The sequence below is a fragment of the Bombus huntii genome, unplaced genomic scaffold (genome assembly GCF_024542735.1).
Source record: "Bombus huntii isolate Logan2020A unplaced genomic scaffold, iyBomHunt1.1 ctg00000075.1, whole genome shotgun sequence".
In the NCBI taxonomy this organism is placed as follows: Eukaryota; Metazoa; Arthropoda; class Insecta; order Hymenoptera; family Apidae; genus Bombus; species Bombus huntii.
This window is the reverse complement of record NW_026099333.1, coordinates 35570-96517: the sequence shown is the minus strand read 5'-3', so window position 1 is coordinate 96517 and position 60948 is coordinate 35570. Positions and strand designations below refer to the sequence as shown.

At 35.1% G+C, this 60948-nt stretch overlaps 2 protein-coding genes and 1 long non-coding RNA gene across 3 annotated transcripts; 1 reads left to right on the top strand and 2 right to left on the bottom strand.

The window, feature by feature from the left end:
* Positions 1–3914: 3914 nt before the first annotated feature.
* LOC126876447 (uncharacterized) lies at positions 3915–6223 on the bottom strand. The gene is made up of 2 exons (XM_050639302.1): positions 5226–6223; positions 3915–5138 (listed from the first exon to the last, which is right to left on the bottom strand). The coding sequence occupies exons 1-2, from the start codon at positions 6097–6099 to the stop codon at positions 4810–4812; spliced, it is 1203 nt and encodes a 400-aa protein (XP_050495259.1). The 5' UTR covers positions 6100–6223; the 3' UTR covers positions 3915–4809.
* A 2099-nt stretch (positions 6224–8322) lies between these two features.
* LOC126876466 (uncharacterized) lies at positions 8323–23640 on the top strand. The gene is made up of 3 exons (XR_007694212.1): positions 8323–9585; positions 22633–22764; positions 23360–23640. It is a non-coding gene; the product is annotated as an uncharacterized LOC126876466 (long non-coding RNA).
* A 3390-nt stretch (positions 23641–27030) lies between these two features.
* LOC126876469 (uncharacterized) lies at positions 27031–29227 on the bottom strand. Its single transcript, XM_050639317.1, is given in 5 exon segments — positions 27031–27493; positions 27567–27669; positions 27753–28382; positions 28385–28567; positions 28775–29227. Coding segments are annotated over 4 exon segments (1362 nt in total). The 3' UTR covers positions 27031–27493; positions 27567–27573.
* Between the last annotated feature and the right edge of the window lie 31721 nt (positions 29228–60948).

The window sequence follows — 60948 nt, the reverse complement described above, 5'->3', positions numbered from 1 at the left end:
TTTCGTCCAGAGCCTGCTAGTGGACTCATCAGTAAGGCTTACCTAGCAGGCTCATGCCTTAGACACAATGGAAGGAGGGGGAAACAAAGCTATGTACATGGCAGAGACATTGAAGACGGATTCCTCCCTCCCACGGCCGGACACTGTATCCAAGGCCGGTCGGATCTCCTACCCTCTCTTGCGACGTATCCCAGTGGAGCGGCCCCACTCTTAATCTAGTTTGGTGGGAAAGGTTCGCGTACACACCGTGTGTAAGAACTATTAAAAACCACACAGTGTATCGCGACTACCTTTCTACTACTTAACCCAAGTCCTATATATTATCAGTCTTAGGTCCGAGGCGGCTCCTGTCACGTAAAGTTGGTACTTGGGTGGTAGTAAGAAGGCTGAGTCGTAACCCAACTACTTATTTTCCTTTATAAAACTTTATTATAAACACTTACAAAATAACACCGAACCGGAGAATAGGGGTTGTATGAGTACAGCAACTAGAAGAGGAACAAGAACTACCCGAGCTGGGTGAAGTCTCGGTTTATATTCGTTTTGGTTTTAGGATGTTGAGGGGCTAGGTGTAGGTTATGATGTAGAAAAGTGTCCGAAGGTCGGGGGTCCATATCCTATCTCTGATGTGGACGGAGGTGCGTCACAGCCTTGGTGTATGCTATGATGATAAGGTGGTGATGTGTCCAAAAGTGTCCGAAGGTCGGGTGTCGATGTATTATCACTGATGTAGGTTGAGATGTGATTGATGTCACATACCCCCCCCCCCCCCCCCTCTTTAGATTGATTTTGGTCCTCCAAAATCTTAGTGTTTCCTCAGTATGGAGCGATGGAATTGGACTCTGACTGGTTCGACTTGTACTTGTTCTTCTTCGTCGTGGTATATGCTTTTGCTATTTCAACCTGTGAAGGTTATTGGCTGGTTAAATTTCGACTACGATTAATAGGGATAATTTGCTAAGTTTGACGAAATGCCGCAGTATCACGTGTTGAATCTTTTGTAGACTTTCTAACAGCCTGTGATATAGAATGAGTTAGTGGTCTTTGAGTAATGGTTTTATACTATCTTGTTGTTTCTTTATAGTTTGATTGTTATCCAGTTGTTCCTTTGATACTTGCATTTCTTTGTTTTGTTTAGCAACTTCTAAAGCCTTTTCAGCATCTACAACTGGTTCTTTTTCCATGCATGTAATTTCTTCTCCAACCAGTACAACTGTGCTTTCCTCTATAGTTCGTGTTTTTGTGTCATTTAGTAAACTTTTCAATTCAATTTCCACAGTATCTGGAGCTTTAGATACCGACTGACTGTCATCTTCTGCATTTTCAATGCCCCAATCATCAAAGATATCCTGAATGACACTTCTTTTGTTAGTTATGCGCACTTTATCTGCTTCACTTATAGATTTATTCCTTCCTTCTGTATTAGCAACATGTATAAGTACGACAATTTTATTATGAATAATTTTCTTTTCTACATTAATTTTATGTGAACTATCAAAAGATCAATCTTGCCATTTCCATTTGTTGTTTCTTGTTATTCTTTTCTTTAATATCAATGTCATCTGCAGTTTCTAGATCACTAATTACTCCTGAGGTAATAGGAGTTATAGAATCGTTTCTTGTCTTTGTATGATTTAATATGTCATAATTGTATTTCTGGCTACAATTTTCAGAAACTTCTTGAGCCACAATTTCTGTTGAAATTACTTCTATAATTGTTCCATCACTTTCTCGTGCTTAACCTATCGAATTAAATTCTTCATTTACAATTTCAGCGTTCTTCATTCCTTTTTGTTCTGCAGAAACATTTTTTTTTCTTCATTGGAATTTACAACAGCATCCTTTTCATGTACAGTTAAAACAATATTTTTTTCCGTACTTTCATTCATATCATTAATATATAGTAGTTTCTACAGTCAGTACCATTACTTCTGAACTACTATCAACTAGTTTAGACAAATCTGTGTCTGTATCCGTGAGATGCAATGTTTGGGCTTTATCATCAAAAGTTTCACCAAGTGTTTTAATTAATGCTTGACACTGAGCATTAGTAACACTAACTGTATCTATATTTAACACTGTACAAACGTTGTGTTTCTCAATGTTTTGTTCACCCTCATTTGTATTAAATATTTCAACATCGTTCGTACTTTCTTTATCTAAAGATGTGTCACCTGCATATCTTGAATGATCTCCAATCTCAGTTGTATTCTCTGCTTGCTCTTCTTGAAATTTCTCATCTTTTTTTTTTTTTTTTATATTGATCATCAATTTGTGGGTCCTTATTTATTATTTCTTGTTCTACTTCATTAATCGCAGCGTTCTTTATGCTCTCTGTCTCACTACTTTCCTTACTTTAAAAATTTTTTTTTGTTTTTATTTAAATCTGTTACATCACATTTATTTACTACTAAACCATCTTGAATTGTATTATCTGTACATTCCTGTGACTTTTTTTTTTTTGATTTTCTGGAATATCATGCACATTCTTTATAATATCAGTCGTTGATTCTGATATTAATGAAGAAGATACATCTACTTTTATCGATGATTCTACTTTATTAATGTCACTGTGCACTTCATCTAGTTGTTCCATAGTAAAACATCAAGATTGTTACAATTACTTAAGAAGTCATAGATTGTTATTTAAATATTTACTGCACTTTTCCATCAATGTAACTCTTTATGGCAGTTTGACATTCTACAGAACACCAATGCTGTATCAGTTTATATTTTTCTTCATCATGAAGTTTTATTATATCACCTAATTCTTCCTGATGTTTTTTTTTCTTTTTTTTCAATTTTCAAATAAGAGTGTGTTTTCTATGTGAATCTTTTAATTCTTGGTTCGCCTCGAGTAAGCGATTATTAACATCTTTGGAAAGTTTTTGGACGTTTTCCAGTTCTTTTCTAAGAAAATTATTTTGTTCGTTCATATCTTTTACTTGACCTTCAATTTCTACCCTACGCAATATTTCAAATTTATTTTCATTGACAAGGATCATTTTTCTTATTTTTCAAAATCCAGTTTCAATTTATTAGTTTCTTCTTCATATTTATATCCAAAATCACCCACTTTTTCATATTCACCCTTTAGTTCGTCTAGTTCACATTGAAGGGCAGATTATTTGTCCTTGTGGTTCAAGAACTACATTTTATCTCTTTTGCATCTTTAGCTCCAGCTTCACGTTCCTCCATTGAATTACTAACACATGAATTAAGTTTGGCCTTTTTTTTTTGTTCCAGCAAGTCAACTTCATATTTGTGACTTATGTTATTTCTTCTAATTTTATTGTTAGTTCTTCAATTTGTATTCCAAAAGATTGAACTCTTTTTACGTGCGTGTGTGTTTTTTTTTTTTTTTTGTAACTCGTCGAGTTGCAATTCTAATTTTTGCACTTCCTCCTTCATGTCCTCTATGTGCTTCTCGAGCTCTTGTGTCGTCCTGTCTTTGTCGGAACATTCTACTTGAAGATCAGCGAGTTGATGCTCGGGATCGTAATTCAATTTTTGGTCGTTAGCAGTAATAAGCTCACGTAACTTCACTTTTGAATTTGATCTTGTTTGGTCTTGATTGTGTTTTCCTGGTGCTTGTGGTGTTCTAAAAGTAATCGTCACGTTGCTTGCATTTTTAGTGCACATTGATACACTGCACTCTGCACAGGCAATGCTTTTGCTGTCATGAAATCTCTCTAACTTTTCAGTAACAAAACCTTTTATTTTATTATTTAATTTTGGATCATGCCCCTGGTGGAGATACATTATGTGTTCTCTTTACCTTTATTATGCACACGTTTTCCTTTTGCTCTCAATTTTTCGATCATCTTGTGCTGTTCTATATATTGTGTTCTTATGTTCTTCGCATATAAATCCTGTCGATTGATTTTATCTTTCAGTTGAGGTACATGTTTAATTATTTACCTGTGATTATGATGAACAACCTCAGCGTATTTCCTTTCTCTCTCTCTTTTTTTTTTTTATGGATTTCTTGATAATCTTTTAGAAGTTGCTCGTTATATTTGGAAAGCTTTCTCACTTCGTCTTCAGCTGTTTCCTAACGGGATTTTTCTTCTTCAAGTCTTTCTGTAATCATTTTTTCTAAACTTCTCCATTTATTCTGTTCTTCTTCGAGTAATTTATTACGTTTCGGTATCTGGCTATCTTTTCCTTTAAAACATTTAATTTTATCAGAGAGTTCTCCTATTTTCAAACTTGCTTCATTTAAGGTAACTTTATGAATTTCCTATTGATGCTTTAACATTTGATGTAAGTCTTCTATTGCTGTTTCACGTTCTTTCAACTGTTCATTAAATTCGTTGTTTAGCATATCCACTCGAGAAATTTCGAGTTCTTGAGCATCGTTTCTTCTTTTAGAAATTTGGTTTATTTTCTCTCGCCTGCTGCTACATGTTGCTGTCATTTTATCAACTTCTTTCTTCTTTTTTTCTTTTTTTTTTTTTGTTGAACTTAAAATCTTGATTTAAGGTTTGTGTTTCACTATATGATTTATTATTATTAACTAGTTCAACATTATTTTCAGTAGATTTTTTTTCGCGTGATTTTTATACTTATTTAAATAGTTTAACATGAGCAAATGCATCGTACGTCAGATATACCATTTTTAATAAATTGTCGCCTTTACAACTCGAGTTACCTCTGAACGAGTCGCATGATTGATCAATAAGCCATGAGTAATTATGCAAATTCAGTTTTTTTTTCATCTATTTATTTGAATATTATAACAAAGACTTTACATTGAATATTTTATTAAAATTGTAAGTTTTTCATAAACGCTTCAAAAGCCACAGTCTATTGATCAACTCCTCTATCCTTTCTCTTTCTCCTCACTAAAATAGATAAATTCCTAATGTAGTTTGTGGATAATATTTTTTTTTTTTTTCTAAAGCAAATCACATTTATCATCTGATATATTTTTTGAAATAATTTCTGTCTGTACATTTTCTTCTTTTCCCTTACTCCTCTTTCTCTTTCTAATGAATTCTTTTTATTCCGTAAAATAGTTTTTGTATATTCAATTTTGTTAAGTGCAATCCTTATTTCTGATAACTTACTTTTATTAGATAATTCTTGTGAATCTTCTACTACATCTTCCATATCATTTTGAGTGCGGCTTCTACCTTCAGTAAATTTAATATCTTGAACCGTATCATTAATTTCAATAGCTCTTTCGGTATCAAGTAAATCGCACTTATTATTGAATATACCTTTTGAATTGACTTCTGTCTCTGTAGTTTCTTCTTTTGTATCTTCTTCGAGTTTTCTTTGTTCTTCTAATCCACCCTTCTCATTTTGTAGGATCTTCTTTGTATCTTCATCTTTTTTAACTTCGACTTTATCCGATCTCCTAGGTCTGCCTCTATGTTTCGCTTCATCAGTTGCTATTACACCCGTTACTGCATTATCATTTTCTACAGATTTATACCTATCGCTATCACTAGCTGTGTTCGTTAAAAGAACTTCCCTTCGTTGACGAGTATCAGTTGTTTCGTTTTCACTATCTGAAATTGATTTTTGTTTAACACCTCTTTTTTCTTCTTTGGCAAATTTATTTTCTACATTTTCCGATGCCTTTTGTTTATTAATTATTTCACACTTGTCTTCGATTAATTTCGTCTTTAAAGCGCTTCGCAAAATTTTATTTGTGTTTGATTGTCTGGCTTGATTATAAACAATTTCTTCAAATTTTGGCGAAGTAGCAGGCTTTGCAGCAACATTATAACGACTGCTCCGTTTACTACTATCTAACATAGATGGAGATGGATTCTTGTCATCTTTATTCTCTAAAGACTTCTCTTGTCTATTAGCATCTAAATTTCTCGACATAAGATCTGCTGAAGTTTTTGATTCTGTAGTGTCACACGCATTTTTCGCTGTCATCATTTGGTCTTCTTCTATAAGCAAATGTTCATTATTGTAAGCATTATCTCTTGCTTTTTGTATGGATTCTAATGATATATTTTGTTCAACGTTGTCTATTGATTTTGTATCATTTTCAGCAGTTGATTTACTAACTGCTTCTAATTCCTTCGTTTCAATTTGGTTTTCTTTATTTGTATCGCCGTCCAAAATATTTCTCATTGAAATATTATCCTTCTTGTTATGATCTTTTTCTGCTTCTCCTAAACTTTTACTTTTTTTGTCAAACCATTCTTGTAAATTTTGAGTATCTTGTGACGAAGATGGTGACAAATCATTATACAATACCGCAATATCTTCTTTCCTTCGTTTCACAGACTCTTTCTGGTATTCTGTTGAGCTATTGACATCAAACATTAAGTCTGTTTTAATGAAAATATAATCCTGTGAAGCGGTGTCAATTGATACTTTCTTTTCATAAGAATTTTCTACATTAGACTGCAATTCTTTTGAAAATTCTTTCAAAACCATTTCTTCATTTCCTACAGTAACGTCTGTTTTCTCCAAGCTTTTGTTCAAATTATTAGAAACTAAACTACCCTGATAACTCCGACTAGTCGCTGCTTTAATAGTCTCTTTTAACAGTTTTCTTAACTTGATTTCGTTCTGCTTCTGCATAGCGTCTAGTATGGCCCGAATACTTGGATCCACACCAGTAGCCATAGGGCTAACAGAAGATGTGTCTTCTGATTTTTTGCTCATAGTGGTTATTGTACTGTTGTTGGAATCTGTACTAGCGAAGCTATTGTGACGAGTATATAATATTTAAAAGAATCCAGTTCTTTACCTGAATATTCTTCTTTTCGTGACCAGTTTCAGTTTTGGTGATGACCGTAGTCCGCTTTCCGTAGAAGTCGTTTTCACGTAAAGTGAGCTGATCTGCAGAGGTCCGCTGATCCCTCAATCGTCAATGATGCACGTATGCCGAAATGCGTAATTTCGTTTCCTTGAAGTTGATGGATCCGGGCACGGATCGCCAAAATGTCACGTAAAGTTGGTACTTGGGTTGCGAGAGAAAAGAAAGCTGAGTCGTAGCCCAACTATTAATTCTCTTTTATCGAACTTTATTATGACTTTGGCACTTACAGTAGAATAACGTTGAACAGAGAAAGGGGTGTTGTACAAGAACAGCAACTAGAACGAGAACTCCCCGGGCTGGGTGAAGTCTCGGCTTATATACACCCTGGCTTGGGGATGTTGGGGGGTTTGGTGTGGATTCCAAGGAGTCCGAAAGTCGGGGTTGGGGCCTTATCTCTGATGGGGACTAAGATGCGTCGCGGCGTTGGCGTCCGACAGTCGGGAGTCGATGTCTTTTCTCTGAGAGGTAATTGGTGTCACAGGGTCAACGGGACGAACTCTCCATCTAACAAAGGCATTAAGTAATCCTATAGCTCTCCTTAAAAGAAAGATTTGTAGCGGCACATGGCAGTAAACATTCCAACGGTTTCTGTCCCGTAGCTCGCCACACGCAGATCCTATTCTCCGGGCAGGATGTTTACCAGATGTCGACGCGTCTCCACAGTACGCGATCGGCTAGCCCGAGGACCGTCATAAACACTAATATCTAGTTACCTAAAATCCTTCAACAGATACACAGTCTTTGTCCCAGTTACGGGAAGACAGGAGAGACCTATTTTTCCACGAACGACGTCTCCCACTAGCAACCCTCCCTCAAGGGCGGCTAGCATCCTTTTCTAACTACCGATATGGAGATTGGCCAATTAGCAGCAACGTCAATTTCCCTTACTTTCCGAACGTAGGATGTCCCCGACGAATCCGATGATTTCGTGTCCTTAGACACACCCCGTCATATTTTTCCTCTGGGGTATCACCGGGTCGGAAAGTCTCTCTCTCTCTCTTGCGGTCTCATCGACAAAAAAGGATTAACTCCTTACGGTCAGCGAATATTAACACAGAATCCGACTTAGATTTTTTGCGAGTGCGTACGACTACCGTCCCGTTGTCCGCGGATTCGTTATTGAACCTAGGATCATTGTCATTAGTCTCTCGAATATCTAATAACCACGGTTACTTGTCCGGTTCTATGGTAATCGTATTTGCACTAGTCAATGTCTTCTCTATTGCATAACGACAACGTGTAACCCAAACGAAGATTCGTTTCACGCCCCTAACCCTAATTCTAATGTAAACCCGACGTATATATATATATAAATAAATAAGTAATTATAAATTAATATTACCTATTATTAATAATAATTTAATTATATATCTCAAGATAATAAAATATTTATAATTTATATTAATTTTTATATATAAATAATTAATTATATATAATACATTTTTTTCAATTTAAAGTTAAAATATTTATATTTATATTTTAATTTTTTTTATAAAATTAAATGTATGTATAAAGATTTTAAAATTAATATATTTAAAATTAATAATTATATATTAATATATACTTATATACAAGATAATTCAATTTTTATCAATTTTATTAAAAAATTTTATTTTATTACGTTAAATATTTATAAATTATTTTAATTTAATTATCTAATTAAATTATTATTAATTAATTATAATAGCAATATTTATAATAGTATTGTTAATTTTTTATTTTTATATTTTAAAATATATATATAATGTACGTATCCATTATGTATTTCCAATGTACGTACAGCAGATACTCACAGGAAAAACCAACGAGACTAATAATAAAATCAATGAATTAGAAAAAAAGAGCTATAGACAAATATCTTATAATATACCGTGGCATAATCTGCAATTTATTATAAAATAATTGATCCGAGCAGTATCAATTATAAAAGAAGATGGCTGAATATGATAGACACTGTCGAATACTAATCAAATATAATCATTTAGTTAATCTTTAAGATTTAAGTTAAGATACATCTTTGAGGAATCAATAAGTGTTTCGCTAATAGCCTAATAGATCTCTTGATAGATCAAACGAAGAAATACCTAACCGCGATTACAGCCAATTGGTACATATTATTCGATACATAATTAATATTTGTATCACGTACAGCGATGCAAGTGGTATTGAAGAAAATAGCCATTTTATGTTACAACTATAACGAGTAAATTTACTCGTTTAACTTGAGAGGAATTAAAAAGGTACCTGACTTTTAAATAAGCATTAAATAAGAAATTTAAATATCGCAGACGGTGATGTCGGTGTTATTCAAGAAAAGAGAACATTTTATTTTGTAATTAGCACGAGTAAATGAACGAATATCGATAATATAATATAAGGATTAATATGAATTTTATCTGGCTGATTATTTAAATACCATAACATATTTCACAGTAACGTCATCGACTGCCGTTAGGCTCTTTTCCCTTTTTGTTCAAACTAATTGATAGTCGAAAACTAGTATCAAGGAGGTGTGAATTTAGTCTTAGTTTGTAGAAACTATTAAAATGATAAAAATGGATACCGTATTAAATCGTCGAAGGCGCCAATTTACGATAAAAATTAAGAAATTGTTCAATTTGATTTTGTTACAATGGAAAACCCCTCCTTTGCTATGTCAAGAGATCGTTAACGTTTGATTGACATCTCGACACCTTGTCAAGATATATAAGGAACGCGGAAGTCGCGCGCGAGCTCTTTCGTGCCTGAAATTCCGGACAGTGAACATCCAAGAAGAATTTAAATATAAGGTAAATAAAAAAAATATCAAATAACAACATTGTAACTAGTAGTTTATAACGTCTAAGCCATTAATTTACAATACTTGAGAAATTAATTTATAATATTTAAGCTATTAATTTATAACATTTAAGCCATTAATATATAACATATAAGCAATTAATTTATAACGTCTAAACTATTAATTTATAACATTTGTTGAGATATGTATAATTTTCTGTGTTGGACTGGGTTAAATGTGTAGTAGAGATACTTGTATGTGAACATCAGCGTGTGGATGTATGTGTGTGCGCGGCGTCTCGAAAACAGATGAATGTAAACTGTCCAGTCGGTTAACAGTCGGGTATAGAAGAAAGTGCTGAGACGCGTGCAAGTGTGTATCGATGAATATATAAGAAATCGTCCATGAAATAAATATATTACTATTTTAAAATTAATCCTCAGTATAAATTTAGTGTTCTTATAACATTATTTCGACTTCAAAGATCCACAATTCTCAACAACATTTGTGCTATTAATTTATAACATTTAAGTTATTAATTTACAACATCTAAGTCATTAATTTACAACATTTGAACTGTTATTTTATACATTTAAGTTATTAATTTATAACATTTAGGCTATTAATTTACAACATCTTAGCCATTAATTTACAATATTTGAACTATTATTTTATACATTTAAGCCATTAATTTATAACATTTAAGCCATTAATCTAAAACAATTATATCATTAATTCTTAACAGTTATAACAATAATTTATAACAACATTTTCCCATTAATTCAATGTAATTATGCTCTTAATTTATAACAGTTGTACCCTTAATCGGAAGTAACTCTACATTCATTGATTTTAATCAATGCCATAAATTCATAGTGAGTGAATTAAAGATTTATTTTGCTTTATTTTATTAACGAAATCTATCAAGTCTTTGAAGTGCTATTTCATTTCCATATAGCATTATATTTTAACTCTGAATACAGTATTTGATTTCCAATTTCACTATTTCGTATAAAATCTGTGGTAACACAGAGTGTCGATGTATGTGTCACGTAAAATAACAAAATAAAAAAGGAATTTGAGGTAAAAAATAAAAAAAGAAAACTTTATTTTTTTTTTAACATCAATACACTTTACAATCTACTTCCGAACTCTAGGCGTGACTTTCTAAGACTGACTCTTATGATTTTACTTTCGATCGGATCCGATTACTTTCTTTTGTCATCCCTCAACATCCCCACCGTCCATGCATTTGTTAGGCGTCCGCGATCGTTGCCACGTGCTCTTTCTTCTAGAACCTTCGGTGGAAGGACCGTTGGGATGTTGATGGTTCATTAGGCACTTCAGCGATATACATTGTCGCCGAGTGCTTTATCTCTATCGTCAGTCCGTCGGATTTGAAGTATGCCGGTCGTGACATATGTAACGATATATGGTATAACGTTGTAACGTATTACTTTACATGATATAACTTTATAACGTATTACGTTATATGTTATAACGTTATAACGTTATAACGTAATACGTTATATGGTATGACGGTATAACGTATTATGTTATATGGTATGACGTTATAACTTATTACGTTATATGGGATGACGTTATAACGTATTACGTTATATGGGACTACCTGTTTCTGTCTGGAGATTGATTCCTAATACAACGTGTGTCCCATTATATCAGCATCTCTAAAGTACAATTCTATGTGATTTCTAGGGAGAACAATACAACCGATCCACACCTTCGTCAGGCAAAACGTTTATCCCGTGACCGTGGCTACGTTCGGCGACCAGTTGTCACCTCGAACCCACTTTCGCTTTCACAAATGTCAAACAATTACAAATGACAATTGCTTAATTACAGTTATGATAAAATCTAGGCTAAAGCATTAGAAGGCTTCCTCAAAATTGCAAAGGGAAGGCTCCGGTTTTCCTTTCATCTCCGACATATATAATAACCTGTTAATAGCAGCGTTCTCTTCAAGTTAACTACCCTTATTATCCCAAAAGAAATAAGGGATTGAACGATTCGTGGCGTCGATTAGTCAATCGTAACGGGAATTTACGACTCCCGTTGGCGCACTTCCTCGAGATCGCGTCTCCCCACGAACGTGCGAATTTACATATTTAACAATATATATATGGCGGGTTAATGTTGAAATTTTGGGTGTTTGGGCGTTAATTTTAGTTTCTTTACATTTTTTCCCTTTAGAAATACCTGCACTTTATCATTTATGGAAGTTTTGTTAACAGAAACGAAAAATTTAGAAAAGATATGTATAATCAAGGAATCTCAGGATAGCACACTTAGACTGCAGATTTTTCTGTATGCAAAAGTAAGTCAAAGGAAGAGGATGAAGTTTTCTTGTATAAGGCTTTGTTTCTGCTTGAGCTAGCTTACAATGAAATACGTTCAGTGTGACAGAGTATCGACAACTATTTCAAACTTTAGCTTTAAATACAAAAAGTTTACGCGCAAAAATAAGCTGAAGAAAAGAAAAATGTTTTTTTTCTTGTTTGACGTCTTATCCTGTCTGGCGGTATGGAATTATTCTGGAAAAGCCTGTATATGTACAGAGTATATAAAAAATACACTTATTTGACCGGACCACCTTAATTCTACAACTCTAGATGATACAGTTTTACAAACGTCTACTCATCGCGAGGACCAACTTGCCAACTTTAGAAAATAAGCTATGAGTCGCAATTGAACCGTTTTCTGGAGAAATGACGTTGAAATTCCATTGGGTCTTACATCGAGATTATTCGCAACAAGTTTATATTTCGCAGTCAGATAGAAAGTAAGCAATGTGACATTAACGAGAAAACAACAAGTTTTCGTTAGCAGGTGGGATAGCCCGTGATAAACAGAATGGAGCAATCAGTGTGATTTCACATTATTACAGAATTATCTACTGTGTGAAAAAAGACTTTCAAACAAAGATTCTGATTTTATTAGCTTTCTTTTAGAATAATAGAAAATAAAATTTGTAAATAACAATTAATCTCATTATTTTAAATAATATATTTAAACTTGTTGAAATTGCAAATAATTTATTTCTGTCTTTTAACATTTAAACAATTATTTAAATGAAAATTTATTTAATAGTGCCCAGTATTGCGCGCAACACATTTTTGGAACAACGAACAATTCGATAGTCGGTAATAGAGATAGATGGCAAAATAATTGGATTTATTGATAAAATGAGGATTAAATTGATTAAAAAAAGTATACAAATGTATACAAAAATGTATACAAATCCTACATATACAAGAATAATATCTTGCACATCATGGTATCCAAATATACTTTCCCAGTAAAGTTCCATTTGATCCTCGTGCTAAGTAGCATACGGTGCCAGCAAACGTCAATTTTTACAAAATTTTGCATGAATCAATCGATCCAGAGGCTCCGATCCTCCGAAATCACGCTAGTGGACACTTATACGCCCTGACACTTTTTATACATGCTGTACATAAAAATATATGTATCGAAACTGTTGTTATTTCTATACTCAGAGGTAAGATCAGAGTAGTTATTATTTTATTGAATGGATAAATCTATTACACCGTTCTGAGCCAAAAAAAGCCTTTATTGCACACGCTTACAAAAACTAGGGATAAAAACAAAAAAGCATCTTAAGCCTATCGATTAAATCTATCGATTGTAACTAGCATCATCCTCTAGTTACTATTTCTTATCACTAACGCATCTGCATATGGATGGCGAGCACGAACTCACGTTGTCATTTTCAACAGAAACTTTGATACAAAGTACGCAGATTTGTGTATAAATACATTACGGTTGAAAAATTGTTGAATATTTACTACTGTGTATCTGTTATACTTGATCGTTAACACCTGTTTTTTTCGCCTGCCTAACTTACTATCCTCAAAACATTATCAGATTATACATTTTGTTCGGCTGATAAAATGGAATTTCTTGGAATTTAGAGCTCCCTTTACATTCACTTGTTATTGTACGAGTATTTTGCTCGTTCACCAGCCGTTCACTCATTTTATTTTGCAATCGTGACAATTTGATGCTGCTTCTCCACTCTGTATAACGTGTTACCTACAAACACCAATATGTATATTGTAATATCGTAGAATAAATTTGAATTAGAGATCGGTTGAAAATAGAAAAAACCGTGTACGTCGTCCTTCTGTGGTTCGTTTACATTTAAGAGCGCCTATGTGACTAAAGTCACCTAGTTCTTACAGAGATATGAGAAAAAACAATAAAGAACGCTAGAGCAGAAGGACGGTTTCGGGTTCAAGGAGCGATGACCGAGAGGTCAGAGTATGCGAGTCGAAAAGCGAGTGTGTTGCGAGAGTCAGAGCTAATTGAATCGTTGAAGAGTAGAGTCGTTAGAGGTTTCGAGTTGTCGAAGAGTAGAGTCGTTAGAGGTTTCGAGTTGTCGAAGAGTAGAGTCGTGAGAATTGATAGAGTTGTTAGAGAGAGAGAGTGTGTGTGTTAGATTCGTTGTGACGAGAGTGATCAAATAACTGTAAAGTTATTTGATATAGATACGAGTATTGCATTTAGTTCCGTTAAATAAATATCGTTCTCTGTCCAATTTATATTTGTATATTCAATTTAATATTAATAAATTGTAAGTAATCGAAAAAAAAATTTCTATCCTTATTTTCCGATATTACAATATAATCTGATGCATTAATTACTATACGATACACCATGAGGACGTTAAAACACGCAAAACGAAATAGATAAACAGTATCTGCTAAAATTATAGCTATAATATATAATATAATATATAATATAATATATAATATAATATAATATAATATATTTTTGTTACAGTCGACTTCTCCAAAAGTCAAAAGCTTGTCTTGTTATTGGCACGTACCGTAAACACTCGACTAATTGCGTATTTCTTAAAGCTATATTTTCCCCCTTTACAACTTTTTTACGAGATTAGTTTGAAATCAGCCCAATTGATAAACCATTTCAATTTTCAATCTCTATATTCAAAATTTATTATAATCAATTCTATTTTAGTTTTTGCTATCAAAGGAACATAAATTGGAAGTTGAAAAAAAAACATGGGTTCTAATTAAATATTACTATCTGCTTCTATTCTTAATCGTTACGAATTATTTATACATTATTACCAATTATCAATTGTTTATTATACATTGCTCGTTGCATTCACCCTATTACCCCTACACTTCCGTATCATCAACCATATTGCTATCTTCGAATAATTTTCCTCAAACGCAAAATCTCCCACATACCTAACCTTTTAATTTCAAAGCTAATTAATTCAGGGACATCTTCGATCTTTAACAAGCGTGTATCCTACCAATGATTAGCAGCTACTCTTCATTAATTCATTAATTCATTGATTCAATCTGTAACGTTTCTAGTATGTACATCGCATGTCGTATCATTGTATCGGTATTGTATCTGTTGATTCGAAAGATAGCTGGTTACTCAGGTGGCTAAATTGATCTCGCCATAGACGAAACTTATTTGTGTATCCATCTATGTATATATAAAAGATATACACAAGCAAACAGATAAGGCAATCGAGAATCAATGGATTCAATAGCCGGTAAATATTTACAAAAAAAGGAGATACCGCCGATTTTGACATTTTTTAAATATTTTGTTAATGTTATCAGTTTGAGTAAGATTTTATTCGAGGATTGCCGTTCATTAAAAAGTTAATATCAAAAAAGTTCAATGAGTCATTTGCATTTAAGAGAGTGTACTTAGTCAGATTCTTAGTAAACACTTATCCAACAGCCGATCGTTTAGTAATTTTCGATTCGATTATTCGTGTTCGTTTTTTCGTGTTCGATAACGTTTTGCAGAAAAAAATTCGATTCAATGTTTGTAATATGTCGTGTATACAATTTTAATAATTACATTCGATAATTGCACAAAAATCGGGACTGAAACGTTACAATTATGGAGACTCTATTCCTCAAAATTGACAACGCGAATGAAAGAGAAAGAGAGCCTCGTTAAAGGCTGGCGATAAGTTGAAAGATTCTTATTTGCGATTTTTGATCAATGAAATTTTTGCTAATATGTTTCTTGCGTTTTACTGGTTAAAATGACACCAAACACGATAAAATTTGGAACATATTTGCTTACTTAATAATTGATAATTAAATATTATTCATATTATATCATGTTTGATCTTATTTTAGTCGGGGAAATCCTACAAATGCGTTAGTGGAAATTTAATTTTAAAAAGCCTAAAATAAGGCAATTTTCAGTTTTGAATGATTACTCGGATACATTGTCTCAACGATAACTGATAATATTGGATCATGTTACACTGCTTGATCGCAATGGACCGCCAAATTTCCGCGATACCTCAGGGAAATCTGTCCTTCTCAAAGTGGACACGACGGCTGTGTAACTACGTAGAGGACTTTTTCGTGCAATTATCGAATGTTTGTACTAATCGTTTAATTTCTTGTTCCAAAATTCTTATTCTTTATATTAGATGAATAATTCAAATATCTCACTGTGAAGTACCTGTGTTATTATTGATTGGTGTTTTATAATTATATTAAACAACGAATACTGAATAACGAAGTATTTTTCGGTTAAGGATTTCTTTCGTTATTCATAATTAATAATTATTATACATAGCAATTTCGACAAAGTAACGAAGATGTAGAGTCGAATTCGAGTACGATAAGTAGTCACAGAAAATTTATCTTTTCTCCAATTGATTGCGTCTCCTAGTTTAATGGTGTTTTATAAACGGGCCGCTTATCTTGAAAATGGTAAATCCATTTTCCTTTGTTTCGGAATATTGAAACATTACGTTCTGGACACACATTACGATTGGACTATTTTACTACGTTTTATGACCTTGAGTGACCTTAAATGACCGCGATATTTAAATCCGTCTTCAAAAGAGCAACAATGGGACAAATAGGTATTCAAAACTACACGGCTACACTTAAAAAAAAACGAAGCCTATTAAAGTGTTCTTTAAAACTCGTAAACGCGTCCATCTGAGAAAAACTTTTTCCATCGCGTAATAGCCTCCTCGAAACCAAACAACTTTTGTTTCAAACATTTCCCTGCGTCTCAAAAAATTGAAAGAATTATTCAGGTGGTTTGCTGTTGAAGACTCAGCCTGTATATCCCCAAAATTCCATGTAGTTCTGATTGTTAGGCAAACTGATATTGTAATCTAACACGAGTCAACCTTATCAAGGGGCGAGAGGGAGGGGGTGTCAATAGACTAAACACAGAAGTATTCGCCTCTATATGTACCTCTATTCGCTATTTTGAACATGAACAGAAAGATAACAGTACGGAGTGGGTGAGAAAAACATTAAGAATTTTGATCCAGCATTTTTTAATCTCTTTATTGCGACATGAAAACTACGGAAAAAGTAATTTAAAAAAGCGACCAGATATCAATGACCTACGAAAAAGATAAAATTCATCCGGACAGAAAGAAGGAAGAAAACTATTTAACGTTTCATCAGAGAAAAAGAATCGAGGAAAAGGCTTGGTTATTGATCTTGTGAGACAGGAACGTCATAAATGCTAGTATAGGTAATCTTGCAGAAATTGTTAAGAATCTTTATCGTAGTTTGGTATGAAAAATATCGAATAATTTGGATTTCGAATCACATACAAAATAAGATGCAGGGGAGAGTCGCACAGTACCTTGTGCTAGAGTTGGTAAAAATGAAAATTTACAAAGTGACTTTATAGCACAAATGGAACTTGATAAAAGTAGGAAAATTAATTTTATGAAATTCAATAATACGAATTGACGAATTGACAATGTGCAAGAATAGTAATGTCGGAATTTGTAGGAAACGAAAAATTGTCGTCCAGTACCGATCAATTATTTAATTATTTGATCTTTTGCTCTAAATGGTTAATAATGTTTTAAAAAGTCCTCTAGATGTCAGTATACATATTCTTATTCAAATTTGATTTTTATGTATATCGTATGGAAAACACTTAATATTTTCTTGATCTGCGCATTCGACGTGTGCCCAGACTTCACATTCGTCGTTTTTGAAACATTGAAAGCTTCAGTGACCTGTCTTTGGGCCATTTTATTTTTGAAGAGTAGCTTCGAAGCCCCATTCATGTTCTCTTCTGACCATTTCTCTCTTTTCTGTTTTGGACTTTCAGACATTTTTCTATGGAAAAGGTAGAAGAAAAATTAAACGGACACCTTCTAAGTTAGTCTCAGTTGCCAAAATATTGAACTTACAGGTAAAAGAAATTCGGTCTATGACTAAATCATCGGTATTGGACGACAAATACGTTGAACAAATACGTTTTAGATTATAATGTATATAATATACAAAGGAAATTATAAAAGTGGGGCAAATAACTGGTAATTACACTTAATAAATTAGATATAGTATACATTAAAAAACATTTTACTTACCTGAGAAACAACATGTCAACTCTAGAAAATAATTTTTAATTTTCGAGATATCAATGTATATGTTTGACATATCAGATCAATATGGCTCCGAAATATGTTACACGGAATTGTTCATTTTCATTTGTTTGTTCCAATAAAAGCGTGAAATCTGGTGAAAAATTCTATGTATTTAGAAATTAACAGAAATGTTAAGTGAGCTGTTATTTTGCCCGCATTGTATTTCTTACATGTAATGCCTGTTACACGTTTTATCTTTAAAATAGTAAACTCATTATTTACTCGAGATTTATTCCTAGCGCACAAATATTTTTCAATAGAGCGATGCAAAGTTTTACTGTATCTCGGATCATCACAAGTTAATCAAAATCTTGAGGATTCGATTTCACCTGCTCAAAGTGACTTTTGCAGGCAAAAGAAATTGTTCCTCGGATACTTTAATATTTTTTACTAAATTTCATCAAAAATAGAATTTTATTTGCTAATAGAAGATAACTATGTTTTGGTACTCCTACAGAACAATATCACGACATTCGCTAAAATTACAAATATTGTACAGTATATTCACTACAAGGCTAATTGAAATAGCTTGTAATCCAACATATAAGAATGCTACTTGCAAAGTATCTTTGCTAGTAACAGTTTAAAGTAGAGAGATATTCCTAAAAAATCATATATTTTATACATATATGTACGTAGTATATACAGTGGATATAACTATCTTTCTGAATTTATAAAATAACAGTATATAATAATAAATAATAATAATAATAATAAAAAAATAATATAATAATAAATAAAAATAACATAATAATAATAAATTTATAGAATAACAATATTCCAATACTTATATTTTTCCTTGTTGCAATTTTGTAAACCGTCAAAGCGTTTACAACAGAAATTCCCAGAAGGAATTGAATGCCAAGTTTTCTGTACCATTTGATTCCTTTTCTAATTGTGGTGGCATAAGAAACCATTTGATCGGAATAATCTATACCACACTTTCCTTCGTTATATTCGACAACAGCTAGCGGTTTTAATGTAGCGAACAAGCGAAACGAAAGATCATTCTTGAGACCATCACTTGAGCGATTCGCATTACTAAAATATCGATAGGAGCACCTAGCAGAGAACGCTTAGTACTGCTGTACGCGTGGCCTGACGCAGATTTTTTTGAAAACACGCGTGGCAGTCAATGTGTTAATAAACTATTAAACTACATGTCGTGAAGAAGTATCCCCTTTATGAACATTTATTAATAGCTCTAGAGTTGATAATATTAGCTTGAGGAAGTTCTGTATGTACGTGTAATTGATAGTACTCGCGTACACCTGTGCGTGTAAAACGTTTCAAGTTAATAAAGAGAACATGATACACGTGGAATAGGTATGAATAAAAATTACAAGAAGCCGGAGAATATCCTAAAACATATGCCATGATAAAATATAAATTGTAAAGAGTTATAGATCATGTTATTATATATTAAAATTATGCTTAACAAGCAGATATTAGCGTAAATATGACGCTGCGTTAATTAAATCCAACAATATTGAGAAAAGAACAAATTGAACAATACCTAGAAATAATTTAGAAAAACACTGTTAGATCAATTTCAAATTGGGTTTTCTTTACTCGATGTCAAACTTAACTCTTATTCGTCTTTTGCATAAACTCTTTTCGTGATATGAAACTTTAGAGTTGACATGCTGCTGATATTAATTGCACACGCAGAATAAGATTTTCCAAATTGAACCGAAACGATTTAGACAGAAAAATGTAATACTTTCAATACTCATAACAATTATTTATGCATTCCGCATATAAACCTACCGAATATTTATTACTTACTTTTAGCTCAAAAATATTTGATATACTACTACCAAGCAAATATTAGATTGAAGAGGAAATCATACATGAAAGATGTCACTTTTTTTTAATAAAAAGTTCGTTCTCATCAAAGTTTCTGGCAATTTATTACATACCTGTGTACAAAGTGGATTACTTTGTAACACAACTGGAAAGTAACTTTCTTTAGTAATGATTTACGTAATAAATTACGCAAAAAGTAGAAAGAAGATTATATTTTAAATCATATTCTAAGAATAACTGTATTTTAAACGTGATTTCAAAAGAATTTTGAATTTAAAAATTCGTCAAAAGTACATACGTACTTACTACTTCGACACGATCTAGGCTAATTATGTGTACTAATGTTTATACATCTTGATAGTAGCTGTATTCAAAGAGCGCGTCGAATCTTTTTATAGTATTTGCCTTTTGATGTATTAAAAGTATTGTAGTAACTGATGGTTTCTTAGAGTAAGGACAAGTGATGATGGTAGAGTTCAAAGTTTAGTGTATTTTAATAAGTGATATTCAATAACAAAAGGACCGACTACAATATCGTCGCACGCCAACTCACACTCCGTGTCCGCTCAACTCGCACTCTGCTTCTCGACTGACTCTCCGGCCGTTGTAGCACTCTATTGTCTTTTGCTAGGCCCACCGCACACGTGTTCTGCAGACGCTCGTAGCCAGGGTCACGTAGGTCTTTTCGGCAAGGCTATTTACTTGAAGGACCCGGTAATGCATTGATGGAGCCGACAGCGCCTCGGCTCTCGCGACATTGTCTGTAGTTAGCTCGACGTTTCTTGGGCCCTTCTCCCCGATACTACAGTATCATTAGAGATATTCTTCTTATTATCGCAAATATGTATTGTTCTGCTCATTGCATCGACAAGTGAACGGATTTTAAGCTTCCTATTCTTTTACATTTTCAATATTTCCAGAGTTATTTGTTTTCAGTAGAAAAAATATTAATTCCTACCACTTTTGAGAGGAATTGTTTAGAAGTGTATCCTGTTTATCTCGAATCGCTCAAATATATCGGGGAAAAAATGAATGGCACAAAAATCGAATGACATCGAAAGGGATATACTATTATATTCGTGTGTATTTACTTTGCGTGTATTGTCTTAACATGAAATCTCTTGCGTGTTAAAATATTTCAATGGATATCTCCATTTTTTGTTACATAATCACGCAGCTGACGTTCAGACATCTCTAAAATACTAGAAACTTGCGTCTTTCGCACCATCCGCTATCGTAATAGAAACTTTCAAATTCGACAGAGCAATACAAAGCACGTGTCACGTAAAATAACAAAATAAAAAAGGAATTTGAGGTAAAAAAATAAAAAAAGAAAACTTTATTTTTTTTCTAACATCAATACACTTTACAATCTACTTCCGAACTCTAGGCGTGACTTTCTAAGACTGACTCTTATGATTTTACTTTCGATCGGATCCGATTACTTTCTTTTGTCATCCCTCAACATCCCCACCGTCCATGCATTTGCTAGGCGTCCGCGATCGTTGCCACGTGCTCTTTCTTCTAGAACCTTCGGTGGAAGGACCGTTGGGATGTTGATGGTTCATTAGGCACATCAGCGATATACATTGTCGCCGAGTGCCGCCACATCTTTATCTCTATCGTCAGTCCGTCGGATTTGAAGTATGCCGGTCGTGACACACGCGAAAAGTGACTGACCAAAAAAGAACTGAATGTTTTGACGACATTAAGAAACTGCAGCCTTGTATTTCAGCAATATCATACCAGCAATAACAAATTTTGAGAAATATCTTTATGTTCTATTCCTGTGGCATACTTTGGATAACGCTAATCCCGGCGACACACTAAATTTTGAAATCCATACGACTGATTCTGCAGAAGCGGGGATTCTACAGCAGCGATTTCGCTTGCACAGTTGTTCATTTAATTTGTGAATTGTAAGAAACCTCAAGTATGTCAGAGGACATAGTGATATTGCTACAAAAGCGACTAGACAAATAGAGAGCTACATGTGATTTTATCGTATATTTTTAACCCTTTCGCTTCGGCAATCCAGTCCGCCGAAGTACTGTCACTGAACGGAAACGCGCGCCAGAAATACGCACAGTGTGCGTGGCTACTGTATATACGTTTTCCTAAGTCTTAAATAATAATAATTCTTGTAAGAACCGTATACGAAATATCGTTTCACTGTCAATGGATTTAGTAGATTTTTTAGCATGAAACAATATACGATTTTGATGTTGTTTCAACAAGGAGTAACTTAAAGAAGTGATTAATCCAATATGTCAATAAAATCAAGAGAAAATGTTCTGTCGATAACGAAAAAATATATTAATGACCACAGATAGCATTTGTATATGCATCATTTTTGTCAAATTTTGTCTTCAAAACACAACTTTTTAATATTCCTATTTTATCTACTTTTGCTAAAATACATTAAACACATTTCAATACTAAACTAAAGATCTTTAAACTTAAAAATGACTTTTGCTTATTTCCATGTCACAAACAATTGGCTTTAATAATTATCGATCAATACTCTCTTATTCGTAAGCACATCAGCATATTCGATCCATGCAAATTCACGTAAAATGTTACTACTTCCTGCCTTTCGTTACATGTATCTTAATAAATTGTATCTTATTAAATCTTAATAAATATGAGTCTTAATAAAAAGAAGTTACTTTTTACGTAGACCAAACCTAGTTCTATTATTAAGCGCGTAAGCAGATAAGATGAAGATCAAATAGAGGCAAAGCTAAAAAATAACGACTATATATTTTCATGTTTCAGCGTTGAAAACTTATGTGGGTGAAACGCTAGAATTGACTGGAGTTCTTCGACAAGAAATGGGCACTTGTCTTTGCATAGACAGCAACAATGTGCCTCCGACAGTCAGCAAACGTTACTCTGTACAAGTTCACTGTATGTATTATTAAGCGCTTATCATAGAGTTATTATATTATACAAGGTGAATCAGAACAGGTGGAAAATATGGCAGAGGTTGATTCTGAATACTGAAATAAGAAGAAAATTTTATATAACATAATATGCCTAATATGACCATACGTTCCGCTTATAGCTTATTTTGCGATGCTAAACATTACACAGATGAACGATTTCTTGGAAAATAGATAAATCGTGCTGGCCTTATTTCCGGACCAATACGCTCTTCGGATCCGAATCCGTTCGATTATTAAATACGGGGACGTTTAAAATCTCTTACTTATAAAACGTTAGTTGACGTGACGATCAAAATTTTCGACAAATTCGTGTAAGCTGTTCGAACAAGATGGACGATCTATGACGCGACGCATTCGCGTTTCCGTAGAAACTGGAACTGGTCGATTCGAGTAATTTCTCTAAAGATAGGTAAGAAAGTACTGTGACACAAAGCAAGCGTCTACTCGAAAACGTTTATACGAAATTTTCTTCTCATTTTAATGCGCTGAATCAGCCCCTGCTTGCCTGGAAGCCGTACTTTCCACATGTCTCGAACTCTATCATACCGATCCACTAGGTAAACAAAATAAAAACCTGCCAAGCACTGTGGCGGCACGGGCCACGGAACTTTTCAACGGCTCCGGATGCAAAGCGCGACGCCGCCAAAGCGCAACACCGACGTGCCCAATGTACCATCGATATCTTCACACTCCTTCCGCCGAATTCTCGGAAGAGCATACACGTGCCAGCACTGGCGGCACATCTAATGAATGCACGCTAGTGGGGGATATCGATGGGCTACGAAGGGAAGAATCTGCGCGATCCGAAACAAAAGCACAGGCAGTCTGTCTTACGCCATTAAATGTGAAACTCCTCGGTACTATTTGCATAGCAACGCGTCGAATGATCTCTCGGTGTCTATCGTTATTTGTTAGTTGTTACCAGTTGTCTGTTAAGTGTAATTGTTAATTGTTAATTGTTAACTCTGATTGTTGATTAGTTCTAAATAAACTATTGTTCGTTAAAAACACCAAGAGTAGTTCCTTACGCACCTATCACCATACCACCTCAGCACGAACGCCGTATAGATTGTTTTCACCTGTTCGATTCGTGCTAGATTTGACTAAAATACTCATGCGAAGTTATTGAAAATATAAAATCCGAATTAACATCCAGTTTTCAACAACCTGTCTAAAGATACCGCTCACAAACAAGCTATCATTTCTTGAAACAAATATATAAGATTTATTTACGTTATCAATTTTGTCGTGTGTCGAAATACAGCCCACTCAAAACATTCTATGGACCAAACGAAAAAATTGTTGACATTGATTGTCAACAAGTCCTACAAACTAGGATCTTTCATATTTCTTTCGCTTTTGATAATTAGACACAACCTCCCGCTAGCCGATGAGTCATTCTGCTATATTTGGCTTATCCTTTGTTATTATACAAATTACTGCCATTGTTCACGGCTGATCTACTAATTCGTTTGGTGACTAGACACTACGTTACATATTTTAATCAAATAAACTCATAATTGTATCGATAAAATACTTCCTATCAGTACAATATATGATCTAAAATTTAAACATCCTGCTTCAGGGCGACATATCCAGTGAATTAACGGCGCCTGAACAATCCCTTAAAACGGGTAAATCTATAACTTTATTATCTAATTTCAACCTAATATCCACAAACTGATCAACATAATTTCACTATGCCCAAAAAGAATCGCCTTGCAAATGATATCGATATTTACGACATTTCTTTGCTATATTAATATAGTATTATTTGTTATAGATCCAGACCACCGACCTCGACCAGGGCTATCAAAATTCGCCTTCGTCATGGCCAATAACCAATATAATATTAACTACGATAGAAACTGTCATTGTTAATTTAACACTAGCTATCGCTGCTATAATACGAATAGCCTGTATACATATTAAATAAACTGTAATAAATAACTTATTATTTTTAAATACACCCTATCTTATTTATCTACACCTTCCTTTGTCTTACGTCCACCTTGACCTACGCATTGTCACGTAAAATTCGTGATAAAAAAGGATTTTTGCAATCCACTAGCGATAAAAAGTTCGCGTACAAGGTAAATAGCGGGCAAAAGAACGGTATAAAGCATAGAGTGTAGAGTATAGTAGCATCGCAGAAAAAGAAAAATCAACAGCTTGGTCGGTCATTGAGCAGCAACAGATCGAGCAACGATACAAATGATCATGGAAGTGCGTTTCTGCTTCCCGGTCTGTTCGAACTATGACGATTTGTCTTTCTGATCTTTCCGACTCGACCGTTGCATCGTTCACTCGACCATCGACCATAAATTGTTTCGAATTTTCTAGAGAACGGACACTTGAAACTACGTGCTTGCGGTACATTCGATAGCCAGGACAGAGGGATCCTTCGTGAGCCTGTTTTCGTCCTGCGAGACGAGCAAATTATTAGAAATTTCCTGATGCAATTGTACGCGGTTTTATGCAACTTTGATTATACACGTGAACGATATTTGGCACAGAGGAGTAACATTTTCGGGGTAACATTTGCGCACTAATAGGTTCCCACATAGCTAAAATAAAGCAAAAGTTGCGCGAAATTAACGGATGACAATTGAGAAATTTCTTGGATGATCTACGTTTATTACGAAATGGTTGGATGCGAAAATCGATATCTGGTAGCATCTAAGTTGTCCGAGAGAGTTTCACGATAAAGGAACAGATCTCTGCCGATATTCTCTATCCGACTATCGTAGCAGATTTGCGTACTTTTGCAAGGTTCTCCAAATTAATACAAATTTCTAACTACCGTAACATCGAGATATTATACATCGTAAGGCAAAGTTAAGGAGAGTGGCGATGACCTCGGAAACGCGAAAAATATCTCAGAAGATAGAATTTTGGTGGCGGGAAGGACAAATGTTCGTGATGGTTTTCCCAATAGCGATTCTGATTCTCCCTTGACGTGTCTGCTCGGCGCCACTTCCGGCATCGTGACAACCACCGTAAGCCCTAGGACGCCCTTACAGCCTCCTTTACATCGCATATGCCCTTCTCGCTGTTGATGAAAATCCAATTTGTGAAATTAGACGTTTGCTCGCTTTGAGACAAAGTAAACCGCGTTTCTCACAGGTGTTCGGCAGATGGCGATGATGAGATATAGTGCAACAAAGTGAAATTTTACGCGCGTAAATCTAACAGGATTATAATGTAACAGAAGCACAACAAAGAGGAAACTTGTGATGAAAAAGGAAGAATATATTACCAACGAAACTCTTTTGCTCCATTTTCTTTCGTAGAATTATATTTCACTTGCGAGTATTATAGCAGGTCTGCCTTTGATACAAAAATCATAAAAGGTTTACGTATCTGCACGTATATTTACGCTGTATGAACGATACTCGAGTATTACACGCATGCATTATCGACAAATAGATCCACGTTCGAGATAAGAGTTCCTCTTTGATACTTTCTTATGGTATAAATAACGAGAAATTATCAGGAAGTATGTTACAGTGAAACTGCTCGTACTTCGTTACTTTTACTCGCATGTATGACACCTACAACGATATTCTTTATTGAATCAATAAATAAAAGCGCTCCCCAACGTACGTACAAGACTAGATCTTGAAATATAAGAATCGACGTAACAATAAGACTAAAAAAGTTCGAAATGAAAATAATTCGCCGAAACGGCAAAAAGAGAATACCTGACACAAAAATAACGATACGGTAAATCTGCGTCCCGTTTTAATTTTCATCGATCAGTCGTCCAGCAAGCGAGATGTGTCAAGCAGCAACGGCGACAAGGTAACAGAGACGAAATATTATCGAGTTAACGCACGCGAAGTGGTCGCAGGAATGGCTGACGGATGCGAGAGTGTAATGCACTTACGTCACGCGAATTTCAGACGAAACAACTGGTGGTGTAACGAAAATTTAGCGTCGCAACCGAATGTGCTAAATATAAAATGGATGGCTGTTGACCGAAAGAAAAATGCTCGACGATACGGTGCCGCCGTTTGTTCTCTTACAAGATTGAACGTCCACGGTCGACCCATTTACCAGACCCTCCTCGTTACACGAAGAGACGAAATCACCAGTGCTATTTAATCGTGCGAATTATATCACGCGTATCTCGCGAATTATTACACGACAGTGATAATAAGGCAAATCTAATAAAATTTACTTCTCATTAAAAAGTCGTACCAAAACAATTATTTATTAATTGGTTTATTTATTAATTCTTAAGAAGATACATATAAATAAGAAAAAATGGTAAAATTTGATTAGTATAATAAAAGTAATATATGCCTATGATCATTCTAAAATATAAAAAGTGAAATAGTCTTACGTTCATTGGTATATTTTAAGAACACATACATCTTTTAACGATAGTTGCAATGTAACATCATTTTTATATTACACGCAAGGTATGGCAAGTATTCCTGCTCTAAGGCACAATTTGAAATCAACAACATTCAGTTTAACAAATTATAACTTCTATTCGTTTTCCATCATGGAATAACGCGGTGGTGTCTTCCATATTGCACTGGACGTGCGTTGTAATCTACTCCTATCTATATTTTCAAACATTTCAGTTAAATCTGGTGTGCACATTCTTCTATCAAAGAATTTATAGACTGCTTTCTTCGGAATTTATCGTTGCATTGCAAGTTCATTTTCGCGTATGTACGCTAAGATTGATAAAAATTCGAGTACTCCATGCATTATAATGTTTATTAACTCATTAAGTAAAACAACACTTACATTGCGCCTAATGTGGAATTGTACGCCTTGGTCTGGCTTCATCGTCCGATGTGTCGTCGTCAGGTTTACTGTGCAAAACAGAAGTGGACCTTGCTGTTTGGAGCTATATTTTGGATAAAATATCGAATGAATAATAGCTTGTGTTTTTATAACAGAAGAATACTTTGATACTGTTTGTAATGTTACCTGCGATGTCATCATCTGAGTCTCCTTCTTTTGTTTCGCTAATAAGATTTTTTTTGCTTTTTCGACAGATCTTCGTGCCAGTTTTTGAACAATGGCTTTTTCTGAAATTTTTTCTTTTTCAAAGGCCTCGATTCTCCTTCTTACGGGCACATTTTTCTTCATTTCATTTTGAATGTCCTGTTTCGTCATGTTTCTATTAGACATTTCCCTTTCACGGGATGGCTCATCTTCTGCGAATAATTCTTCGAACTCGGTGAGTCCAATCGCTTGATTCAGCTGCTGAACCTCCTCCTGCAGAGTTATTGGCGACCGTGATGTAAATTTAGGTTCATTATTTTTTCCTATACTACTAGCCAAGTTTTTATTAATTACTACCGTTTCGTTTGATTTTATTGGTGATAAAGGTTCTACAATTGCGGTAGCGTCCATCATCTTCTGCGTATAAGTAGAATTGATGTCCATCGTGGAATTCATAAGAGGAGTAAATTTCTCAAGTGCATCCTCGCACATTGAAGGATCTTCAATATCATTTCTTGCTGATGGAATTACTGTATCATCAATAATATTAGAATATTTACCCTTCGTGTTTTCACTCCGTGAAAAAGTTCTCTTTATATTGTTGTCTATCTATCTCTTGTTGTCATTGAAGACTTTAATGGTTCAATCCTTTCTGGCTGTATTGCATCTTCTTTTGAAATTGTTTCGCTTAAAACATTCTTTTTTGTTTTACTATGTTTTGTAGGACCTTTTGTGTTTTTTTCATCTGAACTACTTCTAGCACTTTCCTTTTTTTTAGGTCGGCCTCCACGTTTCCTCTAAAAATTTAGAATATATTTAACAACGTTATAGTAGTATTTATATACACAATGTACATACAATTGTATAAGCAATTAGATTTTGACGCATTAATTAACCGATATCAAACATTATTGGGTACTACATATAAGGGTTAGTATTGATTAGTAACATAAGATATGGGGTAAGATTAAAAGTATTAAATTTCATCATAATATGACACAAACATTTACATTACTGTCATCATCAAGAGTTAGCCTTCGTAATTTTGTAACAAGTGACATTGACTGCTGCTTTTTAATATTAATTGCAGCTTTTATTGCAGCCTTTCTTTTTGTTCGGTCAATTGTTGTTTCCAGCACATCCCCAGTTTTTACATCTTTATTTTCTGTTTTATCATGTACTGCTGAATCTGTTACTGTATTATCAGTATTGATAATATCATTTTCTGGGATAGTCTCTTTACGGCGATAACCTTTTTTCTTCAAAACTTTCGGCCTCTTTGTAGTTGAAGGGCCAGGGACTGATTGTGGTATTTCAGCAATTAAACCATGTAAATAATCCAGAGTGTCTTCAAGCTGGTTGTTAATATATTTTTTAACATCCAAGGAATAATTATGTATATTCGATATATCTTTGGTAATCATTTCTTTAATCTCCTTCTTTGATCCAGTATCCATATTTGAAATCTACGAATAAATGATATATATTTAATATATACATTAAACTATACTTTTTAATAATACATACCATAATTTAATATTATGGTTGAAATTATGACGTATATAGCAATTAATACATACACATGTGTTTAGTTCTATTAACTTAGAAGCACATGTAAATTAAAAAAATATATATATATATATGAAACAATAATAAAATAATGAAGTAACATTGAGAATAGAATCTAGTTTAATTACACATATATACCCTTTTAATAATTCCGTTCTTATAAATTTTATTAAATTTACAGTGAAGCTTACAATTACACTAATGCCAATGAATATTAACGTATGCGTTTATTATTACACTAAATAAAAATGAAAGTAATGCAATAAAAAATACAATATACCTTAATGGAAATAAAATAAGTAAATAGCGAAGTATTTATTAATATTATTATATAGCATTATATTATATTATTATAATATTTATTAATATTTACTTACGTTTTACGTTTGCACAAAAACTATAAAATTTTAAATATAAAGAGAGATTTATAACAGAGATAAAGCAAGTCACAGAAATTAGTGTCTTTCAATGGCAAAAATGCGTTAAAGGAAGTGAAACGATAATCTCCGTCTCGCGTCACAAGCGGAACTGTGTCAGTTTTGCTCCTTGAAAGTACACGTAGCGGTACATGAGCTAGAGAACATTTCAAATCATGTTGTTGTTTTTTTTGCTTCGGAGTATCAAGATCGTGAGGACATACATAATATATTAATAAATAAACTCCGGGCAAAACAATGTCGCCGTTACGTTACCGTCGAACCGTCGAACAAAGACGAATTTGAATTCTCCGACTCTCCCCCGATCTGTTTATACTATACCAGTTTAAACGGACGCAATCGTAAAGAGTTCACGAGAGTTATGGATCAGTATCTACGAGTATCTACCGTCTTTGCGAACATTATCTATAATTATTTATTTAATCATTTGAAAATATACTTGAAGGTTTCAACAACGAGCAATCTTGTCTAATAAATCTCACGATCAACCATCCTCTACACACAAGTCCTCTGAAAACATAACGACTTTTCAGTTCAATTTGAATCGTTGCGTTCAACGCCATCAGGGTGTCCTGCATAACGCGGGCATCCGACTAGGTGCTGATACCACATACAAGAACAAGTCGAATATGTGAAATAAAGCTTTTTAGCTTAAGGTCCCGTTTTGAAAAAAATACAGTTTGAACATGTTCGGTTGGCAATTGGCTTAATACACGCGTATGATAAATAACAAGATTTATTACATGATTTTACAAAATTTGTTAAAATTGATTAAGAAGTTACTTTCAAGAAGTAATATTTACATAATTGTAAATTGAACCCTATGTTTAACAAAATTAGGCATTCTTAAGTATTTGTTATTGTAAATTACTATTATGCTTCGCCAAGTGTGATTGGAACACATTTCTGGAACACAGCGTCCATCGATGTCTTCAATGAAAGAACATAAGTTTAATAACCTAACTTATCGACGAAATAAATCCCTAGCCCCCGGGTAGCGTGTTAGGAAGCTTCCGTGGTAATTCTTTTAAAAGCAATTAACGAGTGATCTGTTCGCGAATTATTGTATTGTATTATATATTATGTGGCATCATGATATCATAAGGAATACAAGTCACTATGATTTCTTCGTACTATTTCACAGATGGAGTGTGCAAATTTGACTTTACAATGAACAAAGTCAAACGTGACAATGACAAAATTGTATGTGGCAAAACTGGATACCTCAATGTTATACAGTGTGTCAAGAAAGTGTTTGTTGTCATCTTATGTCTTTGGGAGGTAATTCTACACCTTCGGATTTGCGAAGATCTGTTGAAAAAGAGGATCACAAAATTGACCTCGAGCATTCTATTGCACGTATTGCGTGTTTATCCATCGATGTATTGCAAAGAACAGTTTGTCCAATAGGTGTTTCACACGCAGCAATGGGAAAAATAATACTCTCACCCTGAGAGAATTGACCGGCGAGGGCGCGGCAGAGGCCATGGAAGCGCTTCGGTGAGGCGCGCTAGGTCCGTCGCGCCCCCCGGTGGGGTGCAAACTTAGGCGCTGGCAACTCAGCGCCCCGGGGCAGCAAATCAGCCCGGCAGGGGAACCGGACTGTCTGGCACGGCGGCTCCGGCGACGAGGCGCGGTGTGACGTGGCCGCATATCGCTCCATTAGGGGGTGTATTGAGCGCGGGGGGGGGTGTATCCCTCACACCAGTTCCCGGGCCCCTCTAGATCGCTGCCGGGGCGGTCATCATGGAGGTTTTAGTCCGTTGGCGTCCGCCACTACCACGCCGCGTTTTCCCAGAATCGACCTGGTGTCCTCCACGTTAATAAAAAAAAAAAAAAAAAAAAAAAAGTGGGAAAAATAATACGCCAAAAAGGTGTACGTTATAAGGTTCGCCGTGTGCGAAATTATGTCGTTTGACGAATATTCGATGGTTAGCCGCTAAGAAAATTATAACGCAATCCTTGGAAATATCTTGTTTACGGATGAGAGCGATTCTTCCGATAGCAATATTCTCGATCGTCAGACTGCCAAGATTTAGGCTTGTGAAAGTTCTCACATTATGATACAATGATACAGAGATTCAAGCAGGCTCGAGCAAGTTTGATTTATTCCACAGCTCGCTTTAACGTGTAGATAAAATCAATTTGAAAATGGAATAGATATCATATGTTCGCGAGCAGCCAGAAAACAACACTGACGTTATTTCGTATCGCATCTGACTTTAAAAAAGAACATAAAATGAAAATAAACGGTTTTTCATACAAAAATGCATACTTGTTACGATGCATCGTGAGTAGCAGAGTAACGCATATGTTCGTGTATTACAGCATGAACGTATTAATGAATAAATAATATATATATATTAAATTAAAATTTTTAATATTTATTAATAATTTAATAATAATAATAATTACTATATTTATATAAGTATTATAAATAAAATATTTATAATAATATTATTAATATCTTTTTATTAGAACTAAAAATATAATTTAAAAATTTTTAATATTTTTATAATTTAATAATTATATTTATTTAAATATTATAAATAAAATATTTATAGTAATATTATTAATATTTTTTTTATTAATATTAAAAATACAATCTTAAAATTTGTAATATTTTTAATCTTATAATATCATTAATATTTTTTATTTATATTAATATATAATTAAAATTTTTGATATTTTATAATTTAATATATATATATCATAAATAAAAAATTTTTAAATTATATATTATACAATTTATATTATAGTAATTTCCATTTTTTCAAAATAAAAAAAATTGTATATTAAACAATTTAAAAATAAAGGGTAGAATATTTAAGTATTAATATTTTATAATTTAATTTTATAGATAATTAAATATTTATAGTAATATTATTATTTTTTATTCATATTTTAAAATATTATACATATATGTGTGTGTGTGTGTGTGTGTATATATATATATATATGTCGGGTTAACATTAGAATTTAAGGCGTGTAACGATTCTTCGTTTGAATTAGCCATCGTTTTATGAAACAGAGATTATATTTACGCGAATATACAAGATTTTACAAAATATTATGAATATTGAGTTTAATGAATGATAAGATTAACAAATGATAAGTTTAACTAATGATTCCAAACGAATCCACGGTCAACGGGATAACTCTTTACTATGCGTAGAATAATTTAAACACAAAAAAAAATACGATTGCTGAGGCACTCGGTAAATTGCTCGATGTATCACTTTCCAAGGCGATCACACGAATGAATATCTGATGAAAATCTTTTTCGCTGTACGACTGCATTTTGTTCGTTATATGCTCGCTGGAGGCATCGAGAAGGTTCCAATCGCCGCTGCTAGGCAGACTCTGCCAAGAGTTTGTTGTATACTCTTTGGAAGCATCGAGAAAGATCCAAACGTCGTTGCTAGGCAGCCTCTGTCTGGAGTCTGATTCCTAATACAACGTGTGTCCCATTATATCGACATCTCCAAAGTACAATTCTATGTGATTTCTAGGGAGAACAGTACAACCGATCCACACCTTCGTCAGGCAAAACGTTTATCCCGTGACCGCGGCTACGCTCGGCGACCAGCTGCCACCTCGAACCCACCCTCGCCATCACATATATCGAACAATTACAAATGACAACAATTGCTTAATTACAGCTATGACAAAACCCAGGCTAAAGCACCAGAAGACTCTCGCAAAATTGCAAAGGGAAGGCTCCAGTTTTCCTTTCATCTCCGACACGTTCTTTTGTGATCCCGTTGGCCGCGGATTCGTTATCGGGCCTGAGACCATCGTCACTAGTGTCGCGAGTGCCAATTGTCGTGATCAATTGTCAAGACTGTAATAACTCTATTATTGTAATAAACTACACCTGCGTGTACCGTACCAATGGCTAATTCCCGTGAAGATTCATTTGACGCCCACAACCCTACTCCCAGTGCTAATCCGACATACATATTAATATTTTTAAATATTTTTTTTTTAATATTCAAAAATTTTTTAAATTTCCCTAATATTTTCAATATTATGCTCTAAATGTATAAGCTATTTAAATTAAACAAGTTCATCTTTCTCTTTATTTAATTTAAATATAAATTAGTAATAATAATTAAATAATTAATTATAAATATATTTATAATCAAATTATTATTATTAATATTAATAAATAAATATATATTAATAATAAATAAGAAATTTTTAATCTAAAATGTATTTCTAATAAATCACAAACATATCCTATAATCTTTCCTGTAAATGTTTCAACTAAACATTTTTCAAAATAAAATTCATAATAAATTATTTTATTTGTTAAATAACTCATTATAAACTTATAAAAAAATTCTATTATAAAAAATCTTTTGATAAATATTAATTTTTTTCAAATAAATATTTAATATTAATACTAAAAATATTAATCCTAATAATATTAGCTTAAATACAAGATATTTATAACTATAAATTAAATTAATATTTAATTGATAAAAGAAAAAATTAAAAATAAATTTTCTTAAAATTAATATAATTATTAAAATTACTGATATAATTCCAGCTATAATACAATCCTCATTTAAATAAATTAAATTTATTATATAATTATTTCCCATTATTATAAATATTGTACGAAAAGAATATGATACTGTAAAAATTGTTCCAAAAATTAAATTTATTGTACTAAAAATTCTTTTCATATTTAAAAAATAATATTCAACAATTAAATCTTTAGAATAAAATCCTACTAAAAACGGAAATCCACATAATATTAATAATGAAAATATTATTAATAATCCTTTTATTGGATATAAATAAAATATACCAGAATAAAAACAAAAATTCTGAATACCATTGATATAATGAATAAATCTTCCAACACACATAAATATTATAGATTTAAAAAATGCATGAATAAATAAATGTAAAAATGTTATATCTGTTATTCCTAAAGAATAAATTCTTATTATAAGACCTAATTGACTTAATGTTGATAAAGCAATAATTTTTTTAAAATCTATTTCAAAATTAGCTATAACTCCTGAAACTAATATTGTTATTCTTGAAATTATTAAAATAAATCTTTTATATTTAAAATCAATTATTATCTCATAATTGATTAATAAATAAATTCCAGCAGTAACTAAAGTTAGTGAATGAACTAATGAAGACACAGAACTAGGAGTAATTATTGCAGCTGGTAATCACATCATAAATATTAATTGTGCACTTCTTGTAAATACTATTAAAAAGAACATTAATAAAATTAATAAATCTATTTTATATAAAATTAAATTTCATGTACCAAAAATTACTAAAAAAGAAATAATTATTAATAAACTAGAATCACCTAAACGATTTAAAATTACTATAATTATTCCTGAATTAAATGATAAAAATTTTTGATAATAAATAATTAAACAATAAGAAATTAAACCCAGACCATCTCATCCTAATAATAAAGTTAATATATTAGGTCTCAAAATTTAAAAAATTATTGATATTAAAAACATTAATATTAAATAATAAAAACGATTAATTAAATATTTATTATTTAAATTTATATATCTAATTCTATATAATTAAATAAAAGAACTAATTAATATTACTAAAAATACAAATATTAATAATTTAAATCTAATCATAAAAATTGTTAGGGAAGTGATACATTTACACTGTACATGAGAGTGTGTGTGTAAAGGTCAGAGGGCGTCCAGGTCTTAGTTGAGACAAAAGACAGCCGTTAAAAGATTCTGGATAGTCGGTTGGCGACAAGCGTGCGTGCAAGACGTTCTTCAGAGTGTAATATAGATGTATAGCTGTTGTGTGTGAAATATAGTCAATTATTTGTATTACCAAATCCTTGAATTTCTTTAATAGATTCGTATTCCAATTATGATCGTTATTACAAAATTTATTAGAAACTGACAAAGTAACGATACAGAATGTTATAACAGAACAGAATAGAATGTCGAGTACTGACTTGGGAGGTTTTTTTATATCAAGGGGTTGGCTCCTGTGGAGGGGTTATCGTTGGATGCCGGTCACATAGGGATCCTGTTACTGCTTAGTTACTGTTTCGATGGCTAAGGTATGTGAGATATGATTATCCTATTGCTGCATTCCCGGGGCCACAGTGACACTAGAGACGTTGTCTGTGTTTTATGAATTGGAGACATTATTTTGAGAATGGACCCTGTGGTTATTTGGATTATTTTGATTTCCTTGTACTGTTTGGGAGTAGTATAGGAGATTGAAGTAGTAGTGAATTTCGGAAGACTGGGTATTTGATTGGTTGTCTCTTTGGCTCTAAGCTTGGGATACTTATTTATACATAAGGTTTTGTAGGCTGAGCGGCCTTTGTAGTTAGCAGAATGGTCACCTTGACAGTGGATGCACTTCGTTGGGGTTTCCGGTGATTTAGTGCACTGGTCAGTGGGGTGTGTACCTGCACATTTAACGCAGCGGATTTATATGCAATCGCTTCCTCTGCAATGTTTGTATTTTTCAAAGCTTTTGTTCATGCAATAGCTCTAGTGTTTTGTTTTCGTGTTTTCGTTCTAGTTATCCTAGTTGAACAAGTTTTGAAGTGTCCGTGCCTGCCTGTTCAAATGGATCGAATAGAGCATTCTCTCTTCCTCCGAAGATGGTTGTATTTCATCTTCACTCAATATGTTGCGTCGTGCAACACTCTACCTGGACCCGGCCATACACCGCGGGTCCGACAGGCCCCAGATGTCCGCTCATTCTTACGGCGTACCCTCAATAACCTTAAGCACCCGTCATAAATCCCACTAATTTGCTTGCTAAGGTCCTTCAGACCCAACAAACATCTGTTTTCTGAATCATTTCTAAAGATTATTGTCTACCACGGCTTGACAAGGGAAAGTTGGGTTTTTCCACGTACGATGCTTCCTAATAACAACTTTCTATCGAGAGCAGCTAAGACCCTTCCTAGTCCACCAACCTTCGTTTAACCAATTAACAACAAATCCGATGGTCCCGTGCGCTGGACACACGCATCCTTAGCTTTCCTCCGCTACAGCATCGTCACCGAACATCACTGATTCTTCAACCTTCAAACATACAACATCCTTCGACCGGGTCTACACCCGAAGATCAGTCAGTCACTTATCTTATAAATACGCACCAGCGTAACTATCTTCTTCACAAAGTTGTTGGAATAAACTGTCATTCACACCTTGTTACATCAGTGTCGTATTCAATTAACCACCTCTATTATCCTAATCGAAATAGGGGATCGATCATTTCGTGGCGTCGATTATCTAATCGTGACGGGAATTTACGACTCCCGTTGGCGTGCTTCCTAGCGATCGCGTCTCTCCGCGATCGAAATACAATGTCATAGATCTGTTTTGCCGCTTTTTAATTTCTTGTTTCTGAATATTTGCTTGAAACTTTTTCACTTCAGGGAATGACTCATCTTCTTCTTTTAGCTGATGCATCTTCGTGTTTTCACTCTGTGAAAAAGTTCTCTTTCTATTACTATTTCTTGTTGTCATTGAACACTTTTCTGGCTGTATTGCATCTTCTCTTATAGTGAATGTGTCTGTGAAGTACCCGCGATCTTCCTTGAAATTGTTTCGCTTAAAACACTTTTCTCATTTACTATGTTTTGTAGGGCTTTGTGTTATTTCTTCTTCTGAGCTACTTCTAGCACTTTTCCTTTTTTTTTAGATCGGTTTTCACGTTTCCTCTAAAAATGTAGGATATATTTAATTACGTTATAATAGAATTTATATGCACAATGTACATACATTAAGCGATTAGATTTCAACATATTAATTAACCGATATCTTTTAGGTATCATTATTAGATACTATATATAAAGGTTAGTATTGATCAGTAACATGAGATTTGGGGTAAGATTAAAGATATTAAATTTCATCATAATATGATACAAACATTTACATTACTGTCATCGTCACGAATTAATGGCCTTCGTAATTTTGCAACAAGTGACATTGACTGTTGTTTTTTAATATTAATTGCAGCTTTCCTTCAACCCTCTTTTTTTGCTCGGCTCTTCAAAACTTTCGGCGTAGTTGAAGTTGAAGGGCCAGGTTGTGGTGTTTGAGCAAAGTATCTCCAAAATGGTCGTTAACAGATTTTTTAACACCCAAGCAACGTATATTCAATATATCTTTGGTAATTAGTGCTTTCATCCGATTCTTTGATGTAGTACCGATATTCCTACAATCGATATATCTACAAATAAATTCTTTATAAGTGTAGTATCGTGGAAAGAAGGGCCTGTGGTGGTACTCGATAGTTAAATAGCACCACTCGACACTAACTAGTGTCGGACGACGAAGTGGTTAGCGCCTTAGGTTACGAACGTAGGAGTCCGATTTTTCTTCCACGGTACAAAAAATGAGGAAAAGAGCGGCCGTACCCAACAGCGACCTCTACAGCGCTGAGCACAGCTCAACGATACTACATAAGTATTTAATATATACATTAAACTATACTTTTTAATAATACATACCATAATTTAATATTGTGCTTGAAATTATGACATATGTAACAATTAATACAAACAATTAACTTAGAAGCATATGTAAATTATTTTTCAAAAAAAATATTTATATGAAACAATAATAAAATAATGAAATAACGTTGAGAATAAAATCTAGTTTAATTACAAATATATACACTGTTAACAATACCGTTCTTATCAATTTTATTAAATTTACAGTGAAGCTTACAATTACACTAATGTCAATGAATATTAACGTATATGTTTATTATTACACCAAATAAAAGTGAAAGTACTCTAATGAAAAATACAATATACTTTAATGGAAATAAAACAAGTAAATAGCGAAGCATTTATTAATATTATTATACAGTACTATATTATATTATTATAATATTTATTAATATTTACTTACCTTTTACGTTTGCATAAAAACTACAAAATTGTAAATATCAACTTTTATAACAGAGATAAAACAAGTCACAGAAATTCGTGTCTTTCAATGGCAAAATGCGTTAAAGTAAGGGAAACGATAATCTCCGTCTCGCGTCACAAGCGGGACTGTGCCAGTTTTGCTCCTTGAAAGTACATGTAGCGGTACATGAGCTAGAGGACAATTCAAATTATGTTGTTTTTTTGCCTCGGAGTATCAATATCGTTAGGACATACATAATGTAGCAATAAATAAACTCCGGACAAAACTATGTTGCCGCTTCGTGCAACTGTCGAACGAAGACGAATTTGAATTTTCCGATTCTCCTCCGACCAGTTTATACTGTACCAGTTTAAACGGACGCAATCGTAAAGAGTTATCGATCATGTAGTGGATCGTGTGAGGATCAATAATTTAGAGAATACGAGAAATTGCTGCTGCAACGCCTCAAATATATTTAGAATAAATAAAATAAATACGAATAAATATAAATACCGTCGAGAGACGCTCGTACAAATGTATTCGCGAAGCTAGGGTATGGTCGCTTGCGAAAAACTCGATAACTATAACTCGGATGACTCGGATAATAACTCGTAGATATTGATCGATAATTCGTAGGTACTCGGTATATACAAACTCGCGATCACGTCCGTTTATTTATACTGGGGGGGGGGGGGGGGGGGGGAGTCGGAAAATTTGAATTCATCTTAGATCGACGATTGCCCATAACGGTGACTTTGTTTTGTCCGGAGTTTACCTATCGATATGTTTCGTGCGTCAAGGCGATGTCCGTGTTCCGAGGCACAACAACACGAGTCGCTCTCGATCCGCCACGTCCTATGACTCTACCGACTATCTACCGAGTATTGATCAGTTACTAACGAGTTATGAGCGAGCGGTTATACACTGTCTTAGCGAATCCGTTAATACGAGCGTCTTTGCGAACATTATCTGTTCTTATTTATTTAATCATTTTAAAATATACTTGACGGTTTCTACAACGGGCAATCTCGTCTAAAAAATCTCACGATTAACCATCCTCTACACACAAGTCCCTTAATACATAACGACTTTTCAGTTCAATTGGGATCATTGCGTATAACGCCATCTATTCGCCCGGGCGCGCCATTTTTCTCTAGAATATAAATTGTACCGCATGCTTGAATATGTACCGCATGCTGGAAATAGCCAGCCATGTTGATATGGAAGAGGAGGCGAAAGTGGAGCATATTGTAGAAGGAATAGTAGATGAAGAAAACAATAAGTCTACTACATCCATTAAAGAATTGAAGAAGAGATTAATCATGTACGAGGAACAGAATTATCGCAGAGCAAAATTGATTGTGAAGCTAGCCAAAATTGAAAGGAGCAGGATGCCCAGTCAATCCGGAGATATGAAGAAGACGAGATGTTACAATTGCGGCGACGAAGAATATGAGTGTGCAGAGTGCCCGAATAGGTCGAGAGGACCCAAGTGCTTTAAGTGTAGAGAGTACGGACACATCGTATCGAAATGCGACAATACCGATACCGGTAGCGAACTAACTTTAATGAGAGCGAATCAGTATGTGAAAATTGGTATCGGGTCCGGAAGAAATTGTACACTCGAAGAATTTTCGACGAATATTGTGATAGATGATGAGTCGTACGTTGTAACGATACATGTAGTTTCAGATACCTTGATGCAACACTCGTTCATAATTGGCACATACTTCCTGAATACCGTCGAATTAAACATAAAGGACGGAAATGCTTCTATTCGTAAAGTAGAGGAAAAAGATTGTAATAGACACCAGGAGGTGTTTAAAGTAGATATAGAAATGCGGCAAGACAAAGTAATTGATCAGTCTTAATCCGACTTTGCAAATCCGATCGTAGTTGAAAGAAGGAACGGATCTCTTCATGTTCCTATCGAGGAGAATAGTAGAGAATGTACGGCAGTTGTAGTTACCATGAGTCCTTATCTCGAGGACACCGTCGTCATGAAACAAAAATTTGTTAGATGAACCGGTTTTTTTGCGTGAAGAGGGAAAAATGCTATTACGCGTACCCAGAGAGATCCGCGTCTCTGGGTTATGTAGGACTCGGAAGGTGACATCGCCATACGCCCTAAAAACCCCTCGATCCTTTATTTGATTAGACACGGACAACCCCGGCATAGCCGATCAGCATTCATCAGGGTTGTCATTAACCGCGTCTCCGAATATTTAACGTTGCATACTGGTACCGCTCCTCCTGTTCGCTGACCCCATAGCCATTTCCATTTCTCTTCTGTAATTTATTATCGATTTGCAGAACGCTTTGAGCTTTGTCCAGTATTCGTCCTTGGTAACCACGGTGTCCACCAAGTTGACCACACTTATCCGGAGATCCAGGAAATTCTCGAGTTCGATCGTTATGTTCATTAGGTCCATTTAGGACACACGAACAGGACGTGTTCTGCATCGTCGTTCGGGTCACCACAATCTCTACACTTAGTGTCGACCCCCTTACCGATCCTCTTTCTGTAGCTGTTGAAGATACCATGCCCCATTAACATTTGCATCGTAAAGTAATCGATGTCTCTCCTTTTCTTGGCGAATATAGACGCATTACCTATCAACTTCCTAGTAAAGTTGTCCTCTTTGTAAATGCCCTATTCCGCTTGTCACTCCATTATTGCTTTCTTCCTTATGTCATCCAGTTCTTCTTTTAACATGATGTATCTATCGATCACTTCACCTTCAACAGCTAAGCTCTTATAAATCTTCATTCTCTCGTATGATTCTTTCAACATCCTAGCTTTAATGTTGATCGGTAAGTTGCCGGTCAATACACAAAGCACCGCATGAGATACAGTGCGGTAGGCTGTAAATGTAATGCACAGGGCAGTACGTTGGGTCCGTTTTATAATCTTCCTGTTCTTCTCATAGTTCATTGCATCAGCTCACACAGGCGCACCATATGTCACGATGGGTTCCCAAACATTGTAATAGAGCCTGCGCGCCAAGCCAGGCGGACCATTGATATTCGGCAGAACTCTTAGGAAACTAAAGTCCTTCAAACAGACAAACAGTCTTTGTCCCAACTACGGGAAGATAGGGGAAACCTATTGTTACGCCATGCGGCTTACCATAGGTCATATTCTTAACTGTCGATCGCGGCACTATAATGTCGCAGACGGATCGTCGTGTCTGCCCGGCAAACAAACATTGTAGTGGCAAGCGCATGGTTCATTAAGCAGGGCGACTTCCAGAAACGTCGACTCGTGGCCCGTATTTTACCTCGCGTAAAAGAATGTGGCGTGATCCGAACGTAGTGGGGGTCGCCTTCCAGAAAAAACGAAAAAAATCGAAAGGCGTTCAGAACTTTTCGAGAAGTCGAACCGTCAACACATGTGGTATGTCGCGCATTACTTATCAACCAAAACGCAGTTACATTTTTTTTGTTCCATTTATATCTTTCTAGTTAATAAGTTGTTGAAATAAACATTAATTTATTTGTGTTAATTCTGTGGAATTTCATTGAACTACCCTTATTATCATAATCGAAATAAGGGGATCGATCAGTTCGTGGCGTCGATTATTTAATCGTAACGGGAACTTACAACTCTCGTTGACGTGCTATCTCGCGATCGCGTCTCTCCGCGAACGGTCGAAACGCCTATTTTTTAACGAACGACGTCTCCCACTAGAGACTTTCTCTCGAGAGCGGCTAGCATCCTTTTCTAACCACCGACATACAAATTGACCAATTCCCTTACTTTCTGAACGAAGGTTGTCCTCGACGAATCCGATTTTTCCTCTGCAATATTTTTAAAGCTACACATTTCGAATTTTCCAATTATGCCGAAACAATTGCGTGAACCACTCTATATATTCCATACAATAAACTATTTTTTGCGTTTTAAAGTAGTTGAATATTTTATTAAAATATTCTGAGCAATTCTCAGGTTTCTGTGAAAACAAGATAACCCAAATGTAGTTGTGTTTCCTTCAGAATTATGCAGATTTTATTTGAAATATGTGAGGTGTAAGTGACCCCGACGTGATCGAGCTAATGAGATTTCAATGATCGTGATTCCGGGCGCGCTAACGATATGTCAAACAAGAATAAAACAGTTACGACCAGTGAAGTAGTCCGCGTGCCTTTGACGATGCCCTAGAAGATAGTGCTATGGTTCTCCTTACTAGAGAGATAGCTCGCGGCGGCGAGCATCGCGGGCGATGAAGAAAAATCCACCGCCCTCCAAGGGTGTCTAGAACCTGAGTACTTAGAGCGAATCGAGGACATAGCGTTGAATACCCCGGCCACCACAATATGATAAACTCAAGGACGAAACACTTCTCTCTCCTTTTCCTTTATTTGTCGGCTCTACATCCATCCCCCTTGCTTACTCAAGTTGTTGTTTGTCTATATAAGATTCAGCAGCTATGGAACCACATATGGGCAAGATGGATTGACAGAAAGGAAGCGGAGGATTTTCGCGACGGAGGATGTAATTGAAGGATGAGCGTTGTAATGAATTGGTTTTGGTTTGTAAATATATTTGTTATGTTCTTGCAGCACTTCTTCTTTGCATTCTCAAGTCCCTTGGACGGCCTTTAGGAGAGAACAAAGACACAAATGATAATTGTAGCTGCTGGCTGTAGATGTCGCTGCTAGGGTACTGCTGTATTTTCTTTTCATTTAAGAATCGTGGAAGAAAAATCGGACTACGGTCGCCGGGATTTAAGAACCCAGATCCCGAACGTTCGTAACTCGAGGCGCTAACCACTGCGCTGCCGTTGTCTGGTATTAGTTAGTGTCGAGTTGTCGTATTTGTGCTGTCGAGTGCCGCCACATATGTATGCATTTATGAATTGAGTGGTTTACAAGTAATTACAATCGATATACATTAGAAGTAATTACAATTTATTACAAATGACTCGCTGTGCATATTACTATAACAGTCAGTACTAATTCTATAGATCAGCAGCATTGTAACTTTCCAATAAACAACCGAAAATCACGTCGTTGAATAATAGATGCATTCACTGTAGAACGAAATTATTATTACGAATATAAGAGAAACGATTTAAAAACCATGTATTTTTTCATTTAAATTATTTGAATTTGCAAAGGGAGATACAAAATTTTAACAACGTTGCAAATTACAAAGACACAAATTACAGTTTCGTGTTTAAGTTATTGTTCAGAGTTTGTTGGAATACAACGATATTAATCGCATACAGATGAGGTGATTGATCGAACGGATTCTTTCCTTCGTTGTTCAGCGATATCCTCATTAGCGTGCGTTCGTGAGATGTACCACGGCGGCTAGCACGTGCATGCTCTTTCGAGAATTCGGCGGAAGAAGCGTAGGAATATGGATGGAACATTCCCGATGGGCACGTCGAGAAGCTACTAGAAGGTTCTGTGGCACATGTGACGCCACACAGACACCCACACAGGTCACACTCATTACTGCATAGAGAGTGGGGTTCAAAACCTTTTCAAGGGCCATGGGTCACTAAGCCAGTCAGTCTGTGAATAACTAGCCAACTGACTACATTCCAGAACACACACACTTATAATTCCTGTAATAATTGTTTAATAAATATCACATTATATTGTTTCAACACAAACATTGTGTCTTCCACAGATTATTAATCTTAATTCCAAGATTAAATTCTAACAGAGCTTCCTAATAATTATGGTACAATTGGTAAAATGATGATTTTACATGAAAAAAGTAAAAAATATATTAGATAATTGAAATAACGCGATATAAATATAATTGAAATAACATCAGTAAGAACGGATGTTTTAAGCATTCGATTTTGAGAAAACAGGGTATGAATATGTTTAGTTAAAAAGCAATCCGTGTTTATTCGAGCATTCGCGGAAAGACGCGATCGCGAGAAAGCACGTCAACGGGAGTAGTAAATTCCCGTTGCAATTAGATAACCGACGCCACGAACTAATCGATCCCCTGATTTCTGTTACGATAATAGGGGTGGTTCAATGAATTTAACACTGTATTAACAGGTTAATATAGCTTGTATATTTAAAAATAATGAATGTAATAATAAAAACGTCACAAATTATTTAGCGATAAATACAGTTGATATGTTATAGGAATTCGACCCGACTTTGCGATATCTCTCAATGAATTCGTTAGACTAAGCAATTTATAACGTTTGACTCTTCAGAAGGGACCGATTACTCATCGATCCTTTTCGTTGTCTTCTCTGGAAGACGACCCCCACTACGCTCGGATCACGCCACCGTTCGCGCCTATGATCACGTATACCAGCTTCTTTATGCGGATAAAATAACGCACCGAAGGCGAATAGATGTTTCTGGAACTCGCTGCTTGACGACAACTACGCGTTTATCGCTACTTTGTGTATATCTCGACGGTCATGTAAGACGATCTGTTTGCGACGGTTAGGAACACGGCCTATAGTAAGCCTTGGGGCGTAATAAACGGAGAGAATAGAATAATCTACAGGATTATCAACGGTGAAGTATATAAATATACTAACGACTTAGAAAACATAATTGAAGTGAGTTGCTTAGATATTAAATTATTGTTAATAACTAAAAGAATAATAGTACAAGTTAGATTAGCAGAGAGACAAACGTGATTGTGCAGTGAGTCTAGGAAACAGGATAAAATATAAAACAAATAAAAATGGAATATGCAATACGTTCTATCCAAGAAGATTGGATACCAACTAATGCATAATAAAAGAATGTCCGCAATATTTGGAATTAAGAACAAAATTCTTAAAATAAACAACCACCATCTTTACGAACAGAGAAAATTGTTTATTGAGACTAAAGAATTTTATTAAGAAACAACATGACGCTCAGAGCATAATAACTGAAGTTATAATAACCTGAGCACAACTCAAAAACTTAGCTATGACCCTTTTGTAATAACTAACAAACAAACATTTCAAACTTAATTAATTATAAACAAGCTACAGATAATTTGAAGTTGGATATGAATAAGCTTAATAACAAAATTAAATAAATAGAATTTTTCTTATTTAAATGCGACAGTTCGTAGTACAAAACAAATTTTGTTCAGGAATAAGGTTTTCTGAAAATTTCCAGCGAAAATTTTTGCAAAAATTTCCTAAAGGAATTATAACCTATGAGATAAATGAAATAAAAATACAAAAACCAACTGATATTAAAAGAAGAATGATTATTTTACAAGATAATATGAAACTGTGTAAGGAATTACATATGTAACATATTGTCCCGATGTACACATATCTGCGAAGCGACTTACTACCCTGTATATTCCAGAAACTTCTTAGTTTGCCCCAGCCTTAGCAATTTGAAACTATTTTATTAAAATTAAGAATTTTCCACATTAGATCGAACGCACTTCTAATAGGTACCAAACAGTATATATATATATATAGCAAGATTTTACATATCTCTAAATTATTCACAGAAAATTAATACGGCACATAAATTAGACTTCGGATTGTAAATATTAAGAATAAATAACCGATACAGTCTCACAAAAATAGAAGGATAAAGATAGAGATAAGGGATCAAAAACAACAGTTATTTTTCTAATTTGTATGAAAAGCCCTTAAGAAAATAAGTTCCTCCTTAAATTGAAAACAGTTATATGTATAGAATCAAACTTGCGATAAAAGTAAAAAAGATAGAAAATAAGAAAATTGTATTTGTTTTTATGACTCACTTTGCATGTAGTATAATTTCCACTGCTATTTTAGCACAGAACAAATTTTTAGGTTAAAATTATTCATACAAAGCTAGTACGTAGTTGAATATTTTTTCATTTTATAAACATTCGTGTAAAATATTTACCTCACTAAACTAATCGTTCTTTATAGAAATTTCAGAAATCAACCTTCTAATAATCAAATTATGTTCTTCACTCATCAGATATTACCAATTAATGCTTGGTAGGCAAAAGAATTGTTTCAGTAAATGTCTATACAATGTGTATCACGTATCCGAAAGACGACTCAACTCAGACGATAACTGATTCCGCGACACTGTGAATCTGACGACAACAGACTAATGCTGTATAAATACAAATGACACTGTTATTTTGCGGCATGCTTGTAAAGTCTAGACGTGATTCTATTGTTAGCTTTTCATGATTGTACTACAAATTTTAGACTGATTAAATAAATATCTAATAACGGTTTTAACGCGTTCACTGTCACGCGTGTTTTCAAAGAAATCTCTGTCAGGCCTAACGAAATTAAAAGATATTTCGCATTGTCCATAATAATGGCACAGGTAAAAAAAACCAAGAATACAAATGAATTGGTCGAAGAGGGCTATTATCGAAACGCCGATATTTAGAAAACCAATGCCCTTGAAAAGATATTTGCAAATTACAAGGTGTTTGCATTTCGCAAACAATAATCTGCTTGCCAATACAGATAAATTGAGCAAGATTAAACCTGTGATCAATTTTTTGAACTAAAAATTTAAAGAAATATATATAATGAAAGAAGACATTGCTATTGATGAATCGCTCATGAAATTCAAGGGGCGCCTATCTTATAGGCAATTTAACCCATCAAAAAGGACAAGTTGTGGCGTTAAATTTTATGAATTGTGTGAGTCCGATTCAGGCTATTGCTATGAATTTAAAATACAGGGTGGTTGGTAACTGGTGGTACAAGCGGAAAGGGGGTGATTCTACGCAAAAAAAAAGTCGAAAATATACAACAAAAATTTTTTTTCTTTTTTTTTTAATTTTTCCATTGAGACAACAATCTACAGTGAGATCCGTTATAACGAGAGGTGATAAAGTGCACGCGTACCAAGTTCAAAGTCGATTTTCTCGAAAACAAAGCCTCTGTATTTTCGACCAATCGCGGGGAGACGCAATCGCGAGGAGAGACGTCAACGGAAGTGGTAAATTCCCGTTACGATTATAACAATCGACACCACGAATTGATCGATCCCCTGATTTCGGTTAGGATAATAGGGGTGATTCGGCTAGTATAACACTGTGGTTCACAGAATTATAAATTATATATTTCCAACACTTAAATTACACTGTTGAGTAGGTATAAATAGATAACAACTTGTCGCACGACGATAAGATAAATATGCACACTAGAGCAAGGCTTTTATAATTGAATTTAGTATGTTAGTGGACGTAGCACTGTAGGATATTTAATAGAAAAGATCTCTATTAAGTAGCGTTGTGCTTAGACTTAGACGTTAGGCGTTAGATTTTGTACTGTTGTTGACTTTTCTAGTGTAGACTGTTCTAGTGTAGAACAAGTAGAGTAGAGTGATGATGCTGTGTCGGAGGAATGCTAGCGATGGGTGTGTCTAGCGCACGGGACCATCGGATTTGTTCATGACATTTTTGGCCAGGAAAGTGAGGGCAGTATACATTGCTCCTGATTGGATAAACGAAGGTTGGTGGACTAGGAAGGGTCTTAGCCGCCCTCGATAGAAAGTTGCTAGTGGGAAGCATCGTACGTGAGAAAAACTAACTTTCCCGTGTCAAGCCGTAGTATACAATACTCTTAAAAGTAGCGATTTAGAAAAAAGATATTTGTTGGGTCTGAAGGGCCTTAGCTAGAAAATTCCTTAGATTTACGATGGGTTCTTAAGACTATTGAGGGTACGCAGCAAGGATGAGCGGACATCTGGTTTCTGTCTGGCCCGCGGTGTATGGCCTGGTCTAGTTAGAGAGTCGCTCGACGTAACAGCCTCAAACGAAAAATTTTTATTATATATTTCCGACTTCTTTTTTCATAATGTACATGATAGTTTTGGAGAAATATTAAATATTAAAAATTGCAAAAATTTTAAACGGTACAACCCGAAGAGACGAATCGTGTGTATTCATTTGTTGTACGAATCGGATAATTTGGAATAATTTCCTGTCTTATTTATGATAAGTCTTGGTGTTTGGAACAGGAACCGGGAAACCGTTCTATTTGCCGATCGGCAATCTCCAGACAGTTGTTGGTCTTTTACAGACAGTTCTTTAAACTAGCAAAGAGCGTCGGCCGTTAATTTTTTAAACTTCCGCGCCTGGCTTTAACTTTCTATATAACAATCCTTTAAACGGTTTAAACGTTTGCGTATTCCGAAAAATTTAGAGGAATCAACGAAAAAGGAGCACGCAGGGGCATAAATCGGCGAGCCGTGCTCGGTTCGCGTCATTGCAAAGTATTCGGTCATTGCCGAATCATCTGTCATCTGCGGTTGAACAATTAGAAAAGTTCTAAATGCCTATTTGCCTTCACTTCTTGTAATCTTTGACTAGATTTCATAGACGCGCTCGGTATATCTGATTATAATCATTTCTCGTGTATTGTTTCATTATTGAATTTTGTTTTAAATAAATTTTGATTATGAAATTGCGACGTCGTGAGTGGCGAGATCATTTCTCGCCAGTTTTAACTCTCCGTTTAGCGTATCGTCGGAGCTCTGACGTGTCCGTCCACGAAAAAATTTCTAACATGTACTATAAAAAACATGCATTCTTTGAATAGAAAATAGTATAGTACCTGATTACTGTTTCCGAACGAGTGGCCTTTTTGCGCATGTAACACAAACACCAGACGATTGGTCCAAACACCTAGAGACAGTGCAGAGGTATTTGAACGCAACCCCCAGCAAAAGTACGAATGTTACTCCGTTCCAGCTGTTGTTTGGAATACGGATGAGAATGCGGGATGATCCGCAGATCAGGCAGCTGATCGAAGACGAGTGGGCCGCGATGTTCCAGGAGAAGCGAGATCAGTTGCGCGTATCAGCAAAGAAACGGATCGAGGAGATTCAAGCTGAATCAGATACGTTTAACCAGAGACGTAATGAGGCGACAACATACAAGACGGGAGAACTAGTGGCAATCGAGAGGACGCAGGGCGGTTCTGAGCTAAAGCTGCAGTCGAAGTTCCTTGGGCCGTACCGCGTGGTGAAAGTTTTGGGGAATGACCGTTACATGGCACAAAGAGAAGGCGAACACGAAGGGCCGCGAACGACCTCCACGGCGGCTGATCACATGAAATGGTGGGACGCTGTTGTAACCTCAATGCACATCAGAGACCAGGCCACACACCGCGGGCAGGATGGCGCCCAGATGTCTGTACATCCTTGGAGCGTGCCCTCAGTAGTCCTAAGTGCCCACCAGGGGTCTTGGAATTTTCATAGTTAAGGTCCTTCAGGCCAAGCGAGTATCTCTTGTCTTAGATTTCCTTTTACGTTTATTGTTTACTACGGGTTAACAGGGAAAGTAGGTTTTCCTCGCGTCTGCTATGTTGCGTTAGCAACTTTCTCACGAGGGCGGCTAAACCCCTTCCTAGTCCACCAACCGTCTTATTATCCAATCGGAGACGGTGTCTACTGCCCTCACTTCCTTAACCAAAATTGTCATCAACGAATCCGATAGTCCTGTGTCCTTAGACACACTCACCCCTAGCCTTTCTCAGACATAGTATCGCCAGAAAAACTCACTTATTCTGTATCCTTAGAATAGTCAATATATCTATACCGGTCTCTATCCTTATAACAATCGCGTACTTAACGTATTGTTGTAACTAAATCTTACATAACGTGGTTGGAGTGAGTTGTGATTTATGTTAATTCAGTGTGTGTTACATTGTGATTGCTGAATTAATAATAAAGTTTAATTAAAACAAAGTTAATAGTTGTGTTACGACTCAGCTATTTTATTTTCACCAATCAACCCCAAAAATTACGTGACACTGTCGTAGTCAACGACGCGAGTGAAACTAGCGAAGATGAGCACATCTGAAGGCAGATGTGATTGCCAGTACGGCAGAGTGTAGTATCGTGGACGAAGGGTCTAGCGAGAGGGGGGGGGGGGCGTGCGAATTATAAACAAGCGGTTGCTGAGCATGTGCGTGGTGCGGCTAAAACAAAAGATATAAGGTTAAGACAAAAGACAGGGGGTTGCTAAGGGACGATAAACGAATTAACAGCAATATGAATTGAGAGGCCAGAGAGTGCGGGTTGCGTTGTTGAGATAGTGTTGTTTAGCGTTGTGAAGAGAGAGTTGAATCTGTGTTGACGAGAGTTGTTAATTAATTATCTAGTTGTCTTAATTATAATACGTTTTTGCGATTAGTTCATGTTAAATAATCATTGTTTTCTGTTTAATTAACATCTGTTTAATCAATTTATTATTAATAAACTAATTATAATAGTTTACGATACTACAATATATTTAAATCAATGACTTTATGTACATCTGTATCAAAAAACTGTATCAAAATCATTCACGTATATAGTGAAATCATTGACGTTGATGTTTGTATTAAAAATCATCTTATATAGACATATAAAGTGATTCAGATAATATGGGAAGTACGGAGGCCAATTCACCACACTAAAACGAGGAGAAAGGTCTATATAAACATTTACCCAATATAACCGGGGTTTCGAATGACAGCTTATTTTGTGTTGTAGCATGTAATTTTTCACAGAAATGCGACGGAATTGGTGGTTGGTTTAGCGCTTTTTTACGTTGTTTGAGTATCATGTAAACATTGTGTTATGTTAACGTACAAGCTACATTCACTGAATCAGAGTCTGTATGGGAAACGATTTTCGAATCGCCGTTTGCTTGAGAGGAAAATGTTACAAATAATAAACGAGCGTTTTCGAAATACCCGTTCTTAGAGGAAGCTTACAACAAAAGGAAATGCGCGTGTCGGTAAAAGTGTTAGACAAGAACGAGGTTAAGCGGTACGTCGGGGGGGGGGGGGGGGGGGGGGGGAGAAAAAGAGGAAAGTAAAAAGTGATATGCAGCTTGATAGAGGTTCAGAAGAAAAGTCTGAGGAAATTATGAAAGGAAAATGTCTGACATAAAATGTGATGATTAAGAAAAAAGTGGGGCATGAAACATGTTATATAAAATATATCTTATATGTTCTATTTTGGTTCATATATATGTCGGAGATAAAAAAACATCGGTGCCTTCCCTTTGGAACTTCAGGAAAATCCCTTAACACCGTAATCTAGATTCTATCATAGGCATAATTAAACAATTGTCGTCTTTTAATCCGATTGTATTTGTTCGAGATTTGTAATAATGAGCTTGGGCTCGAGGCGACAGCCAGTCGCCGAACGTAGCTGCGATCACGGGATGAACGCTTTGTCTAACAAAGGTATGGAGTAATTCTATAGCTCTCCTTAAAAGAAATATTTGTGGCGGCACGCGACAGTAAACATTCCAACGGTTTCTGTCCCCTGGCTCGCCACACGCAGACCCTATTCTTCGAGTAAGATGATTGCCAGATGTCGATGCGTCTCCGCAGTACATGTTCAGCTAGCCTGAGGAGCCGCTATAAATCTTAGGATTTAGTTAACTAAAGTCCTTCAAACAAACAGTCTTTGTCCCAGCTACGGGAAGATAGGAGAGACCTATTTTTCAACGAACGGCGTCTCCAACTAGCAACATTCCATCGAGGGCGGCTAGCATCTTTTTCTAACCACCAATATGGAAATTGACCAATTAGCAGCAACGTCAATTTCCCTTACTTTCTGAACGAAGGCTATCCTCGACGAATCCGATGATCTCGTGTCCTTAGACACACCCCATCATAGTTTTTCTCTGTGGCATCATCGGGACGGAAATTCATTCTTTCTTGCGATCTCATCGACGAAAAGAGTAACCCCATACGACCAGTGAATATTACGCGTTTTATTAAGAAAGAGTCCGACTTAGATTTTGTGAGCCCGTACATCTACTATCCCGTTGACCGCGGATTCGTTATTGCACTTAGGATCATTGTCATTAGTTTCTCGAGTATCTAATTACCACGGTTACTTGTCCGTTATTCTATAATAATCGCAGTTGCACTAGTCAATGTCTTCCCTATTGCACAACGACAATGTGTAATCCAAATGAAGATTCGTTTCACGCCCCTAACCCTAATTCTAATGTAAACCCGACATTTATAATGTAAAATATGTATATGTAATACAAAAAGAATGTAGAATATAGGTACTAATGTTTAATCTGATTTTCTGTAATTTTGACAGTTTTGTAATCTTTTATTTTTATATTTTTATATTTTTATATTTTCTATATCTTTGTGCTCTTGTATTTTTTATATAATTCTATATTCAAGTAACAGTATAAAAAGGATACGAAAAGTATGGAATGGCAATGCATGTAACGGTACGTGAATGTTACGCGTGCGCAAGATAACCAGGAGAGGTTGTATAGGAATCAAGAGGTCGTTGGACAAAGAGAACGTTTTTTAGCATTACGTTATGTTTAAGACATTCATATATTCTGCAGATATTAGTTCCTATCAGTATACCCACGTCGTTATTAACAAGATGTTTATATATTTCCATTATCTTTGTTCTAAAATTCACTGTTATTTTGGGAATTTGTTAAAAAATCTCTTAATCCTTTTAGGAGATGTATCACTCTAAACTGAGATCTAAACTCAGATCACAGATTTGTCCAGTTTGGACATTTGGTAGAATTTTTTAGCTGTTAGATTATTATGTGGGTAGCTACCCCCAGTGGGATACCATCTTCGTGTTTGTTTGGTTGTGTCCTTTGTGAGGTCTGCTGGGTATTTCCCTTTCAGCCTTCTATCCATGTTTGAGGTGTTAATCGTTTCCGCAGCTAGCCAGTTTGGCTGTGTTCCTATTCTTTCTTTGTATTTTTCTGCGTGTCTGCTAATTTTCTCTTTGACCATTGGTATTCCCAGGTCCTTCCGTATGCCTTCGTTTCTAACGTACCATGGGGCGTTTACTATTGTTCTAAGAATTTTAGCTTGTACTGTCTCTATTTTGTTTATATGGCTCATTGCCGCTGCCCCCCATAGTGGTATTCCGTACGTCCAGATTGGTTTTATGATCGTTTTGTATATTTTTAATTTATTTTCTATGCTTAATTTGGATTTTCGACTTGTTAGCCAATGCATTTGTCTCCTTGTTGTCTGTATTTTGTCTATTATTGATTTAGTATGCTGTTTCCATGTGAGTTGTGTTTCTAGGTGGTCTAGTCCTAGGTATTTGACTTGCTTTGTTTGCGGTATGTGCGTGCCGTTCAGTAGGATGTTTGATGGTGTCTGTTTTCGCAGTGTGAGTGTAATATGGTTGCATTTATCGGGGTTTGCTTTTATTTGTTTATCTTGCAGCCACTTTTCTATTTTTGTGATATGTTCTTGTAGTAATTTGACTACTGTTTCTGGGTTAGTGTGCCTGACTAGTACAGCTGTGTCGTCCGTGAGTGTCAGTATTTTGCTATTGGTAGTTGTTGGTATGTTTTGTGTATAGTATTGATCCTAAGACGCTTCCTCGCGGAACCCCTGCCTTGATGTCTTTAACTTCAGAGTATGTGTCCTTGATTTTTATTACGAAGGTTCTGCTGCTTAAGTAAGATTTTATTAATTGGTATATTTGCTCCGGAAATTGTTTCCTGATTGTTTGTAGTAGGCTTTCGTGGTTTATTTTGTCAAATGCTTTATCTATGTCCATAGAGAGGGCTGTACAGTATTGTTTGTTTTCTAATGCTAGTATTATTTCTTTAATGAGCCTGTGCATTTGCTCTATAGTGGAGTGTATGTTTCTGAATCGAAATTGGTGATCTGGTATTAATTTTTCCTTCTATATTATTGGTTTTATGCGGTTGCATATTATTTCCTCTAGTATTTTGGAAAACACAGGAAGTAGTGATATTGGTCTGTAAGTTTGGTGTGGTTCTTTGCCTGGTTTAGGTAACATTATGTCCTGTGCTAGTTTCCACAGTTTAGGAAAGTATTGGATTCTTAGTATTGCATTGAATATTATTGTCATTAGTGTTATCGCTTTTGGCGGAAGGTTTTTCAAGATTTTGCCATTGATTAGGTCGATTCGTGGTGCTTTATTGTTTTTTGTTTTCTCGATTATGTTTCTTATTTCTTGTGCTGTTGTTTTAGGTATGGTATAGTGGTTGTCAGTTGAGGTACTAGTGGTAAACGCATCCTCGTCCGTATGACATTTGGGGTTGCTGTTGTTGATATTATGTGGTATAAATGTGTTTCAAAGGTGGTTGGAAAATTCTTCAGCTTGCTCTTCGTTGCTTCTTGCCCATGTGTTGTTTGCCGTTCTGATTGCTGGGACTAGTTTTATTGGTTTCTTTTTTTTTTCGTGGCTTTCCATAGGGAGTAGTTGGAGTTCTCGTGAGCAGAGAGTGACTCTATGAATTTTGTGAATTCTTTATTGTTGTGCACTTTTATTTTGTTTTTTATTTCCTTTGCAAGTTTGTTTAGGCGTTTTTTGTTTTCTCGTGTTCTATGTTTTTGCCATTTTGCTTTCGCTTTTCTTTTTTCTCTAATTTTTTCAAGTATGTCTGATGGAATTATTTTTGTTTGTCTGTTGGTTGGTTCAGGTATAGTGGTTGTCCATGATGCTTCTTGGATAGTTTCTGTCAATGGTGTTACTGCCTGTCCGACGTGTTCGGGTGTTTCCAATGGGATGCTGCAACTGGTTTTGCTCTCGATTATTTCTTTAAAAATTTGCCATTTGGTTGTTCTGTTGCATAGTGTCCCTGGATTGCTATAAAGTATTAATTTGTTTCTATAAGCAATTGGGCTGTATGCAATGAGGCTGGGTGTTATTTTTAGTTTATTTGCGTTTAGTCCCTTTGTAACTGCAAAATCGAGTAGGCCAGGTATTTTGCTCAGGTCTGTCGGCCAGTATGTCTTCCTGTGGATAATATATTGAGGTTGTTCTTAATGTATTTTTCCAGGGTTCTATCTCGAGGTGTGGTAATTCTTGATCCCCATAGCGTGTGGTTTGCATTGTAGTCTCCCGTTGCGATATACTTGTCACCTAAGTGTTGAAAGTACTCTTCCCACGTTTGTGATGTCATTTTGTGTCGCGGTGGTACATATACTGCTGACAACTGTAAATGGTTGCTGCTAGTTTGTACAGTAACGGCGGTTGCTTGTATATATTCCTTACTAGCTTGGCTGTGTTAGTGGTGTTTAATGTCGTTTCTTATTATTACTGCGGTCCCTCCGTGTGATTTTCCTGAGGGATGCTTGGTATCATATATTGTGTAGTACGGTATTTTTATGTAACTTTTTATAGTGAAGTGTGTTTCCGATACGAGTAGTATGTCGATATTATTATTATACAGGAATGTTTTAGTTTCTAGGGCCCTTTGTTATAGTCCGTTAGAGTTCCATGCTGCTATTTCAAGCATGTCCATTTTTATTTTTTACTTAGCAAGTTTGTGAGTAGTTGTAACATGACTGTTGTTTGTTGTACTTGTTGCCTTAGTATTGTGTTTTTCTCACTTACCATTTTTCTTAATATCTCTGTACCTTTAATGGATTGTCTGAGCATTTCTTTGATTTCTGTATCGTCTTCGGTGTTGTTGCTTTGATTCTGTTTGTTTGTGGGCGTTGTTTGTCTAATGTTTTGGGTTACTTGCGCGTAGCTGCGGTTTCCTTGGGGATCGGTGTTTCCGTTTATAGCTTTTGGTTTATTTTGTGCTTTCAATGTTGCTTAATTATCCGTTATACTTTGTTGTGGTTGGTAGTTATTGATTGATCTATTGCCAAGTGGTGGAAACTGTTTACGTTGTGATTGTTTTCTGATTTCGCATCCTTTATAGCTGGCTAGGTGGTTTCCATTACAGTTGTAACATTTTACTTCATTTATTTTCCCTACGTATGGACAGTGTGTTGTTAAATGCTTCGTATCGTATCTTGTCATATTGTTTATTGCTCTTGTTTGGTGACCAATTTTTGCTAATTCGTCACTTAACTTTTTTTGTGTTAGTTTTTGAATGTAGTCCTCTTATAACTATTTCGTAGCTCCTTTCCGTTTTCAGCTGGTATGTGTGGTACACAGCGTTTTTTCTTTTAATTCTTTTATCACTTTCCTATAATTTTCTGGGGTGTTTCTTTGAATTTTTACTTGTTCTAATTTTGTTTGTTTTATTGTGTAGTTTTCCTTCCCAACTATATCGTTTAGTCGATCAATAAGCGGGTCTATTATCTGGGCGTCGACAAATATTGGTGGTGGTTTTGTAGTTTGCGTTGATTTAGTTGTGTTTTTGGTTGTTGGGTCGTCTATTTCTTCCGTAAGTGAGCTGAAGGAGTTTCTTAATGGTAATTCTTGCAGCCATCGCTGCTTTTCTGTAACAGAATTTCCTGTTATTTTTCGTTTCTTGTTATAACTTGCCACCTTCCAGCTTTCATCCTGTTGGGTTAATTCGTTATTGGTAATATTCTCTTCATTGTTTGGTATTGTTTCCATATCAACTTCGTTTGTAGCTGAGCATTCCTGTTCTTCGTTTATTGGTTGGCTTGGTTTTGATATGTTTGTTGTTTTATTTATGTAGTATTGTTCGTCTTTGTTAATTATTTTTATCGGTGGGATGTGCTTTTTCATTTTAGTTTTGCTTGTAGTCTTCTTAGTAGAGGACACGAGTTTTCACCATTTAGCTATGGGCGTTGTCGTTCGTAACTTTCTCTTCCCCACTTGCCGCACTTTTTCTGAAGCACTGTTTTACACGTCCGTTTGGCTCGGTTGCTCTGGCAGAACTCGATTTACAACATTGAGAACATTTATATCGAAAATTCTTTCTCGCATGAAGCTTCTGTATTAATACAAAAGGCACGAATTAAGATATATGATTGTTCGCAAGTATTAGAGCACTTGCTGATCTTATAGATTTTATAGAAAATGTGATACATGATTGACCAAGATTATTAAGAAAATGAAGTTTACATCCGTATGAGATTAACGATCCGAAATACACACTTTGTGAAAATTCGTGACAGTTGGAGGAAAAGTAATGAATTAACGATTATGTGACAGCAATTAAAATCCGTCGATCTAAGGTCTTTATTAAATTAAATAGTTCAAAATCGTTTACATATTAGGTGATCCCATAAGTTTTTGTGTATATATTTATACACTTTTGAGTATATATTTCATGTGTCGATTTCTAAACATACGGCGATACGGGACCAATGCACTTGAGCTTAGCTGATCGAGAACAGGCTAGAGTAGATCTTCGTGGGCATAAGATCGTAATATAGTGAACACAGTGACTTCTAACAGTAAAAAATCACGAGTGAAATGCGTATCCATTTTCGACATCTCATGTTATATGAATTTCGGAAAGAAAGTTCGGTAACAATTGCCAGGAAAAACATATGTGCTGTTTACGGAGAAAATACGCTTTCATCTCGCACCTGTAGGAAGTGGTTCCAACGTTTTAGAGCTGGGAATTTCTGTTTAGAAGAGGAGGTACGCTCCGGGCGTCCTCCTCAGACAGACGGAGATAAAATTCGGGATCTTGTTGAAAAATCACCAAGTTTGACAGTTCAAGAGATGTCAAATGTCCTGAAAATACCTAAGACAACGATTCATAGGTGTTTAAAAAAAATGGGGATGGTGTCAAAGTTGAACGTTTGGGTGCCCCATGAACTTACGGAACGGAACCGTCTTGAACGAACGACAGCGTGCATGTCATTAATTGCGCGTAATAAACGTGAACCATTCCTTAAACGCTCCTGGTAACTGGTGATGAAAAGTGGATACTTTTCGAAAACCCTGAACGGAAACGTAGCTGATCCCAACGAAATCAGCCACCTGAACGCTGTGCAAAACCAGGGTTACATCCACGTAAAGTTCTTTTGTGTGTATGGTGGGATTATAAAGGAATACTCTATTTTGAACTTTTATCTAGTGGTGATACCATTAATTCAGATAAATATTGCGCTCAGTTGGAAAAATTAAGGGAAGCACTAGCTGAAAAACGGCCAGGTTTAGTGAATAGGAACAACGTTATCTTCCATCACGACAATGCTAAACCGCATGTCGCGAAAAGCGTTACAAAAAAATTGTCTGAATTTAATTGAAAAATTTTACCACATCCCCCATATTCCCCAGACATTGCCTCATCTGATTACTACCTGTTCAGAGCATTACAACACTTTTTAGTAGCTAAAAAATTTGAAAATATTGACACTCTCAAAAATAGCATAGAAAATTATTTTAAAGAAAAACAAGAGAACTTTTATCGAGACGGAACCTACCAGAAAAATGGGAAGAAGTTGTACAACGAGAGGGAGATTACATTTTTTCATGAAACTGAAAGGTATGTAAACGATCTTAACATATATAACCTCTCGAAAAACGGCACGAACTTATGGGATGACCTAATAATTAAACAACTATAAATATATCAAAAGATTATAATAAAAGAATGTAATAGAATATCTAATGTCCGTACTTGTAAATACAACGAAAAACGTAACGTGTAGATTGCAGATGTTTATGAATGTAAAATTTGCGAAAAGCATATGAAAGTTATACACATAAAATATACAAATATTGATATATGCACGAAAACTATGCGTATATGCACAAAGATATGTACAATTTATGAGTAATATGTCTAATATTGATTTATTAACGTTGTGTGAATTGATACAAAAGGATATTTAAGAATTTCGTTTTAAATAAAAATCTATTTATGACGACGCGCCAAAATTCGCATTACGATAAATTACGATAAATTATAAATTGCTTTTCCGTATCTGCAGCACTCGAATTGTACAAGTAATGTGTGCGTTTGAGGGCCCGACCTTTTGGTCGACCGCGCCATACCTGCAGTAAAAGCGCATACTGGCTTCGCATTTAGATGTTCGCGTTCGACTTGGGAATGGCGCGCATAGATGGTCGGCGCGCGACTTGCCCTCTCCTTGCGGATCATTGGACAAGTTAAACCTACCCTTTCGGGCGACAGCTCGCTTAGCTGGCGCCACGCGATACCTGCCACCATATAGCTCGGTCCCAGCAGGTTGGCTCTCCAGCCGATTATTCCTGCTCGGCAACCATTTTGTATGCTTACCGCTTTCACCGACGGTCACAGGTTTCCTCTCCAGCTTGCACGCTTCGTGCTTTCTTCTGCGCCCCGGTTCTTCGTTACTGTTGTTTTCTTGGTTCTATCTTGTTTATTGTTCTATCTTCGATCCAGTGTTCTGTTTGTTGTATCCGTTTATTTCTTCGTTGCGATTCTTTGTTTGGTTGTTGTTGTTGTCTCTATAAACTTGAAATATAAATGCAATTTCCTTTTAAATACAGTAACGAGGTTTATTCAATTTCGATAACATTGTATTAGTAAGATATCGAAGCTAGCAACTTTTCGTTGAAGTTTATTTTATATTTCTTAAATTATTCGGGTAAAGATAACTCCACACTGACGGCCTATTGTCCACAGACAGATGTCGTAGTAATCGGCGGACAATGTCTGTCAGTGAAACTTAAGGCGCGTACGGGCAGACTACAGGCGTCTGTAGACATTGCCTGCCGACAACACATGCCAAAACATGTATATAAACTGCCTGCAAGCAACGTCGCTTGTCCACTAGAAGTTTGCCGGGTATCACTGCGTATCGATGAGTCGAAGATGCCTTGGAGATGCAACACACGGATCGTTTAAATCTACCTGTAATCCAATCAAGCTAGCCTAAAAAAAAGACAAATTCAACATTAAATTGTATCGGACATTTTGCTACAACGCTCAACTGATAGAAATCATGCTCAGGAACAAATATATGTCTTTGCTAACTTTCTAAATATATGTAGACGACGTTTTAAATTGCTAGTAATTGAAACAAACAATATGATATATTTTTGAGTGATCTATAAGGATTTACAGGCCCACTGGGAAATCTTATTAGTGTTCTCTTGCACTATGTATTAAAGCGCATCAACAACGATAGAAGCACTGTACACGCGATATCGTCGCAGTGTCTCCTGAAAATCGGCGATAAGTCGCTCGAAACTTTACTGGAAACATTTCTCCATGTTCTACTGACAATCACATAGCATGTGTCATTGCTGGAATTTGATAAATTTGGTTGAGAACACGAAAGAATTTTCCGTTTACAGTAAAGCAAGGGACTATCGAGTTGGAACAATTCGTGTTTGAAAATAGCGTTCTATGCTGAAATAGCGGTGGAAATTATACTACATGTAAAAGTGAGTCATAAAAACAAATACAATTTTCTTATTTTCTATCTTTTTTACTTTTATCGCAAGTTTGATTTCTATACATATAACTGTTTTCAATTTAAGAAGGAACTTATTTTCTTAAGGGCTTTTCATACAAATTTGAAAAATAACTGTTGTTTTTGATCCCTTATCTCTATCTTTATCCTTCTATTTTTGTGAGACTGTATCGGTTATTTATTCTTAATATTTACAATCCGAAGTCTAATTTATGTGCCGTATTAATTTTCTGTG

What these genes read in the sequence shown, in the direction of transcription:
- LOC126876447 (XM_050639302.1), bottom strand. Translation starts at nt 6,099, where the DNA reads ATGAGAAATATTTTGGACGGCGATACAAATAAAGAAAACCAAATTGAA. An exon ending in GACAGAAGTCAATTCAAAAG is followed by an intron (nt 5,139 to 5,225) that starts GTATATTCAATA and finishes AATTTACTGAAG; the next exon opens with GTAGAAGCCGCACTCAAAAT.